Consider the following 72,089-nt stretch of genomic DNA (forward strand, 5'->3'; position numbering starts at 1 on the left):
AACATAGAATTAGCGACACTAACCTTGTTTAGCCCCTTGAACAAAAGTAGATTCTCTTGGTGAAGGAGTCGACAATGCTTCCAATATGTTAGGATAAATTAATCCTGCATGCTTAAGTTGTGCAATAACATCTACAATAACTTCTTGTCGCACAATTTTCTTTTGTTCCTCCATTTGTTTCTCCATTTTCTGCATCTTCTCTTGCATTTGCTGCATTCCATCAGTTGTTGCACTTAAAATTGATTCCAAATTTCCAACTTTTTTTTTCAAAGTAGTCTTTGTAACTCCTGCGCCATATAGTGTTAGACGTCCTGGATGTTCATGACCCATGACGCTTGAAAATGCATCAACATACTCATCATTTATGCTTATTTGTTTTTGAATTTCCTCCATTTCAGGCTACCAAAGCATATCCAACAAACACAATCTTATGAAATAAACAATTGATCTCAATAAAAAAAAATAGACAGGCACATACAATTTACTAATAGTATCTTCATTTGAGGCGTTGTACAAACGACCAGGTTTTCTTGTTCTTGTAACCACAAAGATCCTTAGATTATACTATCTCATTATCTTTCTCCTAGTCAAATTGAAATATATATATATAAAATAAACTCACACTGGAAGAGATCCAAAAGAAAATTTCATTAAAAAAATAATATATAAGAGAACTCACCAGCTTATTACGAACTAAAGCGAAACTCTTTTTGCCAGCAGTGTGTGGATTCATCAGTTTTTTTCGATTCATTGCATTTGTTTCAGACATTTTCTGCAAAGAAATGAATCAGTAATGTTAATCAAAGGTATATTAGTTTATATAGTGTACTAGACGAGGTCAATATTAGTCTGTCTTTCCTTTATAACAGTCTATTTTTCCTTTATAACAATCTGTCAATATTAGTCATTATATAGTGTTAAGGTGTCTGGTAAAATTCATGTGACTATCACAATAAATAAAGAAAGAAGCTGCAAAATATTACAATAGAGAAGAGAGTAGAAGAAAAAATAAAGCAGAATATATACTATTATCACACTACTTTAGACACTAAAGTACCAACCAAGCCTCAGGTAATATGTCAGCAACACCGATATCACACTATGGACAATTATGTCATAGCAGACAGTGTTGGCACTTTATCCAGATGCTTTACTACCTATACTATTCAGATGGTTACTATATGTTTTGATTTACTTCTGTAGCAGTCAAAGAGAAGGTTATGCAGGCTGGTACTATTTTTTCTAACAGCTTTGAAGTGTTGGGGGTTACTAGGTGGGAAGAAGCTGGGAAGGGAGCAAAAATCAGGAGCTATAATATAAATGCTACTTATTCAAAAAATTGAGATTCTGAACTACAATTTTACCTTGAATTTTTCAGAATTCCAATATTTGAGGAGCTCTCTAAATTGACATTCTGGAATATGACCAGGCTTTTTTGCCATTCGAATTGTATCATTGTCATATGGATCGTAATAATTAAGCTTCAAATTACTTCTATGTCTTCTCCAAGCATCTCGAATTTTTACCATAGCCCAATGGTATGCAACTTCAGGAATAATATATTTCCCCTATAATTTTGTGTCATTCAATTAGCCAATAGAAGTAAAATACTTTTACAAATAATTTATTATTGTAAACTATAAACCTTGGTATGATACCATAAATCCTTTTTAGTGTCCATGCTCCTCCAATCCAATATATCAAATGGGCAAAGAGTCGCATTTCTAGCCAATGTTCCTAGGAAGCTACTTAGCTCTATGACAACATCATCCGTAGGACCAACGGGTTGATTTTGACTATTCAGTATGATCAACTTACGTTCTTTTCGGGCATGAACATCATGCATTTGTGTTCTACCTATTTTATTTGGAGTGGTAACATCTCCAGTTATAAGAAAAATACAAGAAATATAATTAAAAATTATGAATACATTTAATAGGTTTGTAATCTTATATGTTACCTTGTTCTTTAGGTTGATCATTTGTTCGAGGAGTGAAAGAATTCATTTGCACTTGATCCTCAAAAGTAAAATCTTTTCCATGCTGCTCAAGAGGCAGCTCCTCGACAGGCTGCACAACAGGCAGCTCCTCGATAGGCTGATTTTCAAAAGGCAACTTCTCGACTGATTGTCTTTTTGCTTCAGATTGTGGTGCTACTGATTGTTCTGCTCCAATTAATTTGAGCAGATGTCCTTTCTCGCACTCTATTTCTTTAATAATTTCATTTGTTGTCAATAACAGTCGTTTCTTATTTGCCAAGAATGATAACGATCCCGGTTTAGCAAATGTCTTCTTTTTGGCTTTTTTGGTTCTTTTTGAAGTTTCTTGTTGACTCATAGCTATGACTATTCAAACCTGTGTGAAAATAGAAATTAAAAAGTTAAAATGTATGGCAGTGTACACTTGCTATACTTAAACAAATCAATCACCAAGATATTACAAAGAGCTGAAAATAAAATGTACCCTTAAGGGACATTCTAATAATATTTTCTGCACTCAATCACTCGGTAGGTCTATTACTGCTCACAATCACACACAAGATTTAGAGTGTTTTTAGGTGCCAATTGGTGAAATCATAAGAGAGCAGTAAGTCTGTTACTGTCCACAATCACACAGAGTAGGTTTGTTACTGTCCACAATAATATTTTCTGCACTCAATCACATTCATAGAATGTACATTAAGTACTCAGAGAAACTACAAAAGGAAGAAGAATGAAAATGATCAATAAGAGAGAAAAAGGACTTACCAAAACTAATAATCCAAAAGTTGTAGTAATTTAATGATAACATGAAAAAAAACATAGAAACAAAAAGAAGAGATAGCAAATAAACTTCACTCAACATTCATAATCTATATGATGCAACTCAAATGATATTCATTACTTACTATAAGAAAAAAAAACATAATGTATTTGAACAAGTTCACAAGATCCTTTGTCAATAATCAACTTCCATCCAATCCCAATCAGTATCATCAAAGTCATCTTCCTCTTCCGATGTTTCCATAGCTTCATCTGGTGAATGTTGTGCAATGGAAAGAGCATCGATGATATCAACAGGAAGATCTTCTCTAGACCATCTAACATCTACATCAACTAATCTTTCTGATGAACCAAAATCATCATTAGGCTCTCTCAAAAATGTTTCTTCAATATTAGGACAATTCTCTTCCTCCAAATCATACAAATCCACAGGGACTTTGTTTCTTCCATAATAAACATTTTTTCTCAACCGGATTTTCCACATAAAAAACTTGATGCACTTGAGATGCTAGTACAAAAGGATCATTTGTACTACATTTTTTGTTGAAATATACCTGAGTAAATCCATAATCATCGACTTCATTATGAAACCAATCACAATTAAAAAGTACAACACTAAAGCAACCCCAATAATCAATCTCAATGATATCCTGAATAATTCCGTAATAGAGAACCATTCCATCAACAGGATTTTGGTCCCTAGCACTAGCAAAACTATCCGTTGTGGCTGACAAAGTCACTCCACTATTCTGAGTTTTACAAGGGGCATCCCGTGTGTTCGTATGAAATTGATATCCATTAATGAAATATCCAGTATATCTTTTTGCCACAAAGTTAGGCCCTTTAGCTAGCCATTTTAAATGATTGGACACTTCAATATTTTTAACTTTTTCACTAAACCAATCACCAAATTCTCTACTATGGACCTGTGCTTTTACCCATGCATTGCCTCTAATACGATTATCAGTTAAGCTCTTATGTTCCCTGTAAGCATGTAATGTAATTTAATCAATGTGTATTTACAAATGAAATTAAATTTGAAATACATTATCATAACATCTAAATGAAATTTAAAAACAAACGAGTATTTTATCATACTTGATAAATGCCTCTACTTGTTCGTCTCCTGTATTGAACAAAGTATATCGATGTGCTTCAAACAACTCATGCTGCTCCATGTTAAAAATCTTGCCTTTCCTTATATTCTCACTTCCAACTGGATGACCTATTTTAGGAAATAAATATGAAACACCACCTTTCTCTGTTTGAATGTACTCATCATCCTCTATTTCACACCTACTTAATTTTATCTTCACCGTATTAGGTAGGTATATGGAAATAAAGTTCAAACAATCTACAGCTGAAAAACCTTCTACTATTGATACTTCAGAATTTTTTCGATTACGAACAAGCCCCTTGAAGTCACACATAGTTCTCTCTGTAGAATACATCCAACGCAAATGAGTTGGGACTCCAAGCTTAATTTCATCTACTAGATGGATAGGTAAATGTGGCATTATATCCAAAAAAGATGGAGGAAAAATCTTTTCAAGCTTACATTCAATATCTATGATTTCTGCTTTCATCTTATCAAGATCGCTTCTTCTTATAACCTTGCTACATGTGGCTCTAAAATAATTCCCCAATCTAATCAAGACCATAGCTACATTCTTGGGTAACACTTTTCTGACTGCAACCTGGAGCAAGTAATGCATTATGAAATGAGCATCGTGACTTTTGTATCCTGATACTTTGATCTCTTCAATTTGCACACGACTTGATATATTAGAAGCACACCCTTTTGGTAATTTGGCATCTTTTAAGACGGTGCAAAATAACTTTTTCTCATCTGGTGTCATAGAGAAACAAGCTTTAGCTAGATTGATATTTCCTGTATCACAATCTTTTAGAGGTTAAAGATCTTTACGTATCCCCATTTCATACAAGTCATAGCGAGAACTTATATGACCTTTGGACTTTCCAAGTATATCGAATAAAGTCCCAAGCACACTGTCACAAATATTCTTCTCTATGTGCATCACATCAAGATTGTGCCTCAATTTATTTGTTGCCCAATACGGTAACTCAAAAAATATGGATTTTTTTCCATGGACCATCATTCTTTCGTTTTCTTTTCTTTTTGTTCTTTCCAAATACATTATTGAATTCACGAAGCTCTTCAAGAATTTGTGCACCTGATAATGGAGTAGGTGCAACTTTATGCTCCTCGTTACCGTTAAATGATCTTTTATCTCTTCTGAATGGATGATCAGGAGGTAAAAACGTCCGATGACCCAAGTAAAACATCTTGCGACTATGTTTGAGATATTGGGAACAAGTATTATGGTTACAAGTGGGGCATGCCCATCTCCCCTTGGTGCTCCATCCAGAAAGCATTGCTAGAGCTGGAAAATCACTAATTGTCCACAATAGAACTGCAAGCATTAGAAATGTTTGATTAGTTACAACATCATATGTTTCAACCCCTACTTCCTATAGTTCCTTCAACTCCGCAATCAGTGGTTGCAAGTATACGTCTATATCATTTCCGGGAGACGATGGACCTGGAGTAATCATTGACAACATAATATTCTCCGACTTCATGCAAGTACATAGAGATAAATTATAGTTCATCAACATAACTGGCCATGTGCTATGGGAAATGCTCATAGTTTTGAATGGATTGAAACCATCACTTGAAAGACCCAATCTAACATTACAAGCATCACTAGCAAAATCAGGATGCAATGAATCAAAATCCTTCCAAGCTTCACCATCTGCAGGATGTCTTAAATTTCCATATTTAAGTCGTTCAATATCATGCCATCTCATAGCTACAGATGTTTCAGAACACATGAATATCCTCTGAAGCCTAGTTTTTAAAGGAAAGTACCTTAAAACCTTCACTGGGATTTTCGTAACCTTATTATTTAAGTCATTACGAACATTCTTCCATCTTGAAGCTCCACACATAGAACAATTATCTAACTTTGCATTGTCATTCAAAAATAATATGCAATCATTAGTGCAAGCATGTATTTTCTCATAATGAAGACCCAAATCTTTTATGACCTTTTTTGCCTTGTAAGACGAGTTGGGTATCTGAGCAAATGGAAATGCCTCTGTTATCAAGTCCAACAAATCTGAAAAGGCCACATCAGTTAACTTGTGAATGTATTTAAACAAGTATAGCCGGATGGTAAAACTCAACTTAGAAAAATTCTTACACCCTGGATACAACTCTTCTTTCCCTTCCTCCACTAATTTAAAAAATCTCTTTGCATCTTCATGTGGCCCCTCCCTCACTCCTTCATGTCTATGATCATCTACTATATTTCTAAAAGTATCATGAAGTAATAGATCAATGTCGTCATGCATGTTAGAAGTTTCTTCTTTATCGGTTGGATGTGGAGTATTTCTTGAGGAAAATCTTTCACCATGAAAGGTGTATCCATGAACAAATCCATGGCAAATCAAATGATCCTCTACCATATTTCGGGAATGCCAATTACGATTAAATCACTTCTTACAAGGACACCATATTTCATTTCCTTGGGAAGCTCGTTCAAATGCTTTATCAAGAAAATCATTAACTCCATGAATATATTCATTGGTGGAGCTTCGGAGATTTATCCAACTTTTATCTCCAAAATCCATTGGATATTTATCCTACATGACATGTGCAAAACATTAAAGCCAATAAATTCATGCGTACAAATAATATCGGCAGAACTTAACAACTCGAACTTTTAGATTAATCGAATCTCAAACCTTCACATCAATTCAACAACAAACAATTACAACACTAATAGTAGAACCAAAAAATATTGACAAGTTAAGTTATTAGTAGCTTCCACCATTTAATATATTTTGTACAAATGAATGACTAAAGGCACACGCAAGCACATTTCAAAGCAATAAGGGCAGACCTAGATTAGAGTAAATAACATACATTATAGAAATACACTGCAACAAGTAAACAAAATAACTATCAATATATTAGTTTTGATTCTAGCAAAACAGTTCATGTATTCGTAAAACAATAACAAAGTTGATTGTTCACATGGAAAAAGTAGTTCGGACAAACCATAACAACTCATATTCTCTTTATAAAAAAAACACAAGGGAGTTAGCTGGTCAATCTAACAACTAGCTACCATATAGCTTTTTTTTATTATTATTACTTTCAATTTAATACCAATCAGCCTTCTCGAGTTCCAAACGAACTACTTCAAAAATCCTGAAGTGTTACCTTTGGGTATGTATCAGCCAAGCCTATAAATAACATAATCACACAATATTATTAGGAAACCAAGCCGAAGAGAGGAAAAATATAAGAGATATAAGTCCAAGATAAGTAGCTTAGCTTAGAAAACTCCATCGAAAAATTCCTTTTTTTAAATCACACATACAAAAAAAAAACAGTGGCACAATGACTCTATTGTTGATAAAATCAAGAAAATGTATTTATTTGAAACCCAAGATTGTATTTTTATCTTCTGTTTGTCATCATCATACAAATATCACCAAATATAAGAACCCCATTTCGAATTCTTGGTTTAAATCAACCCTATTTTTCTTATTTTCTTTTTGACTCAACCAAAGATCAAACACTGTTATAGTCACACTTCAAACAATCGATACAATATTTTATGAAGCACAAAGACAAGGACTATATTTTCATGCCAAGAGCAGTATCACCTGATTGAATTATTTCTTTGTTTAATAAGACTGAGGAATCTTTTGCAGATGACTACAACAATTGCAATTGAGGATGTAAGGAGAGAAGTCAAAATATTACGCGCTTTAACAGGACATAGGAATCTGGTTCAATTCTATGATGCCTATGAGGACGAGGAAAATGTTTATATAGTCATGGAGTAAGTTGAAATTGTCAAACTTAATGCTGCTTTTAGTTGTGTTTTAGGGTAACTTGTCATTCTTCAGCATTCTGACATAAAAGAATTTGTCTTATTTCATTTACGTCCTTCCAAATGTTTGCATGGCTTGTCGTATTATCATAAGAGAAATCTATTTAGTTTATCATTTTTGTCTTTTATGTTTTCTGCATTTGTTTGTACTATCTTTGTGAGATCTTCTTCAGGTTATGTAAAGGAGGAGAATTGCTGGACTGGATACTTGCAAGGTGGGTACTTAAAATATTTTCAGCTTAGCATGCTTGGTATTCTCCTATGTGAATTTCCTAACTCCAGTTTTTTTTGAAGGGGTGGGAAATACTCGGAAGACGATGCCAAAGCTGTCATGGTACAACTTCTAAGCGTGGTCTCGTATTGTCATCTTCAACAGGTTGTTCATCGCGACCTAAAGCCTGAGGTAATGGAGTTATTTTTAATCTACATATAACACTCAAATATTCATTTACAATGAACACTCTACTTATGTTTAGAACTTCTGAATGAACCTTAGGAATAGAGTCAAGTTTACTAGTTTGCACAAATTTTGTTGATGGACATTAAGAGCATAAATGCAAAAACAATACCATGCTGCATGATTAATAACCTCAAGTATCAAAAGAAAACACTCAAGGTATTGTAATCATATTATTTATATGACTCTCAACTTAATAACTGATATGATTTTTAAAAAAAAACTAATAACTGATATATAAATCATGTGCAACAAGTTCATAGTAGACGGAGTGAGTATTCCTGGATTTCCATTTTATAGGTGCAGTTTCATTATGGATACCTAGGATCCTGCCCAACTAATTTGGTGATTAAAAGATCATTCATGAGTTATTTGGTAACATAATATCACATGATGAATTCTGACAAACCAATTACAATTTTGCATAAGCCCCTGCAAAGTATTGAGAGAGTTAAATCAGCTCAACCAAATGAAAATGCTTACGGATGTTTGTGTCTCAGACAGACCACTGAAGAAATTAGTTATGATCTGCATGTTTTGTTACGGTATCTAATAGAAATTTCCAGGTTTTCTTCTAATCCCACCATATATGTGAACAAATGTAGTGTCATTTCTTTCCTACGTTACTCTATGTTTCGTATGCTTGGTTTCCAAGCTCATTATATTGACAGTTGTTCTTCTGTTCTAATCAGAATTTTCTTTTCGTTTCTAAGGATGAGAACTCTCCTTTAAAAGACATTGACTTCATTCTCTCTGATTATGTAAAACCATGTAAATGTTAATGCATACAACATTTATCATTTCTTATTTTGTGCTTGTAGCATGCCATAGTTTGACTAACGGAAATATTTACAGATGAAAGGCTTAATGATATTGTCGGAAGTGAATTATGTGTCACAGTTTATGCTTACAGTGACTCATGAGGGAAGATAACATTCAATCGAACAAGCAAAAGACATAGACAATATCAGAATTCGAATGCATTTCAAAGTAAAACGACAGTGATGATCAAGTTTAAACATCTCTTAATAATCAAAAACAAAATTGGAGATAACTAAGCCTTAATCCGAAACAAGTTGAGATCAGCAATATGAATACCAAAAAATAGAGGAGAGAACACAGGGTCACACAACTACAATATTTACATCAAGGTTTGTAGTCAGTCAAAGGACAAGAGAGTTTTTCAAAAATGAACTAGCTTAAGCTATATCAGTCAACAAAAAGTGAAACAAATACTAGTAGGAAGTAATTTGGGAGTAATTTTTGTCCAGATTCACATCAAATGGGGAATATTAAGGAAGAATTCAGCTGGAACAAAAAAAATGCAGAGAGAAATACTTACAGATCCACAAACTTGGAGCACTAGATTTCGACTCTCTTATATATCACAGAATCAAACAGGGGAAGTTTATACACTAACTATATTGGAGCAAATAACATAGATTTAAGACTAACCCATATATTATTCTTTAAGATTTTTCAAAATTAATTCAATGGGGACCTAGAAATCATGAACTAGCATAGAAAACTTAAACATTATTAACCTTTAAGATAAATTCGTAGTCGAACCTCAAAAACATCACCAAAAAGAACGAGCTGGTTGTTTTCCTCGACGAGCTTCAGCAATAGCTTCACCGCCGAGCTTCACCAACAAGCTTTAGCAATGAGCTTCAGCAACAGATTAACCTACGAGCTTCACCAACAGCTCTTCACCAACAAGCTTCACCAACAGCTTCACCAACGAACTTCACCAACGAGCTTCACCAACAGCTTCACCAAAATCTTCACCAACAAATTTCATTTTTTTCACCAAAATCTTTAGAAATTCCTTTCACAGCTTCACCCACAAAAAGGCTCGCTCACATTGTTTCAGAAAAATAAGGGTTTCTGAAAACAAATTCATTCTTTTTCTTTTACATTTTTTAAAAAGTTAATATATCAGAATTAATTTTTTAGGAGGGACTAATGTATCTTTGCCAAATTATATTGGAGGGAAATATATTTTTTTAGGAGGGAAAATTATTTAGGGCTAAAAAATCAGAATTAATTTTCTAAAAAACTATTGACATAGAGTTATCTATAGTGACGGTTTTAAAACTTGTTGCTATACATTCTCTATAGGAACGGTTATAGGGATTATACAACAGTTTATTTTAAGAATTGTTCTATTAGATTCAAGGATATTTGGCCACGGTTATAACCGTTGTAATAGGTGAGCTATTGCTACGATGGTATAACCATTGCTAAATATGTGTTATAGTAAGTCAAATTTCTAGTAGTGTTTGTAATACAACTTTTTTAGATAATAAAATTCCCTCCCTCTTCTCTTCTATTTTTGAGTTCAAGCTTACATTCACATCCATGGAAGATTAGCTTCCTTGGATTCTATTAAATAACCGTAAAGTTTTCATGGTATCAAAGCAGCGACATAGGGATTATCTCACAAGCTGTGTATTTTCAATCAAATAACAAAGCAAAGCAACTAATTCTGTAATGGCAGAATTAACCGTGGCTACTCTAGAACAACAACCATCCTCTTTATCTTCATCTGTCGGATACACTAGGTGCAGTATTGATTGCGACTAAGCTTACAGGTCCATTAGACTATGGATTATGGAGCAAATCGTTACGACTTATATTATTGGTGAAGAATAAAACTGGATTCATAGATGGATCAAGTTAGAAAAGTTCATACAAAAGAGATTTGGCAGTTCAATGCGAGAGGTGCAATGTTGTGGTGCTTTCATGGATCAGCAGCACAATGGCTCAGAATTGCTAACTACGATTGTTTATGCTTCATATTCTAGACGTGTTTGGGATGACTTCAAGGAGAGGTTTGAAAAATCCAATCTTACCAGAGTGTATCATCTATGGTAAGAGGTTTCTTTATTAAAACAAGGTATTGACTCTGTTACTGCTTTTTATTCGAAATTGAGACACTTATGCGATGAATTAAATTTGTTAGTACAAACTCGCTGATGCAATTGTGATGAAGCTATCCCTATATTCAATATCTTAGCCAGCAGCGATTACTAATGTTTCTTATGCGGCTAAACGGGTCTTATAGTCATGTGAGGAGTGACATATTACTTAAGGCTACAATTCCTATTGTTAATCAGGCATATGCCACAGTTATATAAGAGGAGAGTCAACGGTATTAGGAGTTATGGATCTTAACAAGGAACCTTTCACAATGATGGTGAATAGAAGGCCAAGTTTCAAAGGAAAAAAAATTACTAGACACTGCCTGTGACCATTGCGGTTATAGAAATCATCTATCTAAAGATTGTTAAAGGATCATAGGATATCAGACTGATTTTAGGAGCAGGAGGAAACAAGAACAAAGTGACAATGTATGAAATATGGCTCTGAGAATGGTCGGCAAGGTATGGCTTATGGCACTGAGAATGGTCACAGATCTAACAACAACTTTCCTCACAATTATCATGTTGATTCTTGTTTCAATTCACATGCAAATTTTGCTGCAACAGAGGAACATGTACATGTGCTTACTCTTACTGAGGATGAGTACAACCACGTGAAGATCTCAGACACAACAATAACAGTCAAAACACTAGAGATGGTACTGAATGCAAAGCAAACATGGCAGGTAATGTGTCTATTACACCTAATGTTTATGAGTGTAGGTGGATTATTGATTGAGGTGCTACAAACCACATTACATTCTCTAATGATCTCCTAGATGAATTGAATTACCTAGGTGATCAGAGGCCAAATATTGTTCAGTTACCAATAAGAAATAAAGCTCACATCAAAAACAGAAGAAATTCAATCATTTTGGGAAATCATGAAGTGAAGGATGTGCTACATGCACCTGACTTCAATTTCAACTTGTTGTCAGTTAAAAGGTTAACTAAAGATCTATCTTGTAGTGTTAGCTTCTTTCGAGACTTTTCCGTGATGCAGGCACTCTCAAATGGAAATGTGATTGGGATTGGTAGAGTATATGATGGTTTGTACTTCTTAAAATACACAATAAAGCCAGTGGTTCATGCAGTTATCAAGGATAACGGTCAAACATCGTTGTGGCACCAAAGACTTCGACATCCTTCTCTACTATTATGCAACACATCACAGCCATCAAAGATTGTGTAACTTATCAATCTTGCTGTCATATTTTCCCTCAAGCAAATCAAAGTAAACCAGCTTTTCCTAAAAGTTCACATACTTCTAGTACTAGTTTTCAGCAATTACATTGTGGATGTATGGTGGCCTTATAAGAATCTAACTTATGATAGAAAACAATACTTTGTTACAATTGTATATGACTATAGCATGTTCCTGGGCTTGCTTAATTCATTCTAAGGTTTAAGTTTACTTTGTAATAAAAGATTTTCTGTTAGTGATAAACACTCAGTTTGGCATGAAGGTGAAAGTGTTTGAGGTCTAATAATGGGATAGAGTTTATGAATTCAAAATGTAAGGAATCATTTGCTTCTCTTGGCATTGTGCATTAAATTTCATGTGCATACACACCCTAACAAAATGGGGTGGTTGAGAGAAAGCACAACCACATATTAAGCACTGCTAAGGCCCTAAGGTTTTAGGTTGCCATTCCGATTCACTATTGGGGTAATTGTATCAAGGCTGCAGACTACTTGATCAATAAACTCCCCACACTTGTGTTGCAAGGCAAATCCCCACATGAGTTGTTGTATGGCACTCCACCACACCTACATCACTTCAAAGTATTAAGTTGTCTTTGTTTGTATTTGTCCTTCCAAAGTCCAATAAGTTTGCTCTTAGGGCCAAGAATTGTGTCTTTATGGGATATGCAAAAACACATAAGGGCTATAGAATACTAGATTTCAAGTCTTATTCTTTCCATATCAGTAGGGATGTCCTTTTTATGGAAGATACATTTCCTTTTATGACAAGCTCATCTTTTGCAGACTCTCAACATATTGACAGTTGGTCCCAAGATTTTGATGTACTTCCTCATGATTCCCCCAGTGAAGCTTCCAATTCACAAGAAGAAGAGGAAGATTGTGTTGAAAGCTCAGCTGCCAGCCAAACTCCATAAGAATGCAGTGCAGGTTCTGAGCCTGAGCATGGTATGGTTGTTCCTAAACAAGTTACTACTGAGCAACTTTTAACCACAACACCAAATAGGTTTCTCAAGCCTCATATTTGGTAAAATGATTATCATGTGTCCACAGCCTCAAAACATGCTCATAATGCTTTCCTTTATTCTATTCCCAAATATGTCACTTACTCACAGATAAGCCTCGCTTACAGTTCTTTTTTAGCTACACTATCTATAGTGTATGAGCCTGCCACTTTCAAGGAGGTTTCCAGCTGCAAGGAATGGATTGCAGCAATGCAGGATGAAGTCACTGTATTCGAACAAAATGCCACTTGGACTATAGTAGACCTTATGCTGGGAAAGAAGGCTATTGGTTCTAAATGGGTATCTAAGGTTAATCTTCAAGCAAATGGACAGGTTGAAAGGTACAAGGCTAAGTTCGTTGCCAAGGGTTATAGCCAACAAGAGGACCTAGACTATAATGAGACTTTTTACCTGTGGCTAAGATGTTCGCCATTAGGACCACCATTAGTGTGGCAGTTTCTCACAATTGGCCTTCCTACCAAATGGATGTTCATAATGTTTTTTTGCAAGGTGACCTTATTGAAGATGTTTATATGGTAATGCCACAAGGCTTTCAAAAGCAGGGGGAATACAAGGTATGTAAGTTGCTTAAGTCTCTATATGGCCTAAAACAAGCTTCCCGACAATGGAACTTAAAATTCACTGAGGTACTCACTGATACTGGTTTTGTGCAAAGTCCACATGATCATTCACCTTTTACCAAAAGATATGGGCAAGACATAACAGTTATTCTTATCTACGTGGATTATGTGCTCATAATAAGAAACAGTAGTAAGTTGATACAAGAGTTAAAAACTTCTCTTCACAACAGGTTTTAAATAAAGGATCTTGGTGATCTTAAATTTTTTTCTAGGTATTAGAATCACGAGATCTGAATTTGTTATTCTCCTTAACCAACGGAAATATGCCCTAGAATTGATCCCAGGCACTGGTCTTAGTGGTGCAAAGCGAGTGAATACACCTTTGGAGACAACTTTGAAACTAATTAAATAAGAGTATGATGAGATGACTAGGGTTATTAATGATCCTATACACCAGGATGTCACAGTCTATCAAATTCTGGGTGGAAGATTATTGTATCTTAACATCACCAGGCCTGATATTAGCTTCAAAGTTCAACTGTTATCACAATTTGTGAATTAACCTAAAAGTTCAAATTGGAAGCAGTTATGAGGCTTGTTAGGTACATCAAAATCAGTCCTAGTCAAGGCATACTGTTCAGCAGCAAGACAAGTCTAGAACTTGAAGCATTTTGTGACTTAGACTAGGCAGCTTGTCCCAATACAAGAAGGTGTATCACATGATACATGGTTAGATTGTTAGCTATCTTGAATATGATAGCTTGATGTAAATGGAAAGTATAGATGCAGAGATGAAGAGAATAAGAGAGGAAGAGAGGAATTAATAAATTTATGAACTGATTACATTGATAGGCATAAGTTCTGTACATATGTATATATATATATATATATATATATATATATATATATATACATAGAAGTGAAGTATATGGTTATAACTAGTCTAACTACCTTCTTGATATCTAATCCTTTAATTTTTAATATTTACACAATGATCCTATATTCTCTTATGTAATACCTTCTTGAATACTCTCCCTCAAGTTTGTAGGTATGAATAGGTTCAATACTCCAAACTTGGATAGCAAGTACTCATGTTGAGATTTTCCCAAGCCTTTAGTTAACATGTCAACCTCTTGTTCTTTGGTATTCAAGTATTTAGTCTGAACTAGCCCATTTTGGATCTTCTCCCTTATAAAATGACAATCCAACTCTATGTGCTTTGTTCTCTCATGTAGCACAGGGGTGGTAGCTATTTGAATAGCTGACTTACTGTCACTGTATATGGTTACTGGAGTGAAGACTTCAACTCCAAGTTCTTTGAACAGTTTTACTGGCCACACAACCTCAGCTACCGCAGTTGCCATACTTCTGTAGTCAGGTTCCGTTTCACTTCTAGAAATAGTTGCTTGTTTCTTGTATTTCCATGATATTAGTGAACCTCCCAACTTTACCATGAAACCTGTGACTGATCTCCTTGTATCTAAGCAAGTACCCCAATTTGAATCACAGTAGACTTGCAACTCTTTGTTGTTTGTACTGGACAATAACACACCTAGTCCAACTTGACTTTTAATATATCTCACCACTTTGAGAGCAAAATTTAGATGAGATTGCTTAGGTTGATGTAGAAATTGACTTAGAGTCTATGTAGAAAAAGAAATATTTGGTCTAGTGACATTTAGATATAGTAATTTTCTAACTAATCTTCTTTACACTGCTGGATCTGTTAGCAATATATCATCATTTTTTGTTCCATTTAGTTCATCATATTCTCTTGTTGTTAACTGCACATAGGGATCCAGTGGAGTAGCAGCTGATTTAGCAGCACTAAACCTGCCTCAGTTATGATCTCTAGTGTATATTTCCTCTGATGCATCACAATTCCATCTTGTGATCTAGCAAACTCAATCCCAAGGAAATACCTGAGGTTTTCTTAGATCCTTCATCTTGATGTTTCCCTGCAAAGTTCTTTTTATCTATTGAATGAGGCTGAGATCATTGCCTGTGATCATCAAGTCATCTATATATACTAAAAGTATTACCATAGATGTACTAGTTTTCTTGATGAATAAAGAGTAATCAAGAAGACTTTGTACAAAACCCAACTTGATAAGAACTTCAGTGAGTTTCACATTCCATTGTCTAGGTGACTGTTTTAATCCATAAAGGGATTTAGTGAGCCTGTACACTGGTTTCTCCGCCTACACACTAAAACGCTTTGGAGGTTGAAAGCCAAAAGGATCCAAGAAGGGGACATGCACCATAAACACTTGGGAGAAATTCCATGAAGAGTTCAAGAAGGCATTCTACTCCAACAACGTCGTCTATGAGGAAAAGCGTAAGTTTAGGGAGTTGAAGCAAAAGGGCAGCATACGCGCGTATGTGCAGAAGTTCACCACCCTTACATTTCAGATTCCCAACCTCACGGATGACGGCATGTTGTTCCACTTCATGGATGGACTGCAAAATTTGGCCAAAATGGAGTTGGAGCAGCGACAGGTCGGGACTATTGATGAAGCCATTACGCAGGCCGAAGCTTTGACAGACTTCAGGCAGGAGAAGTCTCTTAGTGCCGAGGAGGACGACGAGGGAGGTAGTCATGATGATAGTGGGGAAGATTGTGGGGAAGGCAAGGAGCAACGGCCATAACCCAAGAGGCGAGGCGAGGAGCCAAGGCCTCACAAGCATGACACCTACAGGTCCAACGGTAAAAAATCTGGAGATCGTGGCTACACGATGAGGAAACAGGATTCCAAGGATGGTTGCTTCTTATGCAGCGGGCCGCATGGTGATAAAAAGTGCCCTGAACTGAAAAGTCTTGGTGCTATCCTCCGAGAGAAGAAGGATAAAGAAGCCTAAGAGGAAGATGAAGTCAAGGAGAGTAAGCAGTTAGGCATGATAAGCCTATGTGGAGCTATCATCAAGCAACCATCGATGATGCCAAGGCAAGAGAAGCGAAGGCAAGCGGAGCCGAAACATGCAGAACAGGGGCTTGCGAAGTCTATGGAATGCGCTCAACATGTCGACATCACGATCAATGGAAAAAGTGCTCGTGGTGTTGGTCGACACAGGTGCAGAGATCAAGACGGCAGCAACGAGATTGGGGTTGCGTTATAGTCCAAGAACGCCTAAATCAGGACGGTCAATGAACCACCGACTCCAGTAGTTGGAGTTGCGCACGAGGTGAGCATCACGGCAGGTGATTGACAAGGGAAAACCAAATTCATTGTCGCACCCATAGATCTCTTTGATATTATTCTTGGGCAGAAGTTCTTCCAGCAGTTCCATGAAGTGATCGATCCTCATCTCTGAAAATTGACAATCATGGTGAAAGGAGGAGAATGTACGGTTCCCATGGTAAAGGCACAAGCAACGGAGGGATGGGCTCGACTAACAGCCATGAAGCTCAAGTGGGTCGACGTGAGGAAGAGGTTAACATCGGCAACAACCATTGCAAGTTCGGGAGAAAACAATGGTGCTGGAAAATCCTTGTCAATGCGCACGAAGAGGGTTTCAAGTAGGAACACTGACGTGATGAAAAAGAAGCCGTCGAGGAACTTTCCTCCTATGAAGGAGGAAGTTAGAAAGATCGGGTCGAGAAAAGTCGGGCAATCGATGAGGAGGCTACTCGAAGGGATTGATCAAGTACGTGAGTTGATGATCGCACAGCAGCACTCGACACCGATACATTCACAATGCGACGCGGTCATTGCATCATTAGGTGGGGGAGATTGTGACGTCCCGTCACCTATCCAGGCAAATCTCCACCTATCCAAACAGATTGCAGCATGCGAAAGGGGACAGGCGGCCCAAAAGTCCAGTGTACGAAATGGCAGGCGGTCCAAGTGTGCAGCAGACGAAGGGGCAGGCGGCTTTGAGCCTTGGAGGGGCTTGTGCAAGCCTTCTATAATCTTAGGGCAAACTAGAGAAATCTAAGAGTCCTTTTGGAAGAGTTAGAGACATTCTAGAAATGTAGACATGTCTTGAGTGCATGTACTTAGGGACTTGTATAGCAGCATTTATTTTTCTTAGTCATTAGAGTAGTATAAATAGGAGGGTCATTGTATTTGTAAATCATCCATCAATTGACTAATAAGATACAAGTCCTCTCTTCCAAATTTTATCTTTTGTCTTTCTTCTTATTTCTCTTAGCGTTCCAAGTAGTAAAAGGCTTACTTGAGTTTACGAGATCGTGAAAGAATCGTGAGTAAACCGTTAAGTGCCGCACGGAGTCTTGTCAGAATCTTTAGATCCGTGATGTAAGGCATTAGACACATCCATTTGGTGGACATGCCAATGTTTTTTAGTAGCTAGAGAGAATACACTCCGAACAGTCACCATTTTAACAACTGGAGAGAAGGTTTCCTGGTAGTCCAGACCCTCTCTCTGATTAAATCGTTTTGCTACAAGTCGTGCCTTAAATCTGTCAATCTCACCAGAGGAATGATACTTAATTTTAAAAATCCACTTGCAACCAATAGCTTTCTTGTGAGGAGGTAAGGAAACCACCTGCCATGTTTTATTGGACTCCAAAGCTGATGTTTCAGCTTGCATAGCTTCAATTCACCTAGGTTCTTTACAGGCGTCCTCAAATGATGTAGGTTCAACCTCAGTACCAAAAGAAGAAAGAAATGCTCTATAAGAAGGAGACAATCTTTCATAACCAGCGTATTTATCAATAGAATATAGAGGCTTATTGGGTTGAAGATTAGCAGAGGGAACATAATCTTGTAGCCATAAGAGAGCTTTGGTATTTCTTTGTGATGTTCTTATAGAGGGGGTGACTGGAAATGGAACTGCCTCAGTAGGCTCAGAATGTACAACTGTGGCAGGAGAACTAGGCTGAAACAGAGATGTAGTCTCTAAGGTGCATCAATATGAGGAAACACTTGCCATGCAGTAGATGAAGGAGAAGCAAAGGGAAATATGGTTTATTTAAACAGTACATCTCTTCTAATAAAGAAACTTTTATCATTGATGTTGTATAAAATATACCCCTTTGTATGAGCGTTATAGCCATGTGTATAGCAATCACACTCCTGGGATGAAATTTATCATTAATATGCATATTCTTGGAAAAACATAGGCAACATAGAACCCTCATGTTTTGTAGGGAAGGTTTGCATTAGTGGAACATTTCATATGGAGATTTACCATGTAGAACAGGTGTAGGCAACCTGTTAATAATATAAGTAGTATTGAGAATGCAATGCCCCCAAAATCTGATAGGAATGTTACCTTGGAACCTGATGGCTCTGGCCACCTCAAGTATGTGCCTGTGTTTTCGTTCAGCGATACCATTCTGCTGAGGAGTATGAATGCAGGTTCGTTGATGAATAATGCCCATGCTCGTATACAAATGTTTACACTTAGTGTTAACAAATTCATAACCATTATCAGTACGAATGATTTTAACTAATAAATTGAACTGAGTTTTGACTAGAGTGAAGAAATTTTTCAGCACAAACAGCCACAACAATCTAGAACAATCATCAACTATGGTGACAAAAAATCTATTTCCATCATATGTAGGAGTATGAAATGGACCCCAAACATCTATATGAATCAAATGAAATGGACTAGAAGATATTGTAGTGCTATTTTTAAAAGGAAGTTTGGGTTGTTTAGCAAGAGGACATATAGTGCAGTTGTGAACCTCATTTAAAAATTGTGTAACAGGAAAATTGAGAGCTCTGGCTAGAATATTGGAGGAAGTATGACCAAGTTTTTGGTGACATAGGATAGTTTGTGACTCTGATGAAGGAAAACCATTATGAACTAGATGAGAGTATGTTTGTAGAAGATGAGGGATGAGGAATAAGATAAAGTCAAGCATGTTCTCTACCAATCACCTTCCCCTGCCCACTGGAGAGATCCTGAATAGTCACAAAGTCAGGAAAAAAACATACTGCACACTGGAGATCCTTAGTAATTTTTGAAACTGACAATAGAATGAACTTAAAGTCAGGAATAAGAAGAACATTATTGATAATGTCTTGTGAGGTCATATTACTAGAGCATGTATGATTGATTAATGTACTATCTCCATTTGGTAGTTGTACACTTCTAGGTGCATCAGTAGGCAAAGGATGTTTATTAATTGATAAATTCGTGTGAGAAGTCATATGATTTGTTGCTCCAAAGTCTATAATCCATCATGTATATGCTATACTAACTGAAAGAGCAGTGATATTACCTGAGGAGGGGTAGTTGTCTTGAGCTAGATTTGCACTAGAATGTGAAGTTGAATCTCTTTTAGTGTTTCCCTGCATATTGGATTGACCAAGCATATGCAAGATTTGATTGTATTGTTCATGCAGTACATTCATTCCTTAGTGATAATTAATAGGATCAGTTTGTGTAGCAACTCTGCCATAACCTTGATTTCATTGATTCACAACCCTCTTGTAGTCAGAATGATCAATTTCACTAACCGCATTATGAGCAGATGGATAGAACCGCCTATCATTGTATGATCTTCTTCTTCCCTGAAAGTTGCAAGCAGGACCTTTCTTCTTTCTTTCATACCCAGGTGGATAACGATGAAGTTTATAGCATACTGCCTGCATGTGTCCTGTTCTTTTGCAGTAGTCACAAAATGCATTTGGATCATAACTTGAGTTAGTACGAGATCTTGGTTTTGGAACTGATGGTTGAGCAGTGAAAAAATCATTAAGTTTAGATGAACTAGAACTGTGAGACGTCTGTGACATGATACGTTGACTTTCTCTCTCACTTAGTAGTGAGTATGCTTATTCAGCGTAGGCAAAGGTACCATCATTAGAATTTGACTTCTATCTTGTTCATATGAATCATTTGATCCCATGAGAAATTGCAGCAATTTCTGATTGTGCATGAACAATACAAATTCTCTTGAATTCACACATTCACAGCGAGGAACTGGTGCCAAACTATCATATCCTACCCACAATTCACACAACTTAGAAAAATAGCATGAGATCGAATTGGTACCTTGACTGATTGTAGCAATTTCTTTGTGTAATTGAAAAATATGTGATCCATCAATCTTGTCATATCTTTCACATAGATCCTTCCACACAGTAGCTGCATTGGTGGAATAAACAATGACTCTAAGTAATTTCTTCGAGACACAATTCATGATCTATGAAAACACTATGGCATTGCGACCTAGAATGGCAATTTCAATGGCTCGACTCCATACTGAGAAGTTATCAGCTCCAGTCAGTTGAATCGAACTAAGTAGCACACAAGAGTTATCAATTGAATGCAAAAACAGAGAATGATGATGGCTCAGCTTCTCGGGCAACTCATTGTCGATAGTCGCCATGGTTTAGCTGATATCTTCAAGCTCTACAGTAGTTACTGGAGCTCTGATACCATGTTAGCTGTTGTGCGGAATTTGAGATAATACGAGAAAATATAAACGCAAAAAACAAGACAACAGATTTACGTGGTTCACCAATAAATTGGCTACGTCCACGGGAAGAGAGGGAGCAGTTTTATTATGGAGAGGCAAAAACAGAATTACAGAATAGGGTTTGACATAGCGTCTATATATAGTGCTAAGCTACGTCCTAAAAGGCTTGGGCCCAACATACAGCTGGATGTAAATGGCAAGTATAGATGCAGAGAAGAAGAGAAGAAGAGAAGAAGAGAAGAAGAGAGGAAGGGAGGAAGAGAGGAATTAACAAATTTATGAACTGCTTACATTGATACTCATAAGTTATGTACATATGTATATATATATATATACACAGAAGTGAAGTATATGGTTATTACTACTCTAACTACCTTCTTGATATCTAATCCTTTAATTTTTAATATTTACACAATGACCCTATATTCTCTTATGTAATACCTTCTTTAATATAAATTAGGAGATTCTCTCATATATTGGAAGTCCAAAAAGCACACACAATCAGCAGAAGCTCTGCAGAGGCTGAGTATAGGAGCATGGTCAGTGTAGTTTCAGAGATAATTCGAATGGTTAGTCTGTTACAGGAACTTAATGTTATTGTCAGAATTCCTATCAGGTTGCACTTTGACAGGAAGGCAACAATGCAACTAGCTACTAATCCTATCTTCCATGAAAGGTTCAAGCACATAAAAGTTGATCTTCATTTTGGAAGTGAAAAATAAGAAGTGGACTGATACTGCCTACTTATGTGAACACCAAACAACAACCAGCAGACATACTAACAAAAGGCCTAGGAGCAGCTTCTCATCACATGTTATTAGCCAAGCTTGGAGTCTTCAATGTATATTATGACTAAAGCTTGAGGGGAATATCGAAAGTTCTAGAAGAAGTTAGTTAGAATCTTGTTATGTAACTAACTATGAGCTGACATTACTTAGTTAGAATAAAGTTTGTTAAAATATGAACATGGTGTGCATTGTGTGATCTATATAAAAATGCTCCTTATTTGTAGTACAACTTTTTCAGATAATAAAAATCTCTCCCTCTTCTCTTCTGTTTTTTAGTTCAAGCTTTACATTCACATACATGGAAGATTAGCTTTCATGGATTCTATTGAGTTACTATAAAGTTTTCATAAACAGTCCAACCTCAAATATGCTCATGTAGAAATCACAACGACTTTTCTCACACTATGTCAGTTGAACACTCCAACTTACAAAATCATCATCTAACCACCTCCAAATTTGAGCTCCACGTCAGCATCAAGTGTCTAGTATTACACAAGGTGGACTTGTTGGAGTGTTTAGTTGTCAATTGAGACCAAGTTGAGGTGTTTAGATGAGAAGTACTATCAAACTTTGAGAATGCTTACTTGTCATTTGAGGGCAAGTTTGAGTGTATGTTTATGTATTATGCCATAAACATGACCATTATAATGAAATGTTGTTATAGAAAGGTTTGAATTTTTAATGAAATGATTTGTGATTTACAGAAGAAGGAGACTAATAGATCTGCAATTGCATGGATAAGGGATATACTTTTCTGGTTATTGGAATAGTAATATTAGGACTACTAGTTGAAAACCTCATCAAGAGCGTAGGGAGTTTCTTCGGAGCGATATATGTACCTTCATTTTTCATCTTGTTTATCTTAGTTCCTTTGGCTAGAAATGCAAGACTAGCAATCTTAGTCATCAAAGAAACAAGTCGAAGAAAAACAAAGAACTAATTCATCGACATTATCAAAGGTATGTGCAACTGTTTTGTGTTCTCTCTCCTTCTTTCCTTTAGTTTGTTAATGTTTGACAAAAGCGATCAAAATTAAACAAATATATGTTTATCAACAATATTCTTTGACTTACCGTGCTGACGAAATCAATATTTTCAATAAGGGGATCCAAATTATAGCATAGTAAATATACGAAGAAACCAAGGGAGTCAATCTCTTAAAGACACAATCAAGAGATTAGAAGTGTGTTATCTCTCTAACAGTTGAAACTTTTAGATGAGATGACCACATAAATCAATATTACAACATAAATAGACTTGTATTTTTATATAAGTGTTAACATAATTCACAAAAAGCATATACGTCCGAAATTTGCAAGACAACTTCAGTACATGAACCTAGAATGATCAAGTAGAACCCAAATCTCCACGTTTTGCCGAAATCATTTTAAAAATTCAACTACAAAGCAGAGCCTCTAGGCTAATGAAAATCTCTCTTCTATGATTTACACTTCACAATATTTTTCATGCACCAACACAGAATGAAGTTACCTACAAACCATCCCTTAGGACAATCACTCGAAGCAACATTCTCTATCATGTAAAAGAATCAAAGCCCCACTAACACACCTCTAACGCGAGCCTTACTCAGCAGGACATCACAACTATATGCCATGGACAAACCTCTATAGATTTAGTTCTAATGTCACTTCCACGAATTCCTTCTTGACCAATCTGCACCTTTGCTGATGGGAATTAGAATCTGAGGATCAGGTGTTGAACTTAGACCCAAAGGCGGGTAGGCTCTATAGTAGCAACCTGTAGATTAAACACGTTCACAAGGTAGTGAAACCGAGATCACAAAGAAGAGAACATGAAAAAGTATATTATAAATGTTAAAGTCCTTTAGTCTAACCTGGGAGGGTACATAATCGTATAACTGAAGGCATTTTGGGGCTGAATAAATTAAAATAAATGTTGATTTACTACTCCTAAATGCAGAAAATTAGCTTTTTCTAGAATAGTCAATCTCATAGAATCTCCATTGAGACCTTTGATTTCTCTTACTGAACTCGATGGTATGGACTCAAACAAAGCTATGCGGCCAAATGACTATTTGTTAGGGTCATGAGTAGTAAAATTAAGAGATTTTGAGGTAAGATATAGAACCTTTTAAGAGAATTTCGCTCTTCCACAATGACTCAACACTCGTTGCTGCTGGAACTGGATTTGTTGATCTGGATACAGGGGTAACACAACACTTTTGCAATGAAATGACGGTACAAGGTAGATATTTTGGAGAGAACGAATAGGGCCTCTTCACGCCGGCCATCTATATTACAACATCAACAAACCAAAATATAGCTATTCAAAAAAATCAACATCAAACTTGTGAGCATTCTTTATTTGGTGAGTGAGTTCCAATTCATCCCAGAGGTCCTGATCTATAGGATTTCAACATTATGTGCTCGAGTTCCCAATTTTACTACATTCCGTTTGATTTACCTGTCCAAAATTTGTTTATTTAGAGGATCTCCTTAACACATAAGTCTAAGACCCCTTGTTAAGTAATATATATAAGGAGAGACTAGTGTACTAAGTTATCTCTATACGTTAAAGGACCAGAACACAAGGATCTATTGTACGCAATTTTATTTTGCAATAGGCTTTTTCCACATCTTGAACTTTTGTTAATCTAAAGTAATATTAATGAAATCTTCCTTTAGAGAAAGTCTTTCCATGTTGTAAACATTTAGAGACCTTTTTCAATGACCTTTTTCTTTCTTCTTCCTTTGTCACTATTTTGTCCTTTCTATTAAACCTATAAAAAAAAGTCTAAATACTTTAGAGCTATCCTATATAAATTGAACGTTCCACATTGATTTCATGTCATTTCATTTATACTGTTTCAAATTTGAATTAAAAATAGTGGATTCTTCTGCTTATTAACTCTCTATACCAATCTGTCGGTGGGTCACATAATGGCACTATATACAAGTTAGGGCAAAATTATTTTTATACGATTGGATTAAAATACACAACAAAAAAATGTACAATTAACGTTAGGAATTCATCGTCAAATTAATTAGAACATATTTGAGTTGTTGTGAAGAGGCCAAAAACACTTATTTTGAAAAACTAAAGACATTTGACGAATGAGTAAAGAAGCACAAAAAATTTTATAAGGTTGGAAAAAATATCTACTTCTTAAAAAAGAAAAAGAAAGTATAAGCAACCAAATTTTTTTTATTCGAGACCAAATATATTTCTTCCATATATACATATTTATAAAGATTTGCCTTATTAATTAATTAACATATGTCATATCTTTGCTAAGTTTGATTTCAGATTTTATATTTTCTTTTTTAATAACAATTTTTTTAATTTTACATTTATATATATGTATTTTATAATATATATTATTTTATACATTAATTTGTAGGATTAGAAAAAAGGTTGTATTGATTGAAAATTTAAATATTTACATTTTAATTTAATTTAAAGCTTTTAGAGTAGATATCTAATTAGTTTCTCTCTATAAAATAATCTTATAGTTATAATGATAATGATATTTGTCATTTTCATAATTTGACTCTCAAAATAACTTTTTGAAAAAGATTAGTCAAACACTATATACTTATAAAAACTACTTTCCAAATTAATTTTTGTTTGACTAATTAATTTAAAAAGTACTTTTTATAAGTATATAGTGTATGACTAATCTTTTTCAAAAAGTGCTTTTGAGAGTCAAATTATGAAAATGACAAATATCATTATCATTTTAACTTTTGTTTCCAAAAACACTTTTTTGAAAAATCAATTTTTAAAAGTGCTTCTAGAAATAAGCAGTTTTTAATAGCAATGTCAAACAAACACTTAATTAATATCTAAAATATTTCATAAAGACCTAGAATAGTCAAAGAAACTAAGAGTAGGAGCAGGGTCGTCTTAACCCCTAGGCCTCTAAAGTCATCGCTTGGGGCCTCATATTTTTGGGCCCCCAATTTTTATGAAACAATAACTTATGTATATTGTTTTAAAAAAATAGTATATGTACTATCAGTGCTATAATTTCTAGTAAAGTAATTGCATATAACATGAATATAAATCTGATTTTCGTATGAAATAATTTTATGGAAATATGGATAATGAAATGACTAAGTCCCTTGAAGAATCTTTAGAGTTGATTACTTTATATATTCTAGTAGATCAAACTATTTGTTGCGCTCCATTTTCGCAGAAAACGGGTTTTGTGCGCGACCTAACAACTCTTTTGGGATTTTCGGGTTTGGAGTTGCAACCTAATGAATTAAGGCGCGTTAGGGCACCTACATAACCTAACTAAGTCTAACTAAGGTCAACGAGACAGAGATTAGGGTAAGGGTTCAAATTACCTCGAGGGGAAGGTGTTAGGCATCCCTCGAGGTCCACAAGCATGGGTCCCGGCCGTATCTCATTCAATATATGTGGGGGTTACAAGTAGCAATCAAGGTCACTTCATTATTATTCATTAATATGCTTGCTAAGTGATAACAAGTATAAAGCAATTAAGGCTATTTTATTAATTTAAACATGCGAGGCTAGATGACAGCAATAATAAGCAATCAAGTTTATTTTATATTTTTATTTTATTTTAACATACGAGGCTATGTTATAGAAAAAATTGGCAAATATTAAGCAATTAATATGTGCGAAAGTAAAGTTTGTAAAAATGGAGCAAGTTTTGAATATGAAATTTTTATTTTTTTAAAAAATTTTGTTTCTTTATAGGGATGATGTCACGATATTGTTGATCGCGCTCCTCCACCATAGAAACAATTTTGATCTGAGGTCGGTCTAAAAAATAGTTTATGTTTTTGAAAAAAAATGATTTAAAAGATTTAGTTTACATGTAGGCACATAAATATTTACACATAAATGCACATAATTCTCTTTGAAATTCATGGGTAGGTGGTACTTCCGAGGATGCGTCGGGTTTAAAAATTGGAACTAGACCTCGTAGTTCCTTTGACTTTCCCACTAACGATAGGTTAGGAGATAGTGTTTATAATTTATTTTTAAAATAAACAATGTCAAAATCAATCCAAAGTTTTAAAGGAAGATTGAATAATGACTTTTTAAAAAAATTATGTTACAAGGTTTTGATATGAAATATTTTTAAAGCCAAGTTAAATGCATGAAATGATTCTAAATTAGTATTATTAAAAAAATATTGCATCATGAATGCGGAAAACAAATAGGATTACTAGTTAAATAATATTAACTAATCTTAGGCATAGTTTCTACGTGATAAGACAAATGAAAATTTATAATATATTTTTAACATCTAACAACCTACTAGATTATTAGGATTTGATTTTAACATTTAAAAAATTAATTGAATCTAGTTATTATTTTTTTAAGACTTATTAACAAAAGCGTCAAGAAAATTGAAAATTGATTAGATTATAACACCTATAAATATCAAATCTAGGTGGTTAAAGACAAACCTAGGCATGATTTCTAAAAAATTTATAATGAACAAATAAGCATATAAATCCCCTCCCCTAGACGACCCCCCAAATAAATATATATATATGAACTTTTAGAGTTACAATTGTTACAACATTCGAATAAATAGGCAAAAAATAAAATATATATATACATTCAAATAAACAAATAAATCTTTCTTCAATTAATCTTCAACTTGAACTTCAAGTTTGAAACCTGTCAAAGTAATCAAATAACTACACAAGTAATCACAGTTATTAGTCAAGGTGAGACAATATGCAATTATTTAATGACGAATTCTACATATAAAAAAACAGACAATAGGTTACACAAATATGTGAATGTGAAGACAGTATAAATGTTAAGAATACTAACCGGTTAAGCAAAACAAATTGATTCAACTTTTAAAGTAGCAAAATAGCGAAGAAGAACACTTGAATATTTACCGGAATATTAATGTGTTGTTAAAGTAGCAAGAGAGCAATGAGAGAAGGGAGAGTGATGAGATAATTTGTGATTGAAAGTGAATGAGTGTGTGAATTGATGAGTTTTTTGTATGTATGAGCAATGAGAGAATGAGAAAGTTTAAGAATAATGTAGCATTTGTGGTAAGAAAGTAAGAATGAGTTAGAGAATGTGAGTTCTTTTCAAAGATGTCAATGTGTATGAAAGGAGGGGAGGGAGTCCTATTTATATAGCAAATAAGGGGGAGCACAATAATGGAAATAAAATAAATCAAGGAGTTAATTATAATACTATTTCCTTATTTTCAAGGAGAGCCAAAATCAGAAAATTATAAGAATATTTCATCACCAAAAATAAAATAAGTACAAATAATCTTTTACCTTGAATAAGGAAGAGACAAAATCAAATTTTATATTAAAAATCTATTACCAAATATAAACATATAAGAATAAAATATTTCCCTTAAATAAAGAAGAGTCAAATATAATTTTACCAAAAATAAACAAGTAAGAAATCAATAAATTTATACATAATAAAAAAAGATCAATTAACTTATTATTATTTTATTTTTTATTTTTTTTAAATTATTATTATTACTTTACCAAATATATGAGCAACTAAATTTGACAAGGAAATAATTTAAGGTCAAACATTTACCTAATAATAAATTACCATAAATAAATATGTAAGAATCAATCTAGACAAACATTAAAGGAAAAAGAAATCAACTCTTATTTCTCATTTTAAGAGAGCTAACTCAATAACAAATATTTTCAGAATGAGTAAATATTTTTCCAAAAATAAACAAGTGAGAAACTTTTTCCTTATTTTTTCATCTTATCACATGAGCAAAGATTTATCCATCAAATTAAGCATGTTCTAACATGTAGGAACAATCAATCATAATAAAATAACATACTTACAATTATTATCATTCATGAAATCAAATATACTCAAAAAAAATAATTTTATAATGATATTGACCCATTATCAAATAATCTACCTTCATAAGCAAGCTAAATTCACTAATTAACATTTAAGGAGGGACAATATGCAAGATTCTCAACCAACTTAATGAATTTGAGCACTAGAAAATTAACACAAATACAAAAATCAAATAATTATCAATCCCAAGAGATTAACTATACAGATCAATGCATATTTTAAACACCAAAGTTATAATAAGCATATTAGAATAAAAGAAAAATATGATGAAACCCCAAACGGAGAGAATTGGATAGACAAAGTAGTAATGGATAAAAGAAATACCAAAGATGGATCTGAATAGATTCATCCAAATTTTGCCTTCGCCGGAGGTCGATCATGCTGAAAATCGGAGAAAAGAGGGGGAGGGTCGAGGTCGCCTGGCTGCTCGCTGAGGCTGTCTTGTGGCTGCTGGAACGATGGGAGAGAGGGGCACTGCCAGTGGCTGCTGGCTGGTGGTTCCGCGCTTGCTGCTGCTGGTCGGAAAGGCTGCCTGTCGTTGTTTGATGCAGCTGCTGGTAAATTGCGAAAAAATAGAAGAGAAAGGAGAAGAGGAAAGGGCGATAAGAGACGGGAGGGGAGAGAGGAGAAGAGGAGAGAAAGGGGCGGCTGCTACCACTCGGAGGTGGCGATTCCCACCGGAAAGAATGGAAGGAGAGAGAGGCGGCTGGAGGTATGGGTGAGGGAGGAGAAAAAATGAGAAGAAGATGGAGGAGAGGAGAGGGAAGACGACAAGAGAGAGGGGCGTCGCCGCCTCGCTTGGGGTTGATGATTTCCACCGGAAAGAATGGAGAGAGAGAGGTGGGCCGGCTGGAGAGAGCAGGATAGGTCTTTTTTTTTTGGTTTGATCTTTTAGGGTATTAGACTTTAGGAAGAATAGGAGATTAAATCTTGACCGTAGAATTTGATAAGAGATAAAGGGCTAGGATTCGATTTTGAATTTATTTTAAGATGGACGGATGAGATTAAAAGATGATGTTTTGAAATTAGATTGACAAAGATATAGAATGGTTAAAATTGCAATTAAAGTGGCTAGAATTGAAACGAAAGAGTGGCTATGATTGTAATAAAATTTAATTGAAGTGGCTAGAATTGAAAGAAATTATGATAGAATAGGCTAGAATTTAAAATTTAAGGAAAGTGTAGGAATTACTATTTAATTAAAATACTACATATATTAATATATTTTTATATAATTGAAAAAATCATTTAAACTTTAAAATATTTGGAATTCATAAGTAATTTTAAAATATTTTAATAATATTTACGATAATTTTATAGAGTAAAACATACTAAAATATATAATTTTCAAGCAAAGTCGATTAAAAATTCTAAAATTTAAAATACGTATTTAATCGAATAGTATTCTTAAAAATGGTCAAAGGTCGGTCAAAATCGGGTGTCAACAGCTGCCCCTTGGTTGATTGAGAATGAAGAATGAATTGTCTGGCAACCAACGTTCACTTAGTAGCTGATTTTGTCCGACCGATGAGAGATGTCAATTGGATCAATTGAAACGATATAGAGTTGAAAAGGGTACGACCGAGACTTTGGTATTAAGCCGCCTACATATCTCTGGTTATACGAGAATCAGGTCGTGTGTAGTTCTAGATTTAAGAGCAAATGAAACTCTTAAAAATTGAAAGAGCGCTAAGATATTTGAAAGGCACGATATCGGCTTGAATAGATAAGAATAGAGTAGCGAGAAGAGAGAGATTGAGAGGCTAGAAGAGCGTGACAGATAAGCAGGAAGAGCATGATAGAGTGAGGTTATCAACATTTGAGCACGGTTCAGAGTATGAGTAGCAAAGAATTGATAGGGTCTTTGTTGCAATGATAGCAAAATAATTGTAATCAAGGGGCGATCGATTATATCTGCAAATTCTAGATAAAGTGTTAGCTTATGAATAGATAAAGTATGACGAATAATGATAAAAATGAGTTCTAAATAAATGACAAGAGGTGATAAGGAGCGTATCTGCTTTGAGACGTAGTGCAAGCCTTGATGGTCTTTGACTTCTTTAAGGATTGAAAACCATCTCTGAAGAATAACGTCAAACTCCAAAATATTTGATTGTATAAACATATAATAATATAAGCAAAATGTCTGGTTGCAAGGAGAGTCTAAACGTCTTTTAAATGCGGACGAGCCTAAACATACTATTTTAAGGCGGAAAAGCCTAGACATCCTATTATAAGGCGGAAGAGCCTAAATGTTGTATTGTAAGGCAGACGAGCCTAAACATCGTATTGTAAGGCAGATGAGCCTAAATATCCTATTGTAAGGCGGAAGAGCCTAAATATCCTATTGTAAGGCGGAAGAGCCTAAATGTCATATTGTAAGGTAGACGAGCCTAAATGTCGTATTGTAAGGCAGACGAGCCTAAATGTCGTATTGTAAGGCAGACGAGCCTAAACATCCTATTGTAAGGCGGTAGAGACTAAATATCGTATTATAACAAGGTGGGAGAGCTTAAATATATATTCAGTCAGTCGCAGAAAAAAATTTGATAATAGCCTCTTCAAAAAATAATCCGAGAATAGTATGACTTACATAGTAGCTCCTAAATATGACAGTACACTCATATATAATTTATTCCTGCATCCAGAGAAAATTCGTAAATTCAAAAGGCGAGAGATGGCCATACCTGTGCTTGTTTTGCCTTTAGAGTTGCAATCCCTTGTGATGAAATTTTTGAGGATTTCTCAAAAATTTCTGCCCCAGTTTAGAGTATAAGATATATACTCACTTTGTTAAATATCTCTCTAAAATTTTTTGAGGTTTCCTCAAAAATTCTGCCCCATTTTATTAGTGGGGGAATTTTAAATCCTGCTTCACTCAAAAAAAATTGTAAGTTCCAAAAAAAATGATTGTCTTGTATTTGGACATTAAGGCTCGACTTCAAATTCAAGTGTCAATTATGTTCATGGATTGTCAATTAGTCTAGATTTGAATTTGTAAAGAAGTGTTTTGAATGACCATGGGAAAGAAAAAAATTTATTTGATAGAGACCGGACCCATCAAGGGTTGCCTACGTATCCAAAAAGGAAATCAGGTCAAACGTAGTTCAGAATTACAAGGAAAAATGAAAGGAATGAGGAAAGCTTTGGGCATAAGGTCGGAGAACAATAAAGCCAACTTTGTTCATAAGAGTCTTGTCCATATCAATTTCTCTGATGTGATTTACGCTTTCTTGTCAAGTGCCTAACGTACATCTTTGTAGGATCTCCTTGAACGATGAATGTATTCGCCATAAAAGGATTGCAATTGTTGATTTGTTGTCCTTGTTGCACTATAATTTTTCCTTTTTTAATCATATTCTGAATCTTATTTCTCAATGCTGCACATTCTTCACTGTCATGACCTTGAATGTTTGAATGATAGGCACAATTTTTGGATAGATCAAAGTTTGACGTAGAGTGCTTGGGAATCTATCCATTTATTGGTCTTAGAAGTCCTTTAGCGCATAATCTCTGGAAAATGTCGGTCAAAGTTTCCCTTAAGGGAGTGAAGACACGAGGTTTCCTCACCTTATGTTGAGATACCTGAGGGTTGGAAGGCTCAAGACTAGCATGAATTTGCTCAATATTCTGATTTCTTTGTTTCGGAGGTATATAGGTAGATGCATCTTCGTTCCTTTCATCTAATGATTCTTTCAGGACTTGAAAAGATTTTTGTGTATCAGCAATTCTTCCAGACTGAATGCCATATTCTAACTCTTTTCCAATTCGAATTAGACTATCGAAACTTTGAATACCAGCAAAGAATAGGGTTTTGTAGTATATACCCTCAAGTGATCTGATGAGAGTTTGGACCAACTCCTCTTCATGCGTTAAGTGACGTATCTTGGAGGCTTCCATTCTCCATCGTATGGCATATTCCTCAAAAGATTCATGACTTAGTTTCATCAATTTGATCAAATTTAACATTGTAGGGTCAACCTTCTTATTAAACTTGTATTGTTCCACAAAGTCTCGAGCCATGTCTTCCCATGCGAGCCATTTGTAAAAGTCTTGTTTGACGTACCAAGTGAAAGCTATTCCTGATAAGCTTTGAATAAATAACCTCATTAGGAGAGGTTCATTGTTTTCTAAGCCAACTAGCCTGCTGCAAAAATCTTTGAGATGTGCCATTGGATCCCCACGTTCGTCGAACATGTTGAATTTTGGAATTTTAAATCCCGACGGTAATTCAACTCCTGGGTGTAGACATAAATTTTTATATCTTAGGTCATGAGTAGGTATTGAATGTAGTCCTCCATTCACCCTCTTCTCCAAGTCATGCATTTTTCGTTGCAGTGCATCTAGCTTACATCTCTCTATTTTGTCATCTATTCCCTCATATCCTGAAGCATCAAAATTGAGGTGTATTGGAGACCTTTGTTGAGAGAGGGTGTGAGTATGAATAGGATGAGGAGAGATGGTCCAAAAGGTACTTTGTTTTGGACGAGAAGATGAGTGATTTTTTCGAAGGTTGAACATATTTGTCATATTGCAGAATCTTAGTCGAGCCAATTATCCAAATACTAGACAACCTTTAATCAATGAAATAAATCAAACACAAAACTGAGTTATTATATAGTGAGCCAAAATTATAATTTCAAATGAATGACACAATAAGCTCAAAGTGGGACAATTATAACAGTTAATAGAATAAGGTCACATAATTGATTCAAGTTATACTTTGACAATTTGAAGTTTTAGAGTCAAAGAAAGATTTTAACTCCATTTTGACATAATGACTTGATTTAAAATATGATGATCAAATTGACACATAAATATGCAATTTGTCTAAAGGGTGTTGGGGCCCTTTAGACAATAGAGTGGCTACTAATTATATGGATTGACGCCAAGGGTCAAACAACCTAGGGTTTATGCAGCATGTATGACCTAACAAGGACTTCTAAGAGTTGTCTCGACGCGGACTTGAAAGGATTCTATGCGAGAGGCTCGTGGTTTCGCGGTAGTAAAACTATCCGTTACGTCCACGCATATGTCGACTCTCTATAATGGGTATTTGAATAGAATTGGTGTAGTTGTGAGAGGTGCAAAGGCACAACATCACGAAAAAAGGGGGAGAGTCCCAATTGGGAGAGATATGAGCAGAATGCCAGTTATCAAAACAATAAATACTTAGCATTTAAATTGGAAAATTGTACATATAAGCATTTTAAAAAACAGTAAATAAATAAGTAAGCATAAATAAATAAAGGTGTTAAAAAATCACGCAAATAAGAAAAGAAGGTATGGGATTAAATGTAGTGAACAAATAAGGGAAACGGGGGAATGTGAAACATGGTAATAAACAAATAAGAAGGGAGGAAAAGGGGTGAAACATTAAACAAGACAACAAAATGATAACTAAATATGATGAACACCAAGCAAATAATGAAATAAATAATATAAAGTAAACCCCACATAAATAAACATGAAACACGTAATGGTAAGAACCTAATATCCCCAGCGGAGTCGTCATTCTGTCGCGCCCCATTTTTCGCAGAAAACGGGTTTTGTGCGCGACCTAACAACTCTTTTGGGATTTTCGAGTTTGGAGTCGCCACCTAATGAATTAAGGCGCGTTAGGGCACCTATATAACCTAAATAAGTCTAACTAAGGTCAACGAGCCAGAGATTAGGGTGAGGGTTCAAATTACCTCGAGGGGAAGGTGTTAGGCATCCCTCGAGGTCCACAAGCATGGGTCCCGGCCTATCTCATGCAATCTATGTGGGGGTTACAAGTAGCAATCAAGGTCACTTCATTATTATTTATTAATATGCTTGCTAAGTGATAACAAGTATAAAGCAATTAAGGCTATTTTGTTAATTTAAACATGTGAGGCTAGATGACAGCAATAATAAGCAATCAAGTTTATTTTATATTTTTTTTAATTTATTTTAACATACGAGGCTATGTTATAGACAAAATTGGCAAATATTAAGCAATTAATATGTGGAAGTAAAGTTTGAAAAATGTAGCAAGTTTTGAATATGAAATTTTTATTTTTTAAAAAAATGTTTGTTTCTTTATAGGGATGATGTCATGATATTGTTGATCGTGCTTCTCCACCATAGAAACAATTTTGATCTGAGGTCGGTCTAAAAAATAGTTTATGTTTTTGAAAAAAAATGATTTAAAAGATTTAGTTTACATGTAGGCACATAAATATTTACACATAAATGCACATAATTCTTTTTGAAATTCATGGGTAGGTGGTACTTCCGAGGATGCGTCGGGTTTAAAAATTGAAACTAGACCTCGTAGTTCCTTTGACTTTCCCACTAACGATAGGTTAGGAGATAGTGTTTATAATTTATTTTTAAAATAAACAATGTCAAAATCAATCCAAAGTTTTAAAGGAAGATTGAATAATGACTTTTTAAAAAAATTATGTTACAAGGTTTTGATATGAAATATTTTTAAAGCCAAGTTAAATGCATGAAATGATTCTAAATTAGTATTATTAAAAAAATATTGCATCATGAATGCGGAAAACAAATAAGATTACTAGTTAAATAATATTAACTAATTTTAGGGGGGGGGGGGCTCAATATGCACAAACAAATTTTATTTTTTATGGATATGCTGAAAGTTTATTTACAACCCTATAGACATGATTTCTAGGTGTTAAAAAAAAAAGAAACATATAGCATGATTTTGTAAATGATATGAACAATTTAATACTTAGGCATAGTTTCTACGTGATAAGACAAATGAAAATTTATAATATACTTTTAACATATAACAACCTACTAGATTATTAGGATTTGATTTTAACATTTAAAAAATTAATGGAATCTAGTTATTATTTTTTTAAGACTTATTAACAAAAGCGTCAAGCAAATTGAAAATTGATTAAATTATAACACCTACAAATATCAAATCTAGGTGGTTAAAGACAAACCTAGGCATGATTTCTAAAAAAATTATAATGAACAAATAAGCACATAAATCCCCCTCCCCTAGACGACCCCCCAAATAAATTTATATATATGATCTTTTAGAGTTACAATTGTTACAACATTCGAATAAATAAAATAGGCAGAAAATAAAATATATATATACATTCAAATAAATAAATAAATCTTTCTTCAATTAATCTTCAACTTGAACTTCAAGTTTGAAACCTGTCAAAGTAATCAAATAACTACACAAGTAATCACACTTATTAGTCAAGGTAAGACAATATTCAATTATTTAATGACGAATTCTACATATAAAAAAAGGACAATAGCTTACACAAATATGTGAATGTGAAGACAGTATAAATACTAAGAATACTAACCGGTTAAGCAAAACAAATTGATTCAACTTTTAAAGTAGCAAAATAGCGAAGAAGAACACTTGAATATTTACCGGAATATTAATGTGTTGTTAAAGTAGCAAGAGAGCAATGAGAGAATTTGTGATTGAAAGTGAATGAGTGTGTGAATTGATGAGTTTTTTGTATGTATGAGCAATGAGAGAATGAGAAAGTTTAAGAATAATGTAGCATTTGTGGTAAGAAAGTAAGAATGAGTTAGAGAATGTGAGTTCTTTTCAAAGATGTCAATGTGTATGAAAGGAGGGGAGGGAGTCCTATTTATATAGCAAATAAGGGGGAGCACAATAATGGAAATAAAATAAATCAAGGAGTTAATTATAATACTATTTCCTTATTTTCAAGGAGAGCCAAAATCAGAAAATTATAAGAATATTTCATCACCAAAAATAAAATAAGTACAAATAATCTTTTACCTTGAATAAGGAAGAGACAAAATCAAATTTTTTATTAAAAATCTATTACCAAATATAAACATATAAGAGTAAAATATTTCCCTTAAATAAAGAAGAGTCAAATATAATTTTACCAAAAATAAACAAGTAAGAAATCAGTAAATTTATACATAAGAAAAAAAAGATCAATTAACTTATTATTATTATTTTATTTTTTATTTTTTTAAATTATTATTATTACTTTACCAAATATATGAGCAACTAAATTTGACAAGGAAATAGTTTAAGGTCAAACATTTACCTAATAATAAATTACCATAAATAAATATGTAAGAATCAATCTAGGCAAACATTAAAGGAAAAAGAAATCAACTAATATTTCTCATTTTAAGAGAGCTAACTCAATAACAAATATTTTCAGAATGAGTAAATATTTTTCCAAAAATAAACAAGTGAGAAACTTTTTCCTTATTTTTTCATCTTATCACATGAGCAAAGATTTATCCATCAAGTTAAACATGTTCTAACATGTAGGAACAATCAATCATAATAAAATAACGTACTTACGATTATTTTCATTCATGAAATCAAATATACTCAAAAAAAATAATTTTATAATGATATTGACCCATTATTAAATAATCTATTTTCATAAGCAAGCTAAATTCACCAATTAACATTTAAGGAGGGACAATATGCAAGATTCTCAACCAACTTAATGAATTTGAGCACTAGAAAATTAACACAAATACAAAAATCAAATAATTATCAATCCCAAGAGATTAACTATACGGATCAATGCATATTTTAAACACCAAAGTTATAATAAGCATATTACAATAAAAGAAAAATATGATGAAAACCCAAACGGAGAGAATTGGATAGACAAAGTAATAATGGATAAAAGAAATACCAAAGATGGATCTAAATAGATCCATCCGAATTTTGCCTTCGCCGGAGGTCGATCCTGCTGAAAATCAGAGAAGAGAGGGGGAGGGTCGAGGTCGCCTGGCTGCTCGCTGAGGCTGTCTTGTGGCTGCTGGAACGATGGGAGAGAGGGGCACTGCCAGCGGCTGCTGGCTGGTGGTTCCGCGCTTGCTGCTGCTGGTCGGAAAGGCTGCCTGTCGTTGTTTGATGCAGCTGCTGGTAGCTTGCGAAAAAATAGAAGAGAAAGGAGAAGAGGAAGGGGCGATAAGAGACGGGAGGGGAGAGAGGAGAAGAGGAAGGGGCGATAAGAGACGGGAGGGGAGAGAGGAGAAGAGGAAAGAAAGGGGCGGCTGCTACCACTCGGAGGTGGCGATTCCCACCGGAAAGAATGGAAGGAGAGAGAGGCGGCTGGAGGTATGGGTGAGGGAGGACAAAAAAGGAGAAGAAGAGGGAGGAGAGGAGAGGGAAGACGACAAGAGAGAGGGGCGTCACTGCCTCGCTTGGGGTTGACGATTTCCACCGAAAAGAATGGAGAGAGAGAGGTGGGGCTGCTGGAGAGAGTAGGAGAGGTTTTTTTTTTTTTTGGTTTGATCTTTTAGGGTATTAGAATTTAGGAAGAATAGGAGATTAAATCTTGACCGTAGAATTTGATAAGAGATGAAGGGCTAGGATTCAATTTTAAATTTATTTTAAGATGGACGGATGAGATTAAAAGATGATGTTTTGAAATTAGATTGACAAAGATATAGAATGGCTAAAATTGCAATTAAAGTGGCTAGAATTGAAATGAAAGAGTGGCTATGATTGTAATAAAATTTTAATTGAAGTGGCCAGAATTGAAAGAAATTATGATAGAATAGGCTAGAATTTAAAATTTAAGGAAAGTGTAGGAATTACTATTTAATTAAAATATTACATATATTAAAATATTTTTATATAATTAAAAAAATTATTTAAACTTTAAAATATTTGGAATTCATTAGCAATTTTAGAATATTTTAATAATATTTACGATAATTTTATAGAGTAAAACATACTAAAATATATAATTTTCAAGGAAAGTCGATTAAAAATTCTAAAATTTAAAATCCGCATTTAATCGAATAGTATTCTTAAAAATGGTGAAAAGTCGGTCAAAATCGGGTGTCAACACTATTTTTCCACATCAAAATAGATTTGAACCAATTGAAGCATATAAAAGTATTTTTGACTTCTTATTTGGTGATTAAATAATGAGATTATCGGATGGTGATTTTTTTTTAAAAAGAATATTATTTTAACCTTGAATTTTCTTCAACCCATAATAGTTATTCTAATATTGATGGTTTAGATTTATTTTTTTTAAATTAAAAGTGTTAGAAAGAAATAATACAAGTAGACTATAATGATGTACTGAAAATACTTAATCAAATAAATAGACTTGATTCTTTTTCATATACACGTATTGTTTATAGGATAATGTTGATAGTTCCTGTAATTGTTATCAAAAAATAGAAGTAGATAGAAAAATAAGAGTTGAATATGGTGACCTAACAATTGGGTGTTGCAAGTTGCAACAACTTTAATTTAGTCATCAAAAAGTCTTTTTAGATAAATACTAGATACAAAAGTCCGGGTAAGTCCATGCCTAACACATATATTTTATTTCTTTTAATTTAAATGATTTTGTTGTTGATGTTTTTTAAATATTTTAAAGGCTGAAGTTATCTGCAGCCCTTTAAAGTTGTCTGCATTATTTATTTAGACACCTCAACTAAAAGTAGTACCTATTAAACACTTTTATCTATCCAAAACTGTTCCTATTAGATCTTTTTTGATAATTAGTAAAAAAAAAAAGTAAAGTGTGTATGGTACACTTGCTATGATTAGAAAAAATAACTAATTAAAAGATGACATGTGTCACTTGACTCCAGTAACTATATATTTTAATTTTTTTTATGTTAAAAAGAATGAAAATCATTTCAAATAAAGTTTATATATATTTCTTAATTAAAATAAATGAAATGACAATACATTTTACTCAACCCCACCCTACTCAAACCCCTTTCTTCATCATCTTCTTCTCATCAATTTTTTTTCTCAAACCACAAAAACCTTCACTTTGATTTTTTATAAAAAAAAAATATTTTTGTATTCCTAATATGTGAGAGGAAAGATATACAAAGAGATTGATACAACAGTGATGAAGAAATTTGTCAATGATTACCCATCCAAAAATCGATTACAAAGAAAATTCGAAAGGAACCAAATTAATTTTATCAAAATTTATTTTTCATTCCTATTACGTGATAGAGAAAGATATTCAAAGAGTTGGTAAAAGAGTGATGAATAAAGCAGGTTTATCAATGGTTAATCATCTTTAAATCAATTGTAAGGAAAAATCAAGAGGACCTAAACTAATTTAGCAAATTATTAGATATTATTTTTGATTAATTTAGTGGGTAACAATTTTATTTGAATGGTAATATTCATTCAAAGATGACCGAAAATAGAGATGAAACAACAATCTCAATGTTCAAACATCTATTTTCATTATTGTTCTTGCAAACTAAGTTTCTTGATTCAATTTTTTTTTTTTGAATATTGAAAAGAAATAGAAAAGATAAAAACAAAAAAATGGAGATTATTTAGTTGTCTTTGAAAATTTAAATTTGAAGGGTGGGGGCTCGGGGTGCTCTTTTTATTTGGATTAAGAATTATTATTTTTAAAAATATTAAAAAATTATTTTAAGTTATTTAAATGCCAAGGTCAATTAAAGTAGAAAAAGTGTAAGTTTTTTTTTGGAAAAAATAAAAATAAAACAGTATTTAAAAAAGGCATAATACATAAATGTTCCCTTTAACTTAGTTTCAAATCACATTTATGCCCGTCTACTTTGGATGTGCACAAATAGAACTTAAACTTGCATAAAGTTGAACAAACAGACACACATGTCATTCTACATGTCTTTTTTTTGACCCTACAAGGTGTCCTACATCAATTGTGTCATGTAGGATTAATGTGTTTATTTATTTAAAAGTTGGATAATTAAAGTGTCTTTTTGTGCATAATGAAAGTCGGAGGTCAAAGTTAAAATTTGAAGTCAAATTTAAGGTCCAATATATGTATTATGCCTTTAAAAAACCTTCACGATCCCATAGGAAGTGAAAGACACTTCATCTTCCATATCAACATTTTGTGTTTAGTACATAATTTTTTGAACAATTTAAGTGTTGAATAGGTAATAATCCTAGTTAAGGTGTCTAAACAAAATATAAAGACAACTTTAAGGGGTCGTGAATGACTTAAGCCTATTTTAAATGTATTTTTCAAATAATATATGTGGCATGTGTGTTATTTTGAAAGTTAATCAATTTAAGTACATAATTTTAAAATAATAAATATTATTTCTTATTCCAATTTACACGTAACACTTGAGAAATTCGGAGAATAAATCAATTTTTGAATGTTATACAGTAAGTTGTGATTTATAATATTCATGAAGTAATTTTTAACTAATATATATTACTTCCATTATCTCAATTTATATGGCACGTGTGAAATATGAAGAGTTAATCACATTTTAATAGTTTGTTTTTAAAGACTTGTTTTAGAATACAAATTTGAAATTCGTCTTTTATTTTTCAAACTCTTATATTTAGTCAACAAATGTTTCTAAAATTGGAATGAACATAGTATTAAATGTAAAATTAATATATCTCATTAATTAGATTAATTTTTTTTTATATTTCTCAGTAATAATAGTTTATAACAATTTACATTTCTCATTAATTATTAAGTATAAGAAGTTGGAATAAATCATAGCAAAGAAACATGATGAAGGAAAAAAGAATGAATTTAAGCATCTTAAAAGGCACAAAAATACAGCTTTATTCACATAAAAGTACAAAACAACTAAAGTAACTAAATTCAACAGTAAGGGCAAAATATAAATTGGAAAAGTACTGCAAAGCATTCCAAAAAGCACCAAAATATGGCTTTATTATAAGACAAGTGGAATAATAACTTTTTATATAAGTATGGAAACCACACAACTGATACAGACGTGTCGACTGTGAAAGTGTGGTTATATATTTTTAACTATGAAAATGCGTTAATGAGTGACATATCCCAATGAAAGAGTCACGATTTTCATCAAGGGTATCCAAAATTCAACAAAAGAAGAAACCAAAGAAGTCAACATCTTAAAGAAACAATCAAGAGATTAGAAGTGTGTTATCTATCTAAAAACTTAAACTTGTAAACAAGATGACCACACAATTTGATATTGCACCACGACAAATAGAGGTCTTGGAATCAAGTCTCACTGCCCAACTTCTGTGATCAAATATATTTTTCATGTGCTTGACTCATAAAAAGGAATCAGGTTTGCATGTGATCGACAGGGCGTGTTAAAGATATAATTTAGATTAGACGAGTGTTTTCTTTAATGACTTGTACGTTTAGATGAGATAATAAGAATTTAGGTCCAAAGTTTGCAACATAACCTCACTACATGAAACTAGTAAGATCAAGTAGAACCCAAATCTCCATATTTTGTCAAAATCGTTTCATTATTACAACTGAAAAACTAAAAACAAACTTAACTAAAAAGCGGAGCCTGTCGAGGCTAATGAAAACCTCTCTTCTGGGATTCACACTTTCACAATGTTTTTCATGCAACAACATGCTTGTGAAGTCTTATGTACAAACTACCCCTATAAATGTCAGGACAATCAATCGAAACAATGTTCTCTATCATGTAAAGGAATTAAAGACATGCACACACCTCTATCGCGAGCCTTACACACCAGGACATCACAAACACATGGCATTAACAAACTTTTATAACTTCAATTCCAAATAAAGATTTCCTTCTACTTCACTATGAAAGCCACTTCTACAAGTTTGCTTCTCGATCAATCTGCACCTTTGCAGATTGGATGAATCCATGGATGGGTTGTTGAAGTGATATTCTTAGACCTGTAGGACGCGTATGCTTTGCAACAGCTACCTGTAAATTAAACACGTTTGTAAGGTAGTGAAATCGAGATCAAAAGGCTAAGTACATGAACAAGAGTATAAAAGCTAAAGTCCTTTAGTATCACCCAAGAGGGAACATAATCGAATAGGTGAAGGCATTGTGGGGCTGAATCAGTTAAAGAACATCGGTTTACTTCTCCGAAATTTGGCAAAGTTGTTGAGAGCTTTTGACTTTGAGATAACTTCTCCGTGAAAATGCCAAATGATTAAATATTATTAGTCTCTCGAGTATTAGAACTATGCGATTCTTGGTAAGATATAGAACCTTTTGAGCACATTTCCCTCTTCTACATTGATTGAGCACTTGTTGCTGCAAGAAGTGAATTTGTTTGATCTGGATACAGGAGCAACACAACAGTTTTTGCATCGAAATGAAAGGACAGGTGGAAATCCTGGAAGAATGGATAGGTCCTTTTCACGCCACCCATCTATATTACATCAATAAAAAACCAAAATATCTATTTAGAGTAATAGACATCAAATTTATGAGCATACGCATAATACCATTTTTTTAAAAAAATCTAGCTACATAAGATACTCTTTTTGTCCATTATCTTTAAACCAAGGGATCAAACATATAAATAGTATTCTCTGTTCCAATTTGTTTGTTTGCTTTTGACTTGAGTGGAGTCTAAGGATATGTAGAATGTACCAAAATAGTCTTTAATCTTATGATCTTAAATATAAGTCAAGTGTGAAAAGGTTAAATGAAAGAATTGACAATTTTTTTCTCTTGAAACGAACTAAAAAGGAAAGTAAGACAAATAAATTAAAACAAAGGGACTATTAGTATATGGAGACAAAGAAGATTTATTCATTTTTATCAAACAAACCAATAGATTTACCTTAGCTTCTTCAGGCAAATGAGGTGAACATTTACAGCCATAATAAATTTTGTTTGAAGGGGCTCCATCTAAAAACTTTGTACAGGTGATGAGATATTCACCTACAATTTCCAAATATATTTCTTCCATATATATATATATATATTTAGATGTGCCTTATTAATTAATTAACATATGTCATATCTTTGGTAAGTTTGATTTCAGATTTTATATTTTCTTTTATATAACAATTTTTTTAATTTACATTTATATATATGTATTTTATATTATATATATTATTTTACATATTAGTTTGCAGGATTATAAAAAAGGTAATATTGATTGAAATTTTGACTATCTATAAAATAATCTTATTGTTAAAAATATAATGTGTTAGTGGAAAACTTACTAGCTAACAAAAAATACAAGACTACAATTGAAAATAAAAAATGAAGAAAATAAATCTCTTTAAGACTGAGGCGCGGATATCTCGTTCTCTTTAAGGAGATTCAAGCCCACTGCAGCAAATGTTTTCACTGGTCCAGCAGTAGTCCTCTTTGACTTGTCCCCTCAAGGATACAACAGCCTTCACAAATTTTAACTCAACAACTCTGGACAAGAGTTGAGTCTAAAGCTCCACCAAAAAAACACATCCCTTCAACTAATAAGAACTCTCTTTTAGACTAACTCTTTCACTTTTTATTTTCTCTTGTGTTTTGTGTGTACCAAACCAAATGAAGACCACCACTATTTATACTACAAGAAGTCTTCCTAGCAATGAATAGGAAGATAATGGAGGTAGTAAATAGTGAAAATAATGTGCTTAGGAGTTTTATAGGTTACAATAGGAGTTACATAGGTTACAAAGAGTAATGGAGGAATTAAGAATGAAATAAAGTGATGGACAACCAATGTTAATGGATGATGTAGAAGTTAACCATTCCAATGTTTATTGGAATGTTTTTATCTCGCAATGAATTCAGTCAAGAAAGTCAAAAGTAATGATATTACATGGCTACTAAGTCAAAGATAAATAGCATGATTAAATTGGTAGTTTAAAACACAAATAGCTACCAATGGTCATTCATATAACTCCAAAATAAAGCAATTTAATATGTTAAATATTATTATTAAAATGCTAATAACCTAACATAATGATATTTGTCATTTTCATAATTTGACTCTAAAAAGAAAATTTTGAAAATGATTAGTCAAACACTATATAAATCAAAAGAACTTTTCAAATAAATTAGTCAAACAAAAATTATTTTTGTTTCCAAAAACACTTTTTTTTAAAATCAATTTTTTTAAAGTGCATCTAGAAATAAGCAGTTTTTAATAGCAAAGTTAAACAAACTAATTATATATAAAATATTTCATAAAGACCTAGAATAGTCAAAGGGTTGTAGAGAACTAAGGGTTCGTTTGGTACAAAAATCAATAATGCAGGGATTAGTAATGCAGGGATTCTTATTATCAAGTGTTTGGTTCATTGTTTTTTAACTAGTTTTGTGTGTGGTTTAAAGCTATAGAAAAATGTTCTTCCCAATAATACCCTTGAGTTGTTATGCGATTTTTGTATTTCATGTAATTGGGTCAAGGTAGATAATTGACGGATAATATTATTTTTTCATAGCATTTTTAACTAGATAGGAGAATAAAACTTTATTATCATATTCATTACGTTCTCACTTAAATTATTTGAGAGTAAATAATTGTAATCTATAAATTGGAGTTAATAACTCAAAATGTCACACAACTATAATAATATATAGGAAAAATTTATTGAACTTCGTTTTGTATCAATAAATCTTTTAAAAAACTCTTTATCATATAATAAAATAAAAATAAACAATAGATATAGCAAAATTAATTAAAATATTTTTATGATCGAGATGTTTTATTTATATGTATATGCACTTGTTTTAAACTATTTGTGTAATGTTTAAGGAACTTCCGTTAAGAGACAATATTTGACTTATGAATTGTTTTTAAATTCATGCATCAACATTAGCATATTAGTCGGATTATCATATTTTATATTAATAATAAGTAGATTAAATAACTCATGTTTTAGAAATAAAAAGTTATATCTAAATAATAAAATTTGTAAATTAATTCATTTAAACAAATTTATTAGTATAAATATAAAATATAAAATCAAGAAAATAAACAAAATGATTAAAAGAATATAAGGGGGTATTTTTGTCTTTATGTAGATTAGTCCCATGGTATTAAATTAATACCACCAAATGGAAGGTATTAGTTATACACCCTCTAAACCATGTACGGTGTATAACTAATCCATGGATTGATCCAAAATTCCTACCAAACATAGAATTAAATAATACCATACTTAATACTTGGACTATTTTCCCTAATACTCCCTACCAAACGACCCCTAAGAGTAGGAGCAGGACCGTCTTAACCCCTAGGCCACTAAAGTCATCGCTTGGGGTCTCATATTTTTGGGCCCCCAATTTTTAAAAAACAATAACTTATATATGTTGTTGTTTTAAAAAATTATATATACTATCAGTGCTATGATTTCTACTAAAGTAATCGCATATAACATGAATATAAATCTGATTTTCTTAAGAAACAATTTTATGAAAATATGGATAATGAAATTACTTAGCCGCTTAAAGAATCTTTAGACTTGATTACTTTATATATTCGAGTAGATCAAACTAATTTTTCACTCAAAATAGATGTGAACCAATTGAAACATATAAAAGTATTTTTGATTTCTTATTTAGTGGTAAAAAGTTGAGATTATCGGATGGTGAATTTTAAAAAAAAAGAATATTGTTTTAACCTTGAAGTTTCTTTAACACATAATAATTATTCTAATATTGATGGTTTATATTTATTTATTTTTGATTAAAAGTGTTAAAAAGAAATAATACAAGTAGACTATAATAATGTAATGAAAATACTTAATCAAATAAATAGACTCGATTCTTTTACATATACACGTATTGTTTATAGGATAAAGTTGATAGTTCATGTAATTGTTTTCAAAAAAATAGAAATAGATAAAAAAAAAAAAAAACAAGAGTTGAATATGGTGACCTAGAAATTGAGTGTTGCAAGTTGCAACAACTTTAATTTAGTTATCGAAAACTTTTTATATATATATACTAGATACAAAAGTCCGGTTAAGTCCATGCCTAATGTATATTATTTTATTTCTTTTAATTTACATGATTTTTTTGTTGATAAATTTTTAATTTTAAAGGCTTAAATTATCTACGGCCCCTTAAAATTGTCCACATAATTCACTTAGATACCTCAACTAAGACAAGTACCTATTAAACACTTTTATCTATACAAAAAATGTTCCTATTAGATCTTTTTTTATAATCAGTAAAAAAAGGTAATGTGTGTGTGGTACACTTGCTATGATATGGCAAAAACAACTAATTAAAAGATGACATGTGTCACTTGACTCCAACAACTATATATTTTATTTTTTTTATGTTAAAAAGAATTAAAAACACATTTCAAATAAAAATTATATCTATTTCTTAATAAAAATAATTGAAATGAAAATACATTTTACTCAACCCCACCGTACTCAAACCCCTTTCTTCATCATCATCTTCTTCTCATCTATTTTTCTTCTCAAACCACAAAAACCTTCACTTTGATTTTTTTTTAAAAAAAAATTGTATTCCTAATATGTGAGAGGAAAGATATACAAAGAGATTGATACAATAGTGATGAGGAAGTTTGTCAATGATTACCCATCCAAAAATCGATTGCAAAGAAACTCGAAAGGACCCAAATTAATTTTATCAAAAATTATTTTTCATTCCTAATAGGTGATACAGAAAGATATTTAAAGAGTTGGTACAAGAGTGATGAATAAAGAAGTTTATCAATGATTAATCATCTTAAAATCAATTGTAAGGAAAAATCAAGAGGACGTAAACTAATTTAGCGAATTATTAGATATTATTTTAATATAATTTAGTGGGTTAACAATTTTATTTGAATGGTAATATTCATTCAAATGTGACCGAAAATAGAGATGAAACAACGACTAACTTTTTTAATCTCAATGTTCAAACATCTACTTTCATTATTGTTCTTGAAAATTAAGTTACTTGATTCAGTTTTTTTTTATGAATATTGAAAAGAAATAGAAAATAAAAAATAAAAAAATGGAGATTATTTAGTTGTCTTTAAAAATTTAAATTTGGGAAAGAAGAAGACTTGAAGGGGTAGGGCTGGGGGTGCTCTTTTTCTTTGGATTAAGAATTATTATTTTTAAAAATGTTAAAAAAATATTTTCATTTAGTTAAATTCCAAGTGTCAATTAAAATAGAAAAAGTGTAAGTTTTTCTTGGAAAAAATAAAAATAAAGTAGATTTAAAAAACGCATAATACATAAATGTGTCATTTAACTTGACTTCAAATCATATTTATATCCTTCAACTTTGGATATGCAGAAATAGAATTTAAATTTGTATAAAGTTGAACAAATAGACATACATGTCATCCTATATATCATTCTTTTTATTCTACGTGGTGTCCTACGTGTATTGTGCCATGTAGGACTCGTGTGTTTATTTATTTAAAATAGTTAAATTGTCTTTTTGTGCATTATGAAAGTCGGAGGTCATAATTAAAATTTCAAGTGAAGTTTAAGGTCTAATATATGTATTATGCCTTTAAAAAGCCTTCACGAGCCCATAGGAAGTGAAATAACTTCACTTCCATATCAGCATTTTGTGTTTAGTGGATAATTTTTTGAACAATTTAACTGTTCAATAGGTAATAATCCTAGTTAAGGTGTCTAAAAGAAATATACGGACAACTTTAAGGGGTCGTGGATTACTTAAGACTATTTTAAATGTATTTTTCAAATAATATATGTGGCACGTGTGTTATTTTGAAAGTTAATCAATTTAAGTACATAATTTTAAAATAACATATATTATTTCTTCTTCAAATTTACACGTGACACTTGAGAAATTCAGAGAATAAATCAATTTTTGAGTGTTATACGGTAAGTTGTGATTTATAATATTCATAAAGTAATTTTTAAATAATATATATTACTTCCATTATCTCAATTTATATGGCACATAATGTCACGACCCAAAGCGAGCCGCGAGTGGCACCCACACTTATCCTAATATGTGAGCGAACCAACCAATCTAAACCCCAACATTTCAACCATAACTAACATAATATAATGCGGAAGACTTAAACTCATTAATGAAAATCGATTAAATAACTTCTAAAAACTCAAACACATATTATTATCCCCAAAATCTGGAAGTCGGCATCACAAGAACATCTATCCTCAAATGACTAAGTCTAAGAGTATCTAGAGGCTAAAATAACTAAACAGATAGCCCATGCCAGAACTTCAAGGCATCCAGACATGAAGAAGAAGATACAGTCCAAGCTAGAAGCTTTAGCTCACCCTAAAATCTGGTGTGACGAAGACTGGCAAGAGTTGCGATTGAGTTTAAGACGACGGTACGTTTGCTGCACTCCACAAATAATAAGAAAAGAAAACATACAAGTAGGTGTCAGTACAAAACACATGTACTGAGTAGATATCATCGGCCAACTCAAAATAAAAAACAGTATATATCAGATAATATCATAAAACCAACTACAATACTCAACATGCGGCATTTACAATTACCATAACCCTTGGTCACAACACCAAGCACATCAATGAGGACTCACGCCTCTACATCATACTCATTAGGAAATTAGGTTCATTAAATTGAGTATATTAACATCTTTCAAGATTCATTATTTTTATTTCTCTCGTGTCGGTACGTGACACTCTGCTCCATATACTATCCTGGTGCCGAAACGTGACACCCGATCCATATACTATCCTAGTGTTGGAACGTGACACTCCGATCCTCATCATACTATCCTGGTGCGGAACGTGACACCCGATCCTCATCATACTATCCTTGTACTGGAACGTGGCACCCGATCCTCATCATACTATCCTGGTACCGGAACGTGGCACCCGATCCATATACTATCCTGGTGTCGGAACGTGACACTTCGATCCTCATCATACTATCCTGGTGCCGAACGTGACACCCGATCCTCATCATACTATCTTGGTACCGGAACGTGGCACCCGATCCATATACTATCTTGGTGTCGGAACGTGACACTCCGATCCTCATCATACTATCCTGGTGCCGGAACGTGACACCCGATCCCCTAATCGCACTACTTTCGTTCATCAAGCCTTCTTTTATACCAAGGCATCATCATTGACAAAGTAGATTAGGGTTTTTCAAGATTTAGGATTCAATAGCTTCATCATGCTTATTTTATCACAATTATATAATCACATTCATGCAAGCATACAATTAAGCATATAGAAGGGTTTACAACACTAATCAATACATATCATTCGCTACTAAGAGTTTACTACGAATAGCATAAACCATAACCTACCTCCACCGAAGAATTGAAGTCAAGAAATCTACTTTTCCAATGCATTGTTTTCTTCTTCATTTCTCCCTCTCTCGTTCGTTCGTTCTCCCTCTCTCTGTACTTTCTCTTTTTCTTATTCCAACCCTCTTTCTTTTATCCTAATTGGCTTATAATTAAGTATAAAAGATGATAAAATACCCCACTACTTGATTCAAGGTTCTCTCTTTTAAGCCCCAAGTAATTAAATTATTAACATTAAACCACTAACTTTATAATTATAAGAAGGAATAGTCTAAAACGCCCCTTAAAACATTTAACAGAAATCTGACCCAGTCAGGGTTACGTAGCCTGTGATGGGTCGTCGTGCCTGCGACGGTCCGTCCTGCTGAGTCGTCACAGAATTCAGAGACTCACTTTTTATTTAAAACCCTGTGACGGTCTGTCGTGCCTACGACGGTCCGTCCTGCCATTTAGTTACGAAGTTCAGAGAGTCGATCTATGTACCAAAATTTTAGAATTCTAAGTTTTTTGGAATGAGACACCCTCGACGGTCCGTCGTGCCCATGAAGGTCCGTCATGGGATCCGTCAACCCAGACAGTGATTTTCAGAAATTAACTCTGCTGATCCAAACGACTAAACAGGTTGTTACAATAGATACCAATTTACCCATCGTTCGTCCCCGAATGATCACAAGAAGAAAAACAAGGACGAAAAGGAGTACCTAATTCTGTAAACAGGTGTGGGTATCTTTCTTACATATCGGCCTCCTTCTCCCAAGTGGACTCTTCAACTGGTCGATTCTTCCATTGAACTTTGATGGATGCAATCTCCCTTGATCTCAACTTGTGGACTTCTCTATCTAAAATAGCAACAGGCTCCTCCTCATAAGACAAATTCTTATCAAGAAGAACCGAATCCCAACGAATAATGTAGTTTCCATCACCATGGTATTGTTTCAACATAGACACATGAAATACCGGATGCACTCCTGACAGTCCTGGGGGTAAGGCTAATTCATAAGCTACCTCCCCCACGCTCTTCAGTACTTCAAAGGGACCAATGTACCTCGGACTAAGCTTACCTCGCTTACCAAACCGCATCACCCCTTTCATGGGTGAAACCTTCAGTAAGACTTGCTTGCCCTCCATGAACTCCAAGTCCCTAACCTTTCGGTCTTCATATTCCTTCTGTCTACTTTGAGCCGCTAAAAGCTTTTCTTGAATGCATTTCACTTTATCTAACGATTTCCTCAGAAGGTCAGTACCCCAAGGTCTAACCTCAAATGCATCGAACCACCCAATAGGAGACCTACATCTTCTCCAATACAATGCCTCAAATGGGGCCATATCAATACTTGAGTGATAGCTATTGTTGTATGAGAACTCTGCTAAGGGTAAGAAGTTATCCCAATGACCACCAAACTCTATCACACATGCACGAAGAATATCCTCCAAGACCTAAGATCCAACCTAGTTCCTAATTCAGCATGCAATATTTTCCAAAACTTAGAAGTAAACTGCATACCTCTATCTGATATGATGGAGAGTGGAACTCCATGCAATCGAACAATTTCTGAGATGTAAATTTTGGCTAACTTCTCTGCATTATAAGTCACCTTGACCGGAATGAAATGAGCAGACTTAGTTAATCTATCAACAATTACCCAAATAGAGTCATACTTACCCATGGTCTTTGGAAAACCAACCACGAAGTCCATTGCAATTCTCTCCCACTTCCATTCAGTAATGGGCATTCTCTGAAGTGTCCCTCCAGGCCTCTGGTGTTCATACTTTACTTGCTGACAATTCGGGCATTGAGCAACAAAGTCAACGATGTCACGCTTCATTCTACTCCACCAAAAATGTTGCTTTAGGTCACGATACATCTTGGTTGCACCAGGATGTATAGAATACCTTGAACTATGGGCCTCTGTAAGAATAGTGTTAATCAAATCATCGACACGGGGTACACATACCCTTCCCTTAACCCTCAAAACACCTTCCTCGTCGATTTTTTCTTCTTTAGCCTCTCCTCGCAATACCTTATCTCAAATCCGGAACAGTTTATCATCAGTAAACTGCTTTCCCTTAATCTTGTCAAGAAAGGAAGATCTTGCTTCCACACAAGCCAAAAATCCTCCCTTCTCATTTACTTCTAGCCTCATAAAGTTATTAGCCAGAGTCTAAACTTCTCTAGCCAATGGGCGTCTAGAAACCTGCAAGTGAGCTAGACTTCCCATGCTCCCTGCCTTTCTACTTAAAGCATCTGCCACAACGTTAGCTTTTCCTGGATGATACAAGATAGTGATATCATAGTCCTTCAGTAGTTCCATCCACCTCCTCTGTCTCAAATTCAATTCTTTATGAGTAAAGACATACTGTAAACTACGATGATCCGTATAGACTTCACATTTAACCCCATATAGATAATGTCTCCATTGCTTTAATGCGAACACTACCGCAGCCAACTCCAAATCGTGGGTCGGATAATTACGTTCATGCACCTTTAATTACCTCGAAGCATAAGCAATTACATTCTTCTCTTGCATTAGCACTGCACCCAAACCAGAATAGGATGCATCACAATACACAATGAAATTCTTACCTTCCACTGGCAAGGTAAGAATTGGTGCAGTAGTCAACAAAGTCTTGAGCTTCTGAAAGCTTTCTTCACACTCGTCCGGCCATACAAATGGAACACTATGCTTAGTCAAGTTTGTCAGTTGGGAAGCAACAAAAGAAAATCCCTTGACAAATCAACGGTAGTAGCTAGCTAAACCAACGAAGCTCCTTACCTCTGATTCTTTACTGCTTCAATCTTGGAAGGATCCACCATCACTCCATCCTTAGAAACCACATGCCCCAAGAAGGACACTGAATCTAGCCAAAATTCACACTTAGAGAATTTGGCATAAAGCTTTTTCTCCCTCAACATTTCCAATACAATTCTCAAGTGCTCCTCATGTTCTTTCTTGCTCTTTGAGTATACCAGTATGTCATCAATGAATACAATGACGAAGATATCCAGATATGGCTTAAAAATCCCGTTCATCAAACTCATGAAAGCAGCAGGGGCATTAGTAAGCCCAAAAGACATTACTAAGAATTCATAATGGCCATACCAGGTCCGAAAAGCAGTCTTTGGTACATCCGTTGCCCGTATTTTCAATTGATGATAACCAGATCTCAAATCAATTTTTGAGAAGGTACAAGCACTTTGTAACTGATCGAACAAATCATCGATGCGAGAAAGACGATACTTGTTCTTAACAGTTACTTTATTTAGTTGCCTGTAGTCTATGCACATCCGAAAACTTCCATCCTTCTTCTTCACAAATAAAATGGGAGCACCCCAAGGGGATGCACTTGGTCTAATAAAGCCTTTGCCTAACAACTCCTGAAGTTGGGCCTTTAACTCTCTTAACTCAGCGGGAGCCATCCTATAAGGGGGTATGTAAATGGGGCGAGTACCCGGCTCCAGATCAATACAAAAGTCGATATCCCTATCCGGTGGCATACCAGGAAGGTCTGCATGAAACACATCTAGAAACTCACGGACTATCAAAACCGACTCAATTGAACGTACTTGGGTAGTATCATCCTTGAGATGTGCCAAGAACACCAAACAACCCTTACTAACCATTTTCTTAGCACAAAGAAAGGAGATGATACGAACTGGATTGGAAGTGTAGTCACCCTCCCACACTAACCGATCTTTCCCAGGCTTGGCTAACGCCACAGTTTTAGCATTATAATCTAAGATTGCAAGTTTGGAGAAAGCTAAGTCATACCCAGAATTACATTGAAATCAACCATTTCTAAGATAACCAGGTCTACATGAGTATTGCTCCCCACAAACGTTACAAGACAAGACCTATACACCTTTTCAACTATCACAGACTCACCCACCGGAGTAGAAACACGAATAGGCATGTCAAGCAATTCACAATGTAAATTAAGACCAGTAGCAAATGAATAAGATACATATGAAAATGTGGATCCAGGATCAAATAATACGGAAGTCATGCAATCACAAACCAAAAGATTACCTGTGATAACAGCATCGGATGTCTCCTCTTCCGACCGCCCGGGGAAAGCGTAACAATGGGCCCTATCGCCTGTCTGCCCGTTGCCCCTACCATGTTGTGCTGTAGTGGCTCCAGTTTGCCCGCCACCCCGGTTGATTTGGTGACCACCATTACCTTGGCCACCACGTTCTCCAGAATAGCGGCCTCTTCCATGACCACCTCTACCTCTGACTATTGGGGGTCTGTAACTCTGTTTTGGACAATACCTCTTAATATGTCCAGTCTCTCCACATCCATAACACTCTCTGGATTCAAGCATAGGTCTCTGTGAGAACGACGGAGTCTGGGGATAACCTCCAAACTTAGAGAAATGTTGACCGGTCTGCGGTGGACCCCCAGCTACAGCCTGCAGTGAAGACTGAATTGGTCGGGCTGGATAACCTCCTGAACCCTGCCCTCTGAAGTAAGAACCATTAAACTCACCTCCCTTACGAAACCTTTTTGATGTCGATAACATGGTGAAGTCATCTGGCTTCACTTCCTCCACCTCTATCACGAAGTCTACCACTTCCTGAAAGGATTTTGCTGTAGCCGCTACCTGTAAGGCTGAAATCCGCAACTCTGACCTCAACCCCTTCACAAAACGGTGAAACCGCTCTTGTGGACTGAAGCAAAGCTGGGTGGCATATCTGGAGAGTGCACGAAACTTAGCCTCATAAGCAGTAACCGACATCCTGCCTTGCTCTAGACTTAGAAACTTATCTCTCCTCCTATCCCTCAAAGTACGGGGTATATAATTCTCCATAAATAAACTAGAGAATGATGCCCAAGTTATAGGTGGTGCCTCTGATGGTTGACACTCCACATGTGACCGCCACCACATTTTGGCGTTCCCTTGAAACTGATAGGTTACAAACTCAACGCCAAATCGTTCCACTATGCCCATTTTATGTAGTAACTCATGACAATCAACCAGAAAATCGTAGGCATCCTCAGATTCAGCACCCTTGAAGACTGGAGGTTTCAATTTCAAGAACTTACTGAAAAGTTCATGATGATCGCTTGTCATTATAGGCCCTGTAGTCAAACGAGGAAACGTGCCTATTTCCAATGAGGCATCCATGCGGGGAGCCACAGTAGCTGCAGGTTGTACCTCTGGAACCTGGGGTGCTGGTGCAGAAAACACTGGAGGTGTCTGGCCTTGATCAGATAATCCGCTAAGATAGGCAAGAACCTGATTGATCATCTCTGGGGTAGGTTGGGGTGGTAATTTCTCATTCTGCACTTGCTCATTTTCCCTTTCCTCACCCTCTCTTACTACTTCCTTAATCGGTGGAGGAGTCACCACCCTAGTACTAGATGATGGGACAAGTGTTTGTCCTCTTCTTCTAGAGGACGTCCTCCCGCGACCTCTACCACGGCCTCTTGCTACTGCCCCTCTTCGAGTTACAGCCCCAGTGGCTGGCTCAGACGCATCTTGTCTTGCCGGTGTTGGTGTTGGCGCGGTTGTTGCTCTAGTTCTAACCATCTGTGAAATAGAGTGAAGATGGTCAGATACCAATTTGTATCACCTAGATACCAATTGGATCCAAGTAATAGCACGAAAGAAGAACAGAATGGAATTTTCCTGAAGTCTTATAGCCTCTCAAAGAAGAGTAAAGGCGTCCCCTTACCGTTCCTCAAGACTCTACTAGACTCGTTCTTGTGTGATGAGACCAACGAACCGAATGCTCTGATACCAAGTTTGTCATGACCCAAAGCGGGCCGCGAGTGGCACCCACACTTATCCTAATATGTGAGCGAACCAACCAATCTAAAACCCAACTTTTCAACCATAACTAACATAATATAATGCGGAAGACTTAAACTCATTAATGAAAATCGATTAAATAACTTCTAAAAACTCAAACACTTATTATTATCCCCAAAATCTGGAAGTCATCATCACAAGAACATATATCCTCAAATTACTAAGTCTAATAGTATCTAAGAAGCTAAAATAACTAAACAGATAGCCCATGCCAGAACTTCAAGGCATCCAGACATGAAGAAGAAGATCCAGTCCAAGCTAGAAGCTTTAGCTCACCCTGAAATCTGGTGTGACGAAGACTGGCTAGAGTTGCGATTGAGTTGAAGACGACGGTACGTTTGCTGCACTCCACAAATAATAAAAAAAGAAAATATACAAGTAGGGGTCAGTACAAAACACAGGTACTGAGTAGATATCATCGGCCAACTCAAAATAGAAAATAGTATATATCAGATAATATCATAAAACCAACTACAATACTCAACATGCGGCATTTACAATTACCATAACCCTTGGTCACAACACCAAGCACATCAATGAGGACTCACTCCTCCCCATCATACTCATTAGGAAATTAGGTTCATTAAATTGAGTATATTAACATCTTTCAAGATTCATTATATTTATTTCTCTCGTGTCGGTACGTGACACTCCGCTCCATATACTATCCTGGTGCCGGAACGTGACACCCGATCCATATACTATCCTGGTGTCAGAACGTGACACTCCGATCCTCATCATACTATCCTAGTGATGGAACGTGACACTCGATCCTCATCATACTATCCTGGTACCGGAACGTGGTACCCGATTCCTCATCATACTATCCTGGTACCAGAACGTGACACCCGATCCATATACTATCCTGGTGTTGGAACGTGACACTCCGATCCTCATCATACTATCCTGATGCCGGAACGTGACACCCGATCCTCATCATACTATCCTGGTACCGGAATGTGGCACCCGATCCATATACTATCCTGGTGTCGGAACGTGACACTCCGATCCTCATCATACTATCCTGGTGCTGGAACGTGACACCCGATCCCCTAATCTCACTACTTTCGTTCATCAAGCCTTCTTTTATACCAAGGCATCATCATTGACAAAGTATATTAGGGTTTTTCAAGATTTAGGATTCAATAGCTTCATCATGCTTATTTTATCACAATTATATATTCGCATTCATGCAAGCATACAATTAAGCATATAGAAGGGTTTACAACACTAATCAATACATATCATTCGCTATTAAGAGTTTACTACGAATAGCATAAACCATAACCTACCTCCACCGAAGAATTGAAGTCAAGAAATCTACTTTTCCAATGTATTGTTTTCTTCTTCGTTTCTCCCTCTCTCGTTCGTTCGTTCTCCCTCTCTCTGTACTTTCTCTTTTTCTTATTTCAACTCTCTTTCTTTTACCCTAATTGGCATATAATTAATTATAAAAGATGATAAAATACCCCACTACTTGATTCAAGGTTCTCTCTTTTAACCCCCAAGTAATTAAATTATTAACATTAAACCACTAACTTTATAATTATAAGCAGGAATAGTCCAAAACGCCCCTTAAAAAATTTAACAGAAATCCGACCCAGTCAAGGTTACGTAGCCTGTGACGGGCCGGCGTGCCTGCGACGATCCGTCTTGCTGAGTCGTCACAGAATTCAGAGACTCACTTTTTATTTAAGACCCTGTGATTGTCCGTCGTGCCTACGACGGTCCGTCCTGCCATTTCGTCGCGAAGTTCAAAGAGTCGATCTCAGTACCCAAATTTCAGAATTCTAAGTGTTTTGGAACGAGACACCCTCGACGGTCCATCATGGACCATGCCCATGACGGTCCGTCGTGGGATCCGTCGACCCAGACAGTGATTTTTAGAAATTAACTCTGCTGCTCCAAACGACTCAACAGGTCGTTACACATGTGAAATATGAAGAGTCAATCACATTTTAATAGTTTGTTTTTAAAGACTTGTTTTAGAATACAAATTTGAAATTCGTCTTTTATTTTTGAAAATCTTATATCTAGTCAAATAATGTTTGTCAAATTGGAATGAACATAGTAAATGTAAAATTTAAATTGCTCATTAATTATATCAATTTTTTATATTTCTCCGTAATCATAGTTTATAAAAATTTACATTACTCATTAATTATTAAGTATAAGAAGTTGGAATAAATCGTAGCAAAGAAAGATAATGAAGGAAGAAAGAATGACTTTAAGCATCTTAAAAGGCACAAAAATGTAGCTTTATTTACATAAAAGTACAAAACAACTTAAGTAATAAAAGACAACATTAAGGGAAAAATATAAATTGGAAAAGTACCGCAACACATTCCAAAAAGCACTAATATATGGCTTTATTATAACACAAGTGAAATAATAACTATTTATACAAGTATGGAAACCACACAACTTATATAGACGTGTCGACTGTGAAAGTGTGGTTATATATTGTTAACTATCACAATGCATTAATGAGTGACATATCACAATGAAAGAGTCACAATTTTTATTAAGGGTATCCAATATTCCACAACGGAAGAAACCAAAGAAGTCATCATCTTAAAGAAACAATCAAGAGATTAGAAGTGTGATATCTATCTAAAAACTTAAGCTTGTAAACAAGGTGACCACACAATTTGATATTGCACCACGACAGATAGAGGTCTTGGAATCAAATCTCACTTCCCAACGTTCGTGATCAAATATATTTTTCATGTGCTTGACTCATAAACAATGATCAGGTTTGCATTTGATCGACAGGGCGTGTTAAAGACATAATTTAGTAGTTAGAGGAGTGTTTTCTTTAATGAATTGTACTTTTAAATGAGATAATAAGAATTTAGGTCCAAAGTTTGCAACATATTCTCAATACATGAACCTAACAAGATGAAGCAGAACCCAAATCTCCATATTTTGTAAAAATTGTTCATTATTACAACTAAAAAATTAAAAATAAACGAAAGTAAAAAGTGGAGCCTCTCGAGGCTAATGAAAACCTCTCTTTTGTGATTCACACTTTCACAATGTTTTTCATGCAACAACATGCATATAAAGTGTTATCTACAAATTATCCTTATAAATATCATGACAATCACTCGAAAAAACATTCTCTATCATGCAAAGGTATTAAATCCCTTCACACACATCTATATCGTGAGTCTTACACACCACGACATCACAAACACATGGAATTAACAAAATTTCTATAACTTCAGTTTCAAATCAACATTTCCTCCTACTTCACTATGAAAGCCACTTCCACGAGTTCCTTCTCGATCAATCTGCACCTTGGCAGAATGGATAAATCCAAGGATGGGTTGTTGAAGTGATATGCTTAGACCTGAAGGACGCGTATGCTCTGCTACAACTACCTGTGAATTAAACACGTTTGTAAGATAGTGAAACCGATATCAAAAGGTTGAGTACATGAACATGAGTATAAATGCTAAAGTCCTTTAGTCACACCCGATAGGGAACATAGCTGAATAGATGAAGGCATTGTTGGGCTGAATCAGTTAAAGAACATCGGTTTACTTCTCCAAAATGTGGCAAAGTTGTTGCTGGAGGAGCTAATCTTAAAAAATCTCCATTAAGAGCTTTTGACTTTGAGATAACTTCTCTGTAAAAATGTCAAATGATTAAATATTATTAGTCTCTCGAGTATTAGAACTAAGCGATTTCTAGATAAGATATAGAACCTTTTAAGCACATTTCCCTCTTCTACATTGACTGAGCACTTGTTGCTGCAAGAAGTGAATTCGTTTGATCTGGATACAGGAGCAACACAACACTTTTTGCATCGAAATGAAGGGACAGGAGGGGTCCCTGGAGAGAACGGATAGGGCCTTTTCATGCAAGCCATCTACATTACATCACCAACAAACCAAAATATAGCTATTCAGAAAAATAGACATCAAATTTATGGGCATACACATAATACCTTTTTTTTAAAAAATCTAGCTACATACTCTTTTTGTCCATTATCATGGAACAAGGGGATCAAGCATATAAATAGTACTCTCTGTTTAAATTTGTTGGTTTGTTTTTGACTTGAGATGAGCCTAACGATTTGCAGAATGTACCAAAATGACCTTTAATCTTATTGTCTTAAATAAATGTCAAGTGTGAAAAGTTTAAATGAAAGAGTTGACGATTTTTTTCTTGAAACGAACTAAAAAGAAATGTAAGTTAAATAAATTAAAACAAAGGGACTACTAGTATATGGAGACAAGAAGATTTATTCCATTTTATCAAAACAAGCTAATAGAATTACCTTAGCTTCTTCAGGCAAATGAGGTGAACATTTACAGCCATAATAAATTTGGTTTGAAGGGGCCTCCACCTGAAAACTTTGTCGAGGTGAGGAGATATTCACTTACAATTTCCAGAAAAGCAATACAATACAAGGAAAAAAAACTTCCTAGTATATATATAACAACAATAACATATCAAGAATAATCACATAAGTCGGATTTGGGGAGGGCGACTGTACGTAGCTTATACCAATCTTATGAAAGTAGAGAGACCATTTCTGATAGACCCTCAGCTTGAGTAACCATATTAAAAATCATGTATAACAAATACAATAGCAAAGAAGACATGAAGCAACTAAAAAAACATAAACAACCAAGAACACCCAAATATTTCATGAAGCTGACTTCTATATATATAGATCCAAATATTTAATGAAGCTGACTTCTTTTTTTTTTGGGTTCCCACCTGGGTTCCGAACAAATACAAGTTGGCGACAGGAGGTTTCACATTGATAGGTTAAACACTCCCTTACAAGGCTGACTTCATACCCAAGACTCTAACCCGAAAACACTTGTAAAGTATATATGAAGGGTAGTCCAGTGCGTTAAGCTTCCGTTATCCATGAACCTGGACAAGGACCTAACCACAAAGGTTCATTCTACAAAACCATACCCGGCATTTTTGGAAGAGACTATGAAAACAAGTTTATAGTACGCCAAGGATCCCCATCTAGTTAAATATAAAGGAATATTTAAAACTCAAAGAAGCTGACTTAAAATTGATGTAGAACTTCAAATTTCCTGATACTGTTGACATCTCTCACTAGGAAGATTCAAATTATGCCCAAAAACTACACCTTGATGATTTGGTGTAAAGATACAATCTTTTGAAGAAAATCAATTCTTGATGATGTTGGTATGAATTTTGGGCATTGAATTGTCTGAAAAATTGAATCTTTTTTGTGTTGTTCCTCTAATCTAATCCTCTCAAGTTGAGCAATTTCAAGTCCTCTTTGTGGGACTTTTTTTTTTCTCATTCATCTTTTTTGATGATCTAATATTAGCCATTTTTTGTTTTTGACTATTAAATGTTGAGCAAAGTTTCTAGTAAAAGCAAAGGGTTATCTATATGGAAGGAAAATCCATCCAGCACAAAAGACTATGATTTTTAAATGATACAAAATAATCTGAGTTTTTTTGGTAAAACCCCAAATAAAAATTCTAAGGTTTAAGGGGAAAATTTTGATATTCAATTAATTCATTATATGAAATATTTCAGGTCATGAAGTCAAGATTGAATATTTTATGAATCAACTTTTTTGAAAGCTCTAATATAAGTCATTTTATGTTCTTGTCCATCAAATTTATACGCATTCCGTTTAATTTATTGGTATTATTTATTTTCCTTTTTAGTCTATTTTTTGAAGTCTCTTTTCATTTCGCTTATTTAAAAAGATTCATTTTTTTATTTGCATCAAATCTTTGAGGTCATGAAGTCAAAATTGGATATTTAAATATTCATCTTTTGTGATGCTCTAATATCAGCCATTTTAGGTTCTTGACAAATAAATGTTGAGCAAATTTATAGTAAAGGTAAAAGGGTAGCTATATATGGAAAGAAAATCCATTTAGCACAAAGTCTATAATTCTCCAAACATACAGAAAAATCAATATCTTTTTGTTGGGAAAAACTCCAAAAGAAATATTTCACATGAATTTGAGAAAATCTAAGGTTTTAGGGTAAAATATTGAATTTTAATCAATTAATTGATTGAAAGTCATGATTGTCTATTTATATATTTATCTTTTTTGAATCTCCAATACTAACCATTTTAGGGTCTTGGCCATCAAATGATGAGAAATTTATAATCCTTTTGGTTCAATTTGGTTATTTTACTTTTCTTTTTAGTTCATGTCAAGAAAATATATGTCTTTCATATTTAATAAGTTTTAGTTTTCCACACGACATATTTAAGACAATAATATTGAATGACATTTTAGTATAGTACTATTATACGTGTCCGCGTTTTGCGCCGATAATTTAAAATGTAATAATTTTATAATTAAAAATAATTCATAAAATTTCTTATGCACTTAATAATATAATTTAATTTACAATCATATATAGCACTAACCATTAACTTATTTATTTGAGCATATTAAATAATATTATTAGTGCACAATTTTTTTTATTGAATTAAAATATTATATCTATAGGTCTATCAGCTACACTTGTAGTTCTAGAATTTATGATGTGAAATTTTTGTAAGGACACTATCAATTTATTGATAATTTTTTCTTGATCGAATATGAAATATTTCAAATCTTTTTATGTGTTTGTACTTTATTCTTTTTAGCTGCTATAACGAAATGATGTTATGGAAACCTATGATAATATAAGGCATAAATATATATACAAACACTCAAACTTGCCACTGACCGAAAGAAAACTATTGAAAGTTATAAAAGAAATTAGTTAGAATCTTGTTATGTACACACACACACACACACACACACATATATATATATATATATATAATGAAGCTGACTTTTTTTTTTGGGTTCCCACTTGGGGTCTGAACAAATACAAGTTGGCAACAGAAAGTCTCACATTGATAGGTTAAACACTCCCTTACAAAGGGTGACTTCATACCCAAGACTCTAACCCGAAAACACTTGTTAAGTATATATGAAGGGTAGTCCAGTGCGTTAAGCTTCCGCTAACCATGAACCTGGACAAGGACTTAACCACAAAGGTTCATTCTATAAAACCTTACTCTGGATTTTTAGAAGAGGCTATGACAACAAGTTTACATTACGCCAAGGATGGATCTAGTTAAGTATAAAGGAATATTTAAAATCAAAGAAGCTGACATACAATTGATGTAGAACTTCTAATTTCCTTATACTGTTGACATCTCACACTAGGAAGATTCAAATTATGCCCAAAAACTACACCTTGATGATTTGATGTAAAGATACAATCTTTTGAAGAAAAATCAATTCTTGATGATGTTGGTATGAATTTTGGGCATTGGTCATCAACTGTGTCCAGGTGGATGATAGGTCTTGTCTCAACATTTGCCCATTGTCGACTCTGAGGTAGTTCAGGTTTTACTTAGGGAAACTAAAATAAAACCATGTCAGTGTAAGAGCCTTCGACGGGGTACAAAGAGACACATTAGGAGCGGCGAATTTGGTAATCCAAATGGGTCCGAAGATTTCAACGTACAGTTTAAGGTTTTAGACATTGGTGCCAGCTATAACCTTCTTATGGGAAGGCCTTTCATCCACATGGATGGGGTTGTGCCTTCTACTCTTCACCAGACTATGAAGGTCATCTGGAAGGACCAAGAACTAGTTATTCACAACGAGGGGAGTCACTTCGTTAGGCAGGATTCAATTATTGATGAAGTCTCACAATACACTAATTTCTACACGGTAGAGCTGGTAAATGCCATCGGTGAGGGTTTGACTCCACAGCCTCCTATGCATGTTACGTACAAGATGATTGTCACTGTGATGCTACAGAATGGGTTCTATCTAGGTCTCAGATTGGGAATGAATTCCTAAGGAATTATTGAGCCTATTTAATTTCCGTCAAAGGAGCGAGATATGGTTTGGGGTACATCCCCACAGATGATGAGCTGAAGATGAAGAAGACGGTGATTAAGCATTATCTAGGTCAATCCCTTACCCGTACCAATCATTTCTAGTTCGTGAGTATGCCGACCGTGATAGCCTTGGGAAAGGAATCTGCAACCTTTTCAAAGAGATCGATGTTGTCATAGAGGAAGAGGTCGAGCTAGCTGGTATCCGCGATGATGAGCCTGGAGAGGAGCTGAAAAATTGGACTTCCACACCAATCTTGATTCCCTGATCATCTTGGTCAAAGGACATTGTCTATGCATATTTTGAAAATCGGTGGTAGTCCAAAGAGGTCCAAGACCCACCATTTTGCTTTTTCTTTAATTGGTGAATGTTAAAATTTCCATGTGATGTTTAAGAAGGCACCATTGCCCTTCGTTATGGACAAAGTTTGCATTGTTTTCCAATTTAAATAAAAGCCTCTTTTATTGAAAACTTGTTTATTTACTTATTTACTATATTTTTACTTTCCTAACTTTGTCTATTTATGATTTCAGTAATATTAATTTTAAAACTTCCAATGTCATGTTATGCACGAGCTGAACGAATAAAATGAGGTAGGTGATGACGAGGTAAAGAATACGAAGAGGAAAATGAAGTACTAGAATATGTCGATGAGGAATTTTAACAGTTTGAAAATCAACATAAGCCAAATTTAGAAAATACTGAAACCGTGAATCTGGGAGACCAGGAGTGTGTCAAAGAGGTCAAGATCAGTGTCCATTTGAATGAAGCTCAAAGAAAGGATTTGATACATTTGTTTACTGAATACGTTGATGTGTTCGTTTGGCAAGTCAGCGACATGCTAGAGCTGAGTACCAATATGGTGCCTCACAAGTTGCCGATTAAGCTAGGGTTTAGTCTAGTGAATCAGAAAGCTCACAATTCCAAGCCTGAGTTAAGTTTGAAGATTAAAGAAGAGATCACCAAATGGATTGAGTCTTGATTAGTGTAAGTGACGCAATACCCGACTTGGTTGGCCGGTGTTGTTCTTGTCGCCAAAAAGATGGGAAGATCAGAATATGTGTTGATTACAGAGATCTCTACAAAGCAAGTCCAAAGGATAATTTTCCGTTGCTGAACATTCACATTTTGATCGATAACTGTGCTAAGCAGGAAATGCAGTCGTTTGTAAATTGTTACGCAGGTTATCATCAGATCCTGATGGACGAGGAAGATGAAGAAAAGACAATGCTTATTACGCCTTGGGGTGTATATCATTACAGGGTGATTCCATTTGGCCTCAAAAGTGTTGGATCTACTTATATGAGGGCTATGACGACCATATTTCATAACATGATTCATAAGGAGATTGAGGTGTATGTAGATGACGTCATAATCAAGTCTCGCGAGAGTTTGGACCATTTGACTCATTTAAAGAAGTTATTTGACCATATGCGTCGTTATAACTTGAAATTAATTCCCGTCAAATGTGCTTTTGTAGTGCCTGCCAACAAGTTATTGTGATTTATAGTCAGCAAAAGGGGTATTGAGCTCGATCCTTCTAAAATCAAGGTAATTCAGGCGTTACCTCCTCTGAAGACTAAGAAGAAAGTGATGAGGTTCTTAGGGAGGTTTAATTGCATCAGTCAGTTCATAGCTCAATCCACCGTGGTGTGTGAGGCTATCTTCAAGCTGTTGAAGAAAGACGCTTTGACAAAATGGACTGATGAATGTCAGACTGCTTTTGATGCTACCAAGAACTATTTCTCCAATCCACCGGTGTTGGTGCCACCGCGAGAAGGAAACCCACCGTTACTATATTTGTCCGCCTCACATAATGATTTTGGATGCGTACTTGGTCAACACAACGAGACAGGGAAGAAAGAGCGAGCAATTTATTACCTAACCTAGAAGTTCACTCCATAAGAGTCTTGTTATACTCTTCTTGAGAGAACGTGTTGTGCTTTGACTTGGATTTCTCAAAATTGAGACATTATTTGTCTTCTTATACTACGTACCTCATTTTCAGGATGGACCCACTGTAGTATATTTTCCAAAATGTGATGCCGATCGAAAAGTTGTCTATATTGAAAATGCTTTAGAGTGAATTACATATTGTGTATGTGACCCAGAAGGTGATAAAAACATAGGCCTTGGCTGATCATCTTGCAGAAAATCTTGTTGATGAAGAGTATCAACCGCTCAAGACTTATTTTCGCGATGAAAAAGTATATGTTTGTGGGTGAAGATATTTCTGAAACATATCCTGGCTGGAGATTATTCTTTGATAGAACGGCAAATCACCAAGAAAAATGTATCGGAGCAGTCTTAGTGTCAGAATTCAGTCAGTACTATCCCGTGGCAAATAAAGTCCAATTTAATTGCACGAACAACATGACTGAATATAAAGTATTTTTCCTTGGTTTGAAAATGGCCATTGATATGAATGTTCATGAACTTCTAGTTATCGGAGATTCAGATTTGTTGATTCATCAGGTTCAAGGAGAATAGGCCGTGAAAAACCCGAAGATCACGCCAAATGTGCAATATATATAGAAGTTGTGCAGAAGATTCCGTAAGATTGAGTTCAGACATATTTCCAGATCACAGAATTAGTTGGTTGATGCTTTTGCCACCATTGCCTCAATGATTAAGCATTCGGATACTAATTATATTGATCCTCTTGATGTAGAGCTGAAAGAACATCCGGTACATTGTTCACATATTGAAGTAGAACCAGAAGGTTCGCCGTGGTATTTTAATATAAAGAAGTATTTGGAGTCTGGAATTTATCCTTAAGATACCAAATCTAACTAGAAGAAGTCGATACGCCGTTTGGCTCTCAACTTTTTTCTAAGTGGAGAAATCCTTTATTGGAGAACTCCATATTTAGGTCTTCTCAGATGCGTTGATGATGTTGACGCGGCAAAGATTATTGAACAAATACATGCTGGAGTTTGTGGTAGACACATGAATGGACTCACTTTTTCAAGGAAGATCCTCCGAGCTGGTTATTTCTGGATGACTATGGAGCATGATTGTTGCAAGTTTGTGCAGAAATGTCACAAATGTCAAGTGCACAGTGATTTAATCCGAGTGCCGCCTCACAAACTAAATGCTATGAGTTCGCCCTGGACAATCGTAGCTTGGGTATGAATGTCATTGGTCCAATAAAGCCAGCAGCTATTAACGGACACAGATTTATTTTGGTTGTCATTGACTACTTCACCAAGTGGGTAAAAACAGCTTCATAGAAGTCACTAACCAAGAAAGTTATAGTTGATTTTGTTCACAACAATCTAATATGCAGGTTTGGAGTACCAGAATCCATCATCACTAATCATGGTGCAAACCTCAACATTCACTTGATAAGAGATATATGTGAGCAATTTAAGATCACTCACCAAAATTTAACCGCTTATCCTCCCCAAATGAATGGAGCTGTAGAGGCTGCCAATAACAACATCAAGAAGATTCTGAGGAAAATGATTGACAAGCACCGAGGTTGGCATGAGATGTTGTCGTATGCTTTATTGGGTTATTCAACGACTGTTAGAACACCGATTGGATCCACATACATACCTGCTAATGAATAGAACAAAAGCACTCATACTTGCTGAAGTTGAAATACCGTCTTTGAGAATCATCCAAGAATCTAAATTAAGTAATGCTGAGTGGGTCAGCAAGCGGATTGATCAGTTAACATTGATTGACGAGAAGAGAATGGTCATCGTTTTTCATGGCCAATTATATCGACAGAGAATGATTCGCGCTTTTTACAAGAGAGTAAGAACCAGAATTTTTGAAATAGGCCAATTGGTCCTTAAGCACATTTTCTCCCATCAAGATGAGTACAAAACAAAATTCGCACCAAACTGCCAAGGACCTTACATGAGTCGCAAGGTATTATTGCGAGGTGCTTTGGTCCTGTCGGAGCTAGATGGCACTGCATGGACGAAACCAATCAACTCAGATGCTATCAAGAGATATTAAGTGTGAAGTTTTAGTTTGTATTTTTCTTTTCCATGTAATTATCAAATTTGTTGTATTTGCTTAATTTAAAGTTTTATGCCTCTTGCAATGAACTACGTCTGACCTAAATTCTCAAGAATGAGATATGTAGGCGGCCTATGTCGGTCTCGGTCAACCCATACCCCTTTTAGTATTTCTTAATTTAAACTACGTTCAACCTGAATTCTCAAGAACGAGATACGTAGGCGACCTATGTCGGCTTCGGTCGATTTCTTAGTAAATTTATATTGTTGTCAGCTTTAAGGAGGAAATACATTTGATCTAATTTCCTTCTCAACGGAATACATAGGCGTCACGAGGGTTCGGTCATATTCGCCGTAAGATTTCTATTTTCTCCTTAAAATAGAAACTAGGACAGAATTTTTGAAAGGGACTCAAAAATTCTCAAGAAGAAGATTTTTTCCTCAACAAGTCAAGACTGAAATTACTTGGAAGTTTGAAACTAGAATAAATTTTTTTAGAGGATCTCAAAAATTTGGTGATTTACTCACCAGCAATAAAAGATAAGCCAAGACAGTTAATTGGGACACAAATTTTGAGGATGACCTCAAAATTTCAATGTAGTTTTATCAGCAATCTAGATTGACTTTGAATACTCCCCAGCGAATAACCAGATAGGCTTCCAAGCATCAGACTCAAAAAAGTTTGCTAAGACTGACGTGACATGATACTTGGTAGTAACTTTTTTCAAAATACTACTTTTCGAAAATTGATTTTTCTTAAAAAATTTCCCTTTATGTTTCACTTGTTTGACATAAAATATTTTCTTATCTATCAAGTGTCAGAAGATCAAAAACTCAAGTGGAGATAGCAAGATAAGGAGCAGACAACTGAAAAAATCGTCACAGATCAGTTCACTTAAAACTAATGATTTTTTTTATAGATGCAATTTTATAGGTTTGATCTGAAATTAGCAAATTCCTCCGATTGATGAATATGGAGGATTTAGGGGGTGCGAAGAGCTCGCCCAAAATTAACAATTTTCGGTGGATGGAGAAATATTTTATATTGCTTATATCGAAGATTTGGGAAATGTGAACACCAGTGTTTCATCCAACTCCCAACAACATGAAGTCTATAGCGAAGATACAACTATATTCAAAGATCAATCAAATGAAAACCCCGAGAAGGACAATTCACAATTTTTCATCAAAAGCATCATGTGCTTTATATTATCAGACATGATAGAATTATTACCCGGAGGATCGTTGCATTAGTGTTATTGATGAAATTGATAGACTACCTAGCGGGTCATTTTACCATATTGTCAATTGAGACGATATCACTATCCAGAAGGCACCTAGAAGACACTATGTCGTTCAATCGAAGCAGTACCTCCATTTGGTACCAAGGATGATCTTGTGGAAAAGCATGCATCGCGAGAAGATATTCATACCTCGCGAAGGATATTCATGCATCGCGAGAAGATATTCATGCCTTGCAGAAAATCATGCATTGCGAGTTGATATTCATGCATCGCAAGTTGATATTCATGCATCGAGAAGATATTCATGCATCGCGAGAATATATTCATACATCGCAGGAATATATTCATGCACCGCAGAAAACCAGGCATCGTGGGAAGATATTTATTTCCCACATAAAATCATGCCCCGCAGAAAATCAGGCATCGCGAGAAGATGTTCATGCCCCACAGAAAATTATGCATTGTGGGAAGGCATTCATGCATCGCAAAAATCATGCATTGCAAGAAAATATTCACGCATCATGAGAAAATATTCATGCATCACGAGTTGATATTCTTGCATCGAGTAGATATTCATGTATTGCGAGAAGATATTCATGCATCGCGAAAAATCATGCGTCATGAGTTGATATTCATGAATCGCAAGAAAAAGTCATGCATTTTCAAGAGAAAACACATGCATCACGGAAAGAAGTCATGCATTACAAGATAAAAAATTCATGCATAGCAGGAAAGAATTCATACATCGCGAAAGAAGGGAGAAAGAAGTTGTGTATCCCACCAACATCAATTGCATCTTTTATTCGGAAAGAGTAGACACCGAGAGAATCATCAAAGACTATATCAAGAGAAATATTATTACACTGCATCGATTTTTATTTATTTTGACATCAAATGAAGAGTACATCGAAGATTATATTGCAAACATTAGACATAAGCTTTAGAAGTATGCTATCTCTCTAACAGCTTAAGTTTGTAGACAAGGTGACCACACAATATGATATTGCACCATGACATATAGAGATCTTGGAGTCGAGTTTCACTAGCCACCACCAGTTCTCAAATATGTTTTCATGTGCTTGATCCATAAAAAGGAATCAGGTCTGCACGTGAGAGGGCGTGTTGAAGACATAATTAAGTAATTAGACGTGTATTTCTTTAACGACTTGTACATACATGATAAGCATTTAGGTTCAAAGTTTGCAACACATCCTCACTACATGACCTAGCAAGATCAAGCAGAACCCAAATCTCCATATTTTGTCAAAATCGTTCATAATTACAACTGAAAAATTAAAATCAGACTCAACTAAAAAGTGGGGCCTCGAGGCTAATGAAAACCTCTCTTCTGTGATTCACACTTTCACAATGTTTTTCATGCAACAACATGCACATGAAGTTTTATCTACAAACTATCCCTATAAATCGTAGGAAAAACACTCGAAACAATGTTCTCTATCATGTAAAAGAATTAAAGCCCTGGGCACAAACCTTTATCGCGAGCCTTACACACCAGGACATCACAAACATATGGAATTAACAAATTTCTCTATAACTTCAGTTCCAAATCAACATTTCCTTCAACTTCACTATGAAAGTCACTTCCACGAGTTCCTTCTCGATCAATCTGCATCTTTGTAGATTGAATGAATCCTAGGATGAGTTGTTGAACTGATATGCATAGACCTGAAGGACGCGTATGCTTTTGCAGCAGCTACCTGTGAATTAAACATGTTTGTAAGGTAGTAAAACCGATATCAAAAGGCAGAGTACATGAAAACGAGTATAAATGCTTAAGTCCTTTACACTCGCCCGAGAGGGAACATAGTCGAACAGCTGAAGGCATTGTGGTGCTGAATCAGTTAAAGAACATCGATTTACTTCTCCTAAATGTGGCAAAGTTTTTGTTAGAGGATATAATCTGAGAAAATCTCCGTTGAGAGCTTTTGACTTTGAGATAACTTCTCTGTAAAAATGTCAAATGACTAAATATTATTAGTCTCTCGAGTATTAGAACTAAATGATTTCTAGGTAACATATAGAAACTTTTAAGCACATTTCCCTCTTTTACATTGACTGAGAACTTGTTGCTGCAAGAAGTGAATTCGTTTGATCTAGATACATGGGCAACACAACACTTTTTGCATCGAAATGAAGGGACAGGCGGGGATCCTGGAGAGAATGGATAAGGCCTTTTCACGCCAGCCATCTATATTACATCACCAACAAACTAAAATATAGCTATTCAAAAAAATAGACATCAAATTTATGAGCATACACATAATACCATTTTTTAAAAATCTAGCTACATAAGATCTTCTTTTTGTCCATTATCTTGGAATTTGGGGATCAAGCATATAAATAGTACTCTCTGTTTCAATTTATTTGTCTGCTTTTGACTTGAGACGAGTCCAAGGATATGCAGAATGACCAAAATGGCCTTTAATCTTATGGTATTAAATATATGTCAAGTGTGAAAAGTTTTAATAAAAGAGTTGAAGAATTTTTTTTCTTAATACGAACTAAAAAGGAAATAATATAAATAAATTAAAACAAGGGAACTATTAGTGTATGGAGACAAATAAGGTGAACATTTACAACCATAATTAATTTGGTTTGAAGGGGCTCTATCTGAAAACTTTGTACAGGTGATGAGATATTCACCTACAATTTCCACAAAATCAATTCAAACACAAGAAAAAGAAAACTTCTGAGTATATATATAACAATAATAACATATTAAGTATAATGACACAAGTGGGATTTGGGGAGGGCGACTGTAGGTAGCTACCTATCTTGTGAAACTAGAGAGACAGTTTCTGATAGACCCTCATCTTGAGTAAGCATATCAAAAATTATGTGTAACAAATACAATAGCAAAGAAGACATGTAGCAACTTAAAAAAACATAAACAACCAATAACACTCAAATTCGCGACAGAAAGTTCCACATTGGTAGGTTGAACGCTCCCTTACAAGGGTGACTTCATACCCAAGACTATAACCCGAGAACACTTGTTAAGTATATATGGGTAGTCTAGAGTGTTAAGCTTCCGCTATCCATGAACCTGGAAAAGGACCTAACTACAAAGGTTCATTCTGCACAACCTTACTCTGCATTTCTGGAAGCGGCCCTATGACAACAACTTTACATTACGCCAAGGCTCTCCATCTAGTCAAGTACAAAGGAATACTTAAAACTTAAATAATCTGACTTATAATTGATGTAGAACTTCCATTTTCCTGATACTGTTGACATCTTTGTTCCAGCACACCACGAAGATCCAAATTATGCTCAAAAACTATA

General features: G+C 34.5%; 4 long non-coding RNA genes across 4 annotated transcripts; 1 reads left to right on the forward strand and 3 right to left on the reverse strand.

Moving 5' to 3' along the window:
- Positions 1-7,537: 7,537 nt before the first annotated feature.
- LOC104649650 (uncharacterized) lies at positions 7,538-8,059 on the forward strand. The gene is made up of 3 exons (XR_743535.4): positions 7,538-7,641; positions 7,866-7,907; positions 7,987-8,059. It is a non-coding gene; the product is annotated as an uncharacterized lncRNA (long non-coding RNA).
- A 19,580-nt stretch (positions 8,060-27,639) lies between these two features.
- LOC138339000 (uncharacterized) lies at positions 27,640-29,747 on the reverse strand. The gene is made up of 2 exons (XR_011211945.1): positions 29,213-29,747; positions 27,640-27,694 (listed from the first exon to the last, which is right to left on the reverse strand). It is a non-coding gene; the product is annotated as an uncharacterized lncRNA (long non-coding RNA).
- A 4,588-nt stretch (positions 29,748-34,335) lies between these two features.
- On the reverse strand, positions 34,336-38,642 carry LOC138339073 (uncharacterized). The gene is made up of 2 exons (XR_011212103.1): positions 37,555-38,642; positions 34,336-36,052 (listed from the first exon to the last, which is right to left on the reverse strand). It is a non-coding gene; the product is annotated as an uncharacterized lncRNA (long non-coding RNA).
- A 3,437-nt stretch (positions 38,643-42,079) lies between these two features.
- Positions 42,080-43,542, reverse strand: LOC138338988 (uncharacterized). The gene is made up of 2 exons (XR_011211920.1): positions 43,437-43,542; positions 42,080-43,019 (listed from the first exon to the last, which is right to left on the reverse strand). It is a non-coding gene; the product is annotated as an uncharacterized lncRNA (long non-coding RNA).
- Between the last annotated feature and the right edge of the window lie 28,547 nt (positions 43,543-72,089).

Source organism: Solanum lycopersicum, chromosome 10 (genome assembly GCF_036512215.1).
Source record: "Solanum lycopersicum chromosome 10, SLM_r2.1".
NCBI classification, from domain to species: Eukaryota; Viridiplantae; Streptophyta; class Magnoliopsida; order Solanales; family Solanaceae; genus Solanum; species Solanum lycopersicum.